Source organism: Monodelphis domestica, chromosome 1, assembly GCF_027887165.1.
Source record: "Monodelphis domestica isolate mMonDom1 chromosome 1, mMonDom1.pri, whole genome shotgun sequence".
Lineage (NCBI taxonomy): Eukaryota > Metazoa > Chordata > Mammalia > Didelphimorphia > Didelphidae > Monodelphis > Monodelphis domestica.
The window spans coordinates 27,230,756-27,302,844 of NC_077227.1; positions in this window are offsets into that span (position 1 = coordinate 27,230,756).

The following is a 72,089-nucleotide window of genomic DNA, read 5'->3' on the forward strand; positions in this document are numbered from 1 at the left end:
GAGATGGCCTGGGACAAAATCAAGGGATCAAGGGATTATAGTTTACAATGAGGATGAAGAATTGAATTTGGAAAGGGAGACAGAGTGAGAGGTGAAAAGTCAATAGATTATGGTTAGATAAGGGAATTTCAGAATTCTTGGGCATAGAAGTGGTAGAAGGGAATGTTAGGCAAAGACAGCCATTGGTGAACATGTTCAAAGAGTAGAGATGAAACATCTAGTGAAATGAAAGGTAAGGAGACAAGTGTCACTGAGTAAAGTGTAGTGACTATTGCGGAATAGAGGAAAATCAGGTACAAGGAGAATGGAAATGTAGGAATTAGTCAAGATGTACAGGGCTTTAAAAGTTAGATTAATCTTTTTGATTCTGTAGGTAATAGGGAGCTTCTAGTGTTTATTTCTTTTATATGAAGTGGATGTAACATAGTCAGATATACTTGGCTTCAAATGGTAACCCTGACCTTTCTTATCTATGTTATCTTAGATAAGTCATGATCTTCTTGGGCTTCAGTTTCCTATGTTGCAAAATAAGCATGTTAAACTAAATTGATTATGAAGGCCCTTCCAAGATCTATGATTTGTTTTTCTCTATGGGTTCAAAATTTCAATGGGTATCTATGACCCATAAATGAGTTCAATGGGAATAGAATGACACCAAAACCAAATAGAAGTTATCTACAGAATTGGTGGTTTCTAGAGAAACATTTTAGTCGAAAGAACTCATTTATCTACCATAGGCAATGCTGTACAAGAGAAAGTACCGTGCAAATGGAGACAGAGCACCTGGGTTTGAATCTTGGCTATGAGGCAACCCATATGACCTAAGTCAAATAATTTAACATCTTTGTGACTCAGTTGCCTGTTTTGTAAAATAAATAGATATCTGATTCAAGAGGTCCAACATTGTTTCATCTACTCCACACTGTCTCTCTGAAGTCTATGTGTAGTGTGTTCAGGTAGCTGAAATGAGTTTGCAGAGAAATCCAAACCTCCCCAGGGTTAGCTTGTGAATATAAGCCATATTAAATGAACATAGGATCCATGAATGATAACATAGCAAGAAAAAGCAAAACCTCTGAATTTAGACTTATAGCTGGGCAAGAGTCTCATCTCAGAATCAATATCTTGTTTAGCAGACATTCTACATAAACAAAATGAGCCTGGGGAGAATGCTTTCATGGCTCAGCTCTGTTGCTCAGTGAGGGGGTAATCACTGAGGCATAGCCCTGGAAGGAAGAGAGAAGATGTAAATTATTCATCTAGCTACATAAGGCTTGGGGATCAGGAAGCACATTTTTTTCTGACCATTGTGGATTCTTTAAAAACTCACTGATATTGATGTGATGCCTTTATCAGAAGTACATGGTTCTGGGCTGATGTGGAGGGCATTTCAGGTTTGTCATTCTTAGACAATTAGCAGCATTAGCTCTGGGAAAAGCCTTGAAGAAGAGACAGATGATGTTGAAAAGAGGGTCAAAAATTTCAACTCCTCCTTTAAAGAGGCTTTTGGTTAATTAATTGTAAATGCCATGATGATAGGGGTAATTTTCTGTTTGCCTCTGTATCTCCAACATATAGCAAACTGTCTGGCACATGTTGTTCAGTCATTATTTTTTGTTTTATTCTTTGTGAATTTATGGATCATATTGTCCATAGGATCTTAGCAAAAAAAAGTCATAGTTTACCATTTCTTTTTCCAGTGGATTAAAGCAGAGGTTAAATAAATTTCCCAGTCACACAGCTAATAACTATCTGATGCCAGATGTGAGCCCAAGTCTTCCTGACTTTAGTCAGGATACTGTGTTCTATCCACAGAGCCACTAAGCTGACTCTAGAAACATTTAAGAGATGCTTAATAAAAGGTTGGCAATTTATTGATTAAATGGAGTCAAATTGAGTGAGAGAAAGATAATAGAAACTGAGGAAAAAGCAAAGGGCATTTTAATGTATTCTCAGCTGAATGAGCATATATGGGAACCCCTCTCCTAATGTAAACCTTAAAATTTCTTAGACTTAAAAATGTTGGAAATTTCACCATTGGGAAATTTCATACTTGAAAAATTTCCTACTGATAGTCTATTGGAATGTTAACCCCCTTGGTATGGGAGGGTTTTTCTCCTCCCTACTTAAGATTACTTTAGGACAGAAACCTTTTGCTGAACAATGGAAAGGGCTTTGACCTATGCTTAAGCATAGAACAGGAATTTCTTTGAGTCATGATTGATTTTAGAATTGATACAATAGAGATACTTGGAATAACAGAACCAGGTCTTGGAACTTCAAATCTCCACCCTACTCAGGGAACAGGATTTAGGAAGGGCTGCAGCAAAATATCAAGATTTAATTATTTGAGAATATGACCTTCAACAGACATGTGCAAAGGGGGGCAGACCTCTGGGCGGTCCTGGGTTAAGCTAGAGCCACCATTGGCATAGGGAAGACATGGACACTGATTGGTAGATGTGAGAACTGAGGGGAGGGAACTTGGATGGTTTCCTTAAAGATAGCAGGGTCTGAGGACTAGGGAGGTTGGAGAGGTTTTGCTCTGAGAGGTTGTGCTCTGAGATGCTTGCTCTGAAGGAAGCTGGAGGTGGAGGCCCCTGAGACTGTTTCTCCATTTTGGTCACATGAGTGATAGGGACTGATCTCTTTTCTTTGCCTCAGCTATCTAAGGGCTTGGGCCTGTGACAAGGAAATCACTTTAAAAGACTGATATATATATATATATATATATATATATATATATATATATATATATAAATTTAAGGTAGCCAAGGAATTCAGCTATGTAATTCCTAAATGAAAACTCAAGTCAGCAGTCAACATTTTATGGAGTTTAATTACAAACAGGATTAAGAAAGGTATTAGAGATAGAGAGAGAGAGAGAAAGGGGAGAGAAGGGAATAGGGCTTAAATACCCCTTCTGTTTAGGCTGGGCTAAAAGGCCCAAGCCCTTAGATAGCTGGGGCAAAGAAATGAGATCAGTCCCTATTACTCACATGACCAAAATGGAGAAACAGTCTCAGGGGCCTCCACCTCCAGCTTCCTTCAGAGCTGACTCTCAAAGCACCACCTCTCCAACCAACCCCCCTCAGTCCTCAGACCCCTCTCTCTTTAAGGAAACCATCCAAGTTCCCTCCCCTCAGTTCTCACATCTACCAATCACTGTCCATGTCTTCCCTGTGCCAATGGTGGCTCTAGCTTAACCCAGGACCGCCCAGAGGTCTGCCCCCCTTTGCACATGTCTGTTGAAGGTCATATTCTCAAATAATTAAATCTTGATCCTTTGCTGCAGCCCTTCCTAAATCCTGTTAGGACTGAGTGGGGTGGAAATTGTATTTTCCAAGACCTGGTTCTGTCATTCCAATTATCTCTATTGTATCAATTCTAAAATCAATCATGACTCAATGAAATTCCTGTTCTGTGCTTAAGCATAGGTCAAAGCCCTTTCCATTGTTCAGCAAAAGGTTTCTGTCCTAAAGTAATCTTAAGAAGGGAGGAGGAGGAACCTCCCATGCCAATGGGGTTCACATTCCAATAGAGTTCCCACTATCAATAGGAAATTTTTCAAGTATGAAATTTCCCAATGGTGAAATTTCCAACATTTATAAGTCTAAGAAATTTTAAGGTTTAGAGGCCTTTTGGCCCAGCCTAAACAGAGGGGGTATTTAAGCCCTATTCCCTTCTCTCTCTGTCTCTCTCTCTCTCTATCTATCTATCTCTAATACCTTTCTTCCTCCTGTTTGTAATTAAACTCCATAAAAGGTTGACTGCTGACTTGAGTTTTCATTAAGGAGTTACATAGCTGAATTCCTTGGCGACCTTAAATTAATATATATATATATATATATATCAGTCTTTTAAAATGATTTCCTTGTCACACTAAGGAGAGGAGCCCCTTAGAAACAGAAATTAGTGACCTTTTCATTGTTTGAAAGTTAAGAAAAAAAGAAGAAGAAATGAGATTATTGCTTGAGGTACAGGTATAAAAGTAAATTCTTGACAATAACTATTAGGAATGACTTTTTGGCTCCTGAAGAAATGGGCTGATAACAGTTATCTAATATGGAAATCTCCCTACTGGTCCCTACTGGTATCTTCTCAGGAAAGGTTCATAGAATTATTCTCAGTCCAAGCCTTGCTGGTGCAGTTAAGGCAGGGTTCAGTTGATAGGACCCCATTTCTCAATTTTAGTTTATAGTCCAAAGGGATTATTATTATTATGGATCAGAAGCTGCTGGAAAAATGGAGACCTGAGCAAATCTAACCAAGTACTTTGTCAGTATTCCTTTCCTTTCTCAATGGTGACATCAGCCATTTATCTCTAGCCCTCTCCTCATTATGCCTATGATAGTAGGTAATGCAAGGATATTCTTATTTTTATGGTTGGGGAGATTTCATAAAGAAAACACTATACTGATTACATAGGAACATCTGAGCCAGGATTTGAATCCAGATGTTCAGAGTCTAATTAGTGTAAGCTTTCCAGAATACTATTCTGACTTTTAGAAGACATTCATATATTGCTACGACACTCACAATGAGAGTCCTTGAAGCCCACTATAAAACTTTTAAGGGATGAGGGAATTTGAAATGGCTGGGTGCTTCTGAGAATCCCTTCCCTGGAGTGATTTAACATTTAAAAGGCCTGAAACAGGATTTAACAGAGAAGGATTTCACAGCTAAAGCAGAGACTGGAAAAGAATGAGATGGGAGAATAAAAATAATAGCTGACATTTATATAGAACTTTAAGGGTTAGAAAGTGCTTTACATATATTATCTCTGCTTAGCCTGACATTGACCCTGGGCTACAGGCTTTTTAATTCTATTTTACATAGAAGAGATCTGAGACTCAGAAATGTTGACGCTTACCTTGCCCATGATCATATAGTAAGAGGTGTAATTCAAACCCATGGCTCTCCTTTATCCATTCCAACAGTTTCCCTCTTACCACTGTATAATATTGTTTCAAAGGAGAAAATTATTGAATACTACCATGCAAAAAAATGGCAGCAGGATTTTGGAATTCATCTAGGTAAGTATTATTTTGTTAGTACAAATAGTAGCATTTACATAGTTCTATTGGTTTACCAAGCTTTTAGATATATAATTTCATTTGATCCTTCTTTGACAGATGCTTTCATCTCTATTTTACAGATGAGGAAACTGAGGTGGGAAAATATTATATGATTTTCTAGAGTCACACAGATAGCCAATATCTCAAGAAGTATAAAAATCAAATCTGTTAGACTCCAAGTCCAGCACTCTATACACCTTGCTGCCTCAATCAGGCTCAATATGCTCATGCTCACTGTTTAAAAGGAAGGGTAGGTCCATTATTTAAAAGGAAGGATAGGTCCTAGGTTCAAATCTGGCCTCAGACACTTCCCAACTGTGTGACCCTGGGCAAGTCACTTAACCCCTGTTACCTAGCCCTTACCACTCTTCTGCCTTGGAATCAAGATGGAAGGTAAGGGTTTAAAAAAATAAAAATAAAATAAAAGGAGGGTGAAGGGAAAGGGTAGGAAGAGAACTTTAGTCATCTCTTCATATAAACTTGTATACATACTGATCTTTACATAAACTGGAAAATAGTTTTAAGTTTTCCTGGGCTACTTTCTATCTTTTATGTAGACAACCTTACTTTAGGAAATCCCAAAAGTACCTTTGGTCCTTGGAAACTTCAAGAAACTCTTAGATTGATCCTGGTTCTAAACCAAACAATAGGCCACCAAGCACCTATTGAGCATCCTGGAAAGGAGTGTTAGATGTAGTCAAGTCTTAAGTACTCTCAACACGGAATCCAGAAGTCCCCCAAATTGTAGCCTAGTAAGAGTTAGTGACCCTCAGTTTACTTAATTTGAAGGTGAAAGCCCCAGGTTTGACCTTGTTACTTGAGTTTCTCACTGAGGGAAAGTCCAACTTCACTAAACTTTAAAGGAGATTAATGGGGCAGGCTAATCCTATCAGATGTTAGTATCTTTTTTTTTGTCATAGTGGTTTCTCCCCTTAGGCCAAAATCCTTAACCAAGGTAGCCCAACCCTGGGCTGGGTCTTTCCCTTTTGTGTCCAATCAACTTCTTACTGTTATTCCTGTCTTGGACCCCTCATTTTCTTTTATTATAATTTTTAAACCAATCAACTATCCCTAATCCTCAGTCACCATGTTCCCCTAAAAAGGTATTTAAATTTCCTAACTTTAATGGCTCCTTGGAATTGTCCAATCTAACCTGGTTGGTATCCCTAGAGGTCAGTGATCAGAGCAACCAGAGTTCAGTCCTCAGACTCTGGGACTCTGAATGAGCATGTGACTGGCAGCTCTGCATGGTGGCCTAATTTAGCACTGTACCCTTTCCTTAATTAAAGAGTGGTTTTTCTGACTAATAGTTCTGTGTTTTTCTAAGTCAATAGTGGAATGGGAAATCCCATTCTCAAGTTATTAATAGCTATTAATATCTCCAAATATCTCCAAAAAGTTAGTAAAAGCTGGTTCTCTCCTCCTCCATTCTCCTTCCTGTAGGTTGGAGTTTGTCTGGGAACTTGCCTGGGGCAAGTATCCTAGAAAGATCTGCTCTTAGACCCTGAAAGTAGACAATGATCACATTTTAAGTACCAATCATCAGTACTCTTCTGCGTTGGAAGACTCTTTCACTGTATCAGAGGCTTCTCCCTGGAGATCAAGACTAAGGGCTGGAATGGATCCCTATTTAGCCCCTCCAAGATAATCCAGTTTTAACCTCTCTTTGTATCTGCTATAAATGCTACTCAATTGAATATTTATGTCCTTGATTTCTGGATTGAAAATCTTTGTCTCCAACTCTTGACCATTTCAGTTTCTCTCTGGGCCAAGGAGCCCAGAAACATAGATCCACATCTCTCGGTATTCTCAATAAATACATTCCATTTTAAAGTTTTTTTTTTACTTTTTTGAATAGTGGTTAATAGAGGCCGTGCCTTGATATTTTAAGGGTCCCCTTCAGTTTCCACTTCACACAATTTGAATGCTGTGATTTCAAAATGTTCTTATTCTGTCTAGAGACCATAGGGCTTTTTTTTTTTTTTTATTATTTCACATGTATGTGTTCTGGAGTATGAAAGGGTAATTTAGGTTTGGTAAACTTCAAATGGACAAGAAATATTTGGGAAAATACTTTGTGACATGATAAAAAAATAAAATAATGAGTGTTTTAATTGAACAAAGCAGATTCCTCTTTGAAGTGGATTCTGCCTTAGACAAAAAGATAAATGTTTGGGACATAAATGATACAAATGTGATCTTTTCTTGGAGCCACAGGTGAGAGTAGAGTAAAAAATAGAACTAAACATAACTCCTGGAGACAAACCTCCAAGGCAAGATTACCCTAAAGCTTCAATCTGAAAGAGTCTGGTTAAGGCATCTGTACAAGGAAACTTAATTGACAAATGGGAAGGACTTCACCAAGTCTCCAAAGACTCCTACCATGGCTAAATATCCTCTTTGTTTTCCCTTCTACTGTCCATTAGATTTTTTTTTACACATGTCCTTGAGCCAGCTATAAAATTTGGCCTTGTTATTTTCTCATGGGATTTCTAGTGGTACCTACCATAAGCAAAGCCCCTTGTAAGATTGGAAATTACACCAACCTTAGAACTATAAAAGCTAGAAAAGAAAAAAAAATCCTCACAGCTAACTAAAGTAAGAAAGTTTCAATTCAGTTATGTTTATTTTGTTAAGAGGTTAAAGATACAAATTTCCCAGAGTGTTTTCTTTTCTATGTTTGTATAAATTATTACATGTTACATGTATATATAATATATATATATAATTGTAGAGTGTAGTCATTTATCAATCTGATATAAGAAGAATTTAGGAAAGAATCATGGAACCTAGTAGTTATATTCAACTTAAACATAATTGGAGAGAACTGTCATTTGAGGTTAAATTTATGGGAATGTAATTAGAAGAAAATTTATGGAGCAAATTGGTTGGTGATGCAAGCATCCCTGTGAGGTGCCCTTCTGGTACCTGAAGGCATAGTTCTGGTATGTGAGATTTAAAATAGTGAAGCCCATAAACTGTAGTGAGTTAAAATGGTGGAAGATATAAATTGTGATAGATATAAGAGAGGGTGAGTAAATTTGACCGCAGAAAATATGTTTCACTACAGTATCTTGGTTTTTAAGACAAATATAAGTTGGTCACCAGGGAAATATTCCCAATTATTCAAATACCCAAGTCAACTGGGTTTTATAGAGATTTTTAATTAATAATATAATGAGGAATTAGAGAAAGAGAGAAAGAGTAGGAAAGGAATAATTATGAAGGGTCTCAAGCCAATATGGCCTAGACCTGAGTCTTAAGAGAGAGAATCAGTCAGTCAGTCTTTTAACACTCACCACAAGGTCTGCCTAAACAAGGATTCTAGTGACACCAGGCCAGCTCCATCTCAGCTGACTTCACCAGAGAGCCTTCCAGCCAGAGACTGTTCCAAAAGGCCTCTCTCCAGAGCCTCCAGAGTAACAGAGTCCCCTTAGAGGAGCTCCAGCGAGACCTCCTTAGAGATTGTCCTCCAAGAGCTTCCCTTCTCCAGAGCCTCTCTCAAGAGATTCTTCCCAAGTGATCCTCATCAGAGATCCTCCAAAAGGAATTCCTCCAAAAGGATCTCTTCAAAAGGATATCTCCTCAAGAGATTCTGCTTTTTCTTATATAGGGGTTTTTCTCCCATGTCACCTCCCCTAAGTCCCTACATCTACCAATCACTGTAGAAGCTTTCCAAAGGACTGCTCATCTAAATTCCTGCTAAGTCGACCAATCTCCTCAGTAAGTCTGAATCAGAAAAAATGCTGCTGTGTCGACCAATCCCCTCAGTAAGTCTGAACAAGAGAAAACACAGCTGAGTCAACTAATCTCATCGAGAGAAAACTTGCCCAACCCTTTTAGGTACCTAGCATCCCATTGTATCAATTCTAAAAACAGGCCTGGCTCAAAGAACTCCTTGCTTTATTATAAGCATGGGTCCAAGTACTTTCATTGTTTAACAAGGAGTTTTCTCTCCTAAAGCAGTCTTAAGTATTGGTAGAGTAGGGGTCCTTCCATAGCAAGGAGTTTTCTCCCCTAAAGCAGTCTTAAGTATGGTTGGAGTAGAGGTCCTCCCATTTCTGATCCTGGGGAGTTCTTACATCAAAATGGGGAATGTTTCTCAGTAGGGAATTTGTTCCAATTAAGAATTCCCCAATGGGGAAATTTTTAACACTCACAAGTCTGAGAGATTTCAAGACTTACAGGTATCATAGAAAAGCTACAAAATGGTGCTCAAGTCTTACCTAGAATGAAACTTCCAATTTATACCTGGCAGGTTTGATTAAAGACTGTGCATCATTGCCAATGGCTACCTTGAATTAATACTCCAAATTAAGGGGAATGCTTCACCTTTATTATAGTTATGTTTCTTTTCTCCTGTTATGGTAAGTTTTCTATAATCATGAAAGGTGATAAAGTCTTAGGTGTGAGACATATATAGAAATCAAAGAGGCAAGTATATAGAACTTGTAGTCATTTAAACAATGAAGCAGATGAATACTGAATTTGTCATCTACCTGTTACTAATTATGAAGTCTTCAGAAATATATGAGATTAGAATAATTGGAAAATGCTGCAGTAGTTTGTGAGACCAAGGTATAAGTCTATTTACTGAGACTAGTGAGTTTAGATTTTGGATGTCAATTTAGTTAATAATAGACAAGAATGACCTATGATATTGTTACCCCAAACAGACATCTAATCACTTGTATGGGGCATTTTAATTTGGGATTAATTCACATATTTATAGAGAGAAAGTGTATCCTGAATATGCACAAGAGTTCAATGGACCTGAAATAACATTTTTAAAATAATGGTTAATGAGAGTGAAATGTTCCATCTATTTAAGCATGGTTATAGTTAAATGAGAAGTTAAAGTGATTTAAAAGATTTTCCTTTTAGTTATTCAACATCTTGTTCTCTAGAAGGTGGAAATAAGAATGTTGAATTAGTATCTCATTCTCCACAAAGGGAAGTAAGAAGTATGATTTTTAATTTTTGACTTTAATTTTTAATTTGGAATTTTTCATTTAATTTTAAAAGGTTTCTGAAATGGAAACTATCATCTAGAAATGATTGTCTGATTTGTGCCTGAGCAAGCATTTTTAGTATAGTTTGATTTTATAATAGGATTCTTAATTAGAATTTTTATTTAATAATAGCTTTTATTTTTATTTCTTTCCACAATGGTGAGTGGGATCATTTGCAGGTTTACAAATCATTTTTTAAACCCTTACCTTTTGTCTTAGATTCAATACCATGTACTGATTCCAGGGCAGAAGAGTGGTAAGGACTAGGCAGTGAAGGATAAGTGACTTGCCCAGGGTCACATGGCTAGGAAATGTTTGAGACTAGATTTGAATCTGGGACCTCCAATTTCTAGGCCAACTCTAAATGCACTAAGGCACCCACCTGACCCCTAGGTTCACAAATTTTGATAAAATTGTTTTGTGTTTTTTTTAATTAACTTCTTTGTTTATTATGATGGAATGTTTCTATTTTTTATGTTGCTTTTAAGTATGTAACTGCTTTGGTATTGTTAGAGAAATTGTATTTTATTAGCAAGTGTAGTGGGATGGAGATCCCTAAGAACCTAGAGACCACAGGATCTAAGGGATATGTGAGAAGGATCTCAGGCTCTGATCTCAGAAATGTGGGGTGTCTGGAAAATGTCAACCCTGATGCCTTCAGAATGACAGCCGTGTAAATACTGAGGTCTACAAGGAGCAGAGATGGCATACATGGCCCATACATTTACAATCTGAGCCCCTCACCCATATGTGCACCTATTACTCATATCCAGACATAGGGACTCCTTGCACAAATATACTACATTCCTTAGTGACAGTCAGTCAAACCTCAGAATCCTCCTCACCTTACTGTAAACTCCTTGCTTTTCATGTAGCCTTTTCCATGTAGCTATCTAAACTCTTTTCTTCCTCCTCAAGGAAACATTCTCCATCTTGCCTCCCAGTTATATTTTCCTCTCTCCTAATACATTTCTCTATTTTATAAGATTTGTTGTGAGCCCCCCAATCTTGGAGTGAGTCAGTCCTCCTGAATCAGATTGGAATTCCTTCCATAACACAAGTATTACTTATATATAGTTCTAAGTACTACAAGTTGACTTTAATAGAAATAATAAGATGTTAAAAAGCTAGCTAATGAGATTATCTTTCACTATCATACTAAGTATGTATATGTGTTTGTTTCTGTGTGATGGTTGGTTGTGTTGTGTGTGTATGTGAGTTCCCATCTTTACCCTAGAGGAAATAGGAGAGGGGTGTTGTCATACAGATGAGAAATGCAAGCAGTAGTGTGAAAAAATCAGTCTGGATAGTTGGCTGAAGCTTTGAATGGAAGTTGAGATTTGTGTAAGGAAATTTTTGGTCCTCTTTGTCTATTCTGAATTTTCACTCATGAAAAGGGAATCTTTTGTTCTCTTTGCCTAGTTGGAGTTAACACTTTGGAATAACAATAACTTAAGTACCCTTACTTAGTACCTCACTAGACCCCAAAAAAGAATTAACTCTCTTTTGTCTACTTTGGAATTAATCAAGAAAAACAACATACCCACAGTTAACCCTAAATTAAGAGAAGTCCACAAACTCTTACTCCTAGGAGGAGAGTTAACACCTTTATAGGTGAGAAACCAGCAAGATACCTGGAAGAGCTCCACCCTTTTTTCTAACTCAAGTAGCCAGAAACTTGTGAATTCTTTTAAGAGTTCCCACACTCATAAATGTGTGAATCCAAATGTGTGAATCCTAGGAGGAGAGTTGTACCTTCAGAGCATGAAAGGTATGACAATTTTGGAAACTGTGATTGGCCCTGTGAAGAGGGATGGGGATAAGAAACCACAATAAAAGCCATAAAATCCTTTGGCTGGCAGGCTGGTGAAGTTGAGTCTGATGGAGAGTGTTACCTGGAGATAGTCTTCCAGGGAACCTCATTGGAGACTGCAGCATGGATCCTGACTTCAATTTAGACTCTGACTCTTGGACCACTTGGTTGGGAGAGTGAAAAGTCTGAGTCCTTTCCTAGTTTCCTAAGAGACTAGCTTCCATTTCAGAGGAGGCTGCATGATTAATCACTACCAGCCCTCCTGGCTGAGGCCTAGTATAGGTACTTTCTCTAACTTCTTTCACATTTCTCTACTTTAATGTTTCCCCTCTATTTTGGTAAATAAACTGTGTCCAACCATTAAATTCAACCTTTACAGATGGAATATATTGGATCATAGGTTATTAAACTCTAATGTGTTTAATCAAAGTTTGGGTAACTGTTTTGGTTCTATCAAAATTGAGGAAAGTTCTGCAGGTTATGAAATGTTATAATGAGATTTTTTGGTGATAATTGTATTTTTTAAAACTTATAGAAACAAAAACTCAAATTTTGGATTTCTTAGATGGAAATTTTTCTATAATAATTTTAAATGCTTGAAATTTAAATGTTAGTCACCATTTTAAATTGTACTAATTGTTGATTTCCCAAAAGTTTAGAATATAGGACTTGAAGAAGCCTAGGAAAGGTCTAGGATTCATGACATTATATTTTAGTTTTTTTCTTCCTTAAAGCTTTGGGAATGGTGAATGTAAAAATAAATCATATATCAACAGTAGCTTATATCAGTAATGAGATATATTTAATTAACACTTTCATTTCCAGGGCTATTATTGTGAGAGAACTTTAGGTGAAACCCGTAATCTAGACAGGCTACCCTTTGCAAGAATGCAAAACTTAGCTTAAAAATAAAAAGAGAAATTTATTAATTTGGAATTCATGTTGAGAGGTTGGGGAGACAGGATGCATGTGGAACACTGCCTCCTAGAGGAGATGGATTCTGGGCTTTATATATCCTTTTGACAACAGGACCTATGTGACTAGAGATAGGATGATGATGGCATGTTACTGTGTCTCTAGAACTCAAAATGGGTCATGTGGTTATATCCTGTGCCTCAAAGTCAAAAGTGGGTAAACTGTCCAATTTAGAGGACAATCAGTTATCTGGAATATAAAGTAGATATTTATCAGGAGCAAGCTGGAAGGTGCCTATCTGTGCTCAGCCAGTATGATAGCAGAGTCCACAGAGCCTCAAAGTCACCTTTCCTAACACTATGGGAATGCTAACACAATCTGGGGTATTAGGATGTGTAGGGGAAGCCTATGCCACATATCATTATGATTTTTAAAATAAGCTATTACTTATTCTGCTTAGAGAATGCAGGGTTTTTCTGATTAATGCATATGTGTTCTACAGTCTAAGAAAGTTAATTTAAATTTGGTAAACTTGTAGACCTGAGTTGTTATTGCAAATGGACAAGACATATTTGGGGAGACTTGGTGACTAATGATAAGACCCTGAGGGTTTTAATTGAATAGCCCAAGTTCTTCTTAGAAGCAACTTCTGCCCAAGACCAAATGAAAAAGTCATTTGAGGTGAAGCTGAAGCAAATATATATATATATATATATTTTTTTTTTTCTTGGAGACAAGTGAGAGTGGAATGAAAAGAGAACTCATTCAGAGCCCCTGAACTATTCCATGTTCAAGTCATTTCATATGGAGCCATAACCCCAGACTAGGACACCCTATACATAGAACCTGAAGGAAATCATCTAATATCAGTACAAGAAACCTTACAGACAAATGGGAAGGACTTTACTAAGTCTCAGAAGACTCCTGATTTGACTAAGTATCCTCTTTGTTGTCCCTTTAATTTGCCTATTAGATTTCCTTCAACACATATCTTTTGGTAAAATATATAATTTTGCTTTTTATTTTCCCCAAGGAATTCTAGTGGTACCTGCTGACAACCTTGTTTTTTAAACTCCACATTTATCCTACTTTCATGAAACATGCCTTCAAGAAACTCAGAGACTGACCTTTTATCCCAGACTGAACAAAAGTCATCAAGAACCCTTTGAGCATCCTAGACTAGAGTGGTAGAGGTAGTCTTAAGTATCCTTTTTTTTGTCTTCTAAATATGATTGCAATTAAACCTCTCTCAGATACCCTGGCCTTGGACTCCAATCTCTTTTCCAAGCCCCTATAGTAGCCAATCAGTTGTTTCTCATTGGTTATATTCTCTCAGATATAAATAGAAACACAAGTTATTTATTTCAATGGAAATCCCCATGCTGTTTTTGTTGTTGTTGTTCTGTTCTGTTCTGTTCTGTTCTGTTTTGTCTTGTTTTGTTTTGTTTTGTTTTGTCTTGTCTTGTCTTGTCTTGTCTGGTCTGGTCTGGTCTGGTCTTGTCTGGTCTTGCCTTGCCTTGTCTTGTCTTGTCTTGTCTTGTCTTGTCTTGTCTTGTCTTGTCTTGTCTTGTCTTGTCTTGTCTTGTCTTGTCTTGTCTTGTCTTGTCTTGTCTTGTCTTATCTTGTCTTGTCTTGTTTTGTTTTGTCTTGTCTTGTTTTGTTTTGTTTTGTTTTGTTTTGTTTTGTTTTGTTTTGTTTCTGGAGATATATTGTTCCCAGAGTTTCAGAGCTGGGTGGCTCTGTGTGGTGTTGTGTGTGTGTATGACTGTTCAGAGGCCATAAGAGCATTTTCTCCCTTGTCCTGATTAAAGGAACATTCTTTTGCAATTACTTTGGTGGTTCTGTGTTTTTGTAGGTTGATAATATTCAATTTCTTTGTCTTTGATATTTCTTTCTCCCTATCCCTCCAAACACTAGATATTTAGAAAAAAAAATCAAACAAATTAAGATTTCCAAAGACTCTCCTTGTGGAGCTATACTCCCCAAATTTTCTACAGAAATTTTTGACCATTTACCTCATTAAAACTTATCTACTTTCGACTTCCGGGTAATCATGGCTGCAATCTAGAAGCCACACGCTTCCTCTCCCCGGCACCGAACGAAATAGACTACACCAAAGGAGCATAAAACTCACCTTCGGCGGAACAGGATTCCCAGCTCTTGGGACAAGAATCCACTATTTCATAAAAACTGCTGGGAAAATTGGAGGACAGTGTGGGAAAGATTAGGTTTAGATCAACACCTCACACCCTACACCAAGATAAATTCAAAATGGGTGAATGACTTGAACCTAAAGAAGGAAACTATAAGAAAATTAGGCAAACACAGAATAGTATACATGTCAGACCTTTGGGAAGGGAAAGACTTCAAAACCAAGCAAGAATTAGAAAGAGTTACAAAATGCAAAATAAATAATCTGGATTACATCAAATTAAAAAGTTTTTGTACAAACAAAATCAATGTAAACAAAATCAGAAGGGTAACAACAAACTGGGAAACAATCTTTATAAAAACCTTTGACAAAGGTTTAATTACTCAAATTTATAAAGAACTAAATCAATTGTACAAAAAATCAAGCCATTCTCCAATTGACAAATGGGCAAGGGACATGAACAGGCAGTTCTCAGCCAAAGAAATCAATACCATTAATAAGCACATGAAAAAGTGCTCTACATCTCTTATAATCAGAGAGATGCAAATCAAAACAACTCTGAGGTATCACCTCACACCTAGCAGATTGGCTAACATGACAGCAAAGGAAAGTAGTGAATGTTGGAGGGGATGTGGCAAAGTAGGGACATTAATTCATTGCTGGTGGAGTTGTGAATTGATCCAACTGTTCTGGAGGGCAATTTGGAACTATGCCCAAAGGGTGATAAAAGACTGTCTGCCCTTTGATCCAGCTATAGCACTGCTGGGTTTGTACCCCAAAGAGATAATAAGGAAAAAGACTTGTACAAGAATATTCATAGCTGCACTCTTTGTGGTGGTCAAAAATTGGAAACTGAGGGGATGCCCATCAATTGGGGAATGGCTGAACAAATTGTGGTATATGTTGGTGATGGAATACTATTGTGCTAAAAGGAATAATAAAGTAGAGGAATTCCATGGAGACTGGAACAACCTCCAGGAAGTGATGCAGAGAGAAAGGAGCAGAACCAGGAAAACATTGTACACAGAGACTGATATACTGTGGTACAATCGAAGGTGATGGACTTCTCCATAAGTATCAATGCAATTCCCCTGAACAATCTGCAGGGATCTAAAAAATACTATCCACAAGCAGAGGATAAACTGTGGGAGTAAAAACACCGATGAAAAGCAACTGCTTGACTACAGGGTTGGTGGGGATAAGACTGAGGAGAGACTCTAAATGAACACTATAATGTAAATTCCAACAACAGGGAAATAGGTCAAGAACACATGTGATACCCAGTGGAATCGCACATGGGCTATGGGAGAGGTGGTGTGAGGGGGGGAGGGGAGGAAAAGAAAATGATCTTTGTTTCCAGTGAATAATGTATGGAAATGACCAAATAAAATAATGTTTAAAATTAAAAAAAAATTATCTACTTTCCTATTCCTTCATCAACTTTCTCTTTACTTTGAAGAACAATTAGAAGATCTGCAAATCAAATCAGTGCTAGGATATTAACAATCAATAGTGTTTTATTGGATTGCCTTTTTGGGGATATTTACATTTTTGAAACATACTTATAAGTAGACTGTGCTAATATATCAAATTGTAATGATGATTTAAGACTTAGAGGATGGATGCTAATTCAAAATCTATATTGTATTCTATAATTATCTGTATCAAAATTATAACTAAGCAGACCACATTCAGATTTTTACTTTTAATGGTCAGGCAATAGGAAAATTTCAAAGCAAAGATAAACATTTAATCAAATAACAGAGTATGAACAATGGCTACATAGCAGCCTTTGCCCCCACCCTATGACACACTGTTCCATATATTAAGATTAAAATTTAGTTTCCAGTAATACAAATATTATGTATTTTAGAGGTTTAGTAAAGATTAAAAAATAAAGAAAATACAAACTAAGAAAGCATGTGCCTAGGAGGGCCAAAAGGCCCATTCAATTTCACTTTACATCTTGAGAGACTTGTCTTTTGAAACGGAAGCAGGAAGAGAGGGAGAGCAGAAGGTGGAGTCCATCTAAAAACCCCTCTCTCCTCACCCAGGTGATAATCTCACCTGAGATTATGGAGAACTCTGGGAGCTACCAAGGACTCCTGGGAATTGAATTCCAGGTTCAAATCTCCATTTTTACAATACTCCGTTTGATCCTGTTGGGAAAATATTTTCCCCAAAAGGATCATGAAAACATAATCAAGTTAAAGATTACAATAATTTGAGGATAAGAGGAAAAAAAGAATAAAACCAATAATTGCTAGATGCATTGACAAAAAGCCGTTAGGGGGCAGTCCCCTTTGGCATGAAAGTATAGATACAAATAAATGTTCAATCAACCACACCCAAAGTTCATTCTTGATCTTCTTGTGCAGCTTGTGGTCTGGAGGCATCTTCGTGGTGTCTTCTCCAAACAGTTCAGTTTCTGGATTCAGAAATGTTTCTTATGTTTCTTAACCTAAAATTCCTTTCAAAAGAAATTTAAACTTTGCAATTTAAAATAATAATATTTTTACACATATAAGCACATAGTACTATTGTGGGAGAGCTAGAGCTGGTCTGGGAAAGGTTGCTCCATTCAAGAATGCCAGGCATCAATGATATCTTAAAAATATTTTTAATATATTTTTAATTTTTAATTAAATTTTTAAATTAAATTTTAAATTAAAATTTTAATTTAATAATAAAAAATAAAAAATAATAAAAAAATTTTTAAGTTGAATGTGAGTTGAATGACCAGGAAGCAGGTGCAGAGAAGATAGTACCTCCTAGAACTTCCTCCCCCTCCCCCATTTCAATATCTCCTGTTCCTGGGGGAATTTGGTATCTCCTATTGAACATATAGATCGTCTGCAAGATATCATTCTTGATGAGAGGGAGGGGAGAAAAGAAAGAACCTCCTCCTCCCAAATCAGTCTTTAGTAGAGTCTTGAGGATCAAAATCCTCAAAGTTGATCCTAGCCCTCACAGATCTCTTTGGTAGACAAGCTTAGCTTTAATTTTTTTTTAAATTTTCTTTTTTCTTTATTTTTAATTGAATAAATTTCCACATAAGTTTTCTAAAGTCATATATTCCATATTTTCTCCTTCCCTTCATTTTCCCTGCCTCCCAGAGCTGATAAGCAATTCAATCTGGGTTACACACACATTATCATGCGAAACATGTTTCCATATTATTCAATTTTATAAGCAAATAATCTTATACAGCCAAATCCCCAAATCATTTACCGAAGTAAATAAGTGACAAATCATGTTTTCATCTGCATTTGTCCTCCTACAGTTCTTTTTCTGGAGCTGGATAGCATTCTAATTGTCCTGGATCACTGTATTGCTGTTTGTATATGCTGCCTGTCACATTTGATAATTCCACAATATTACAGTTTCTGTATATAATGATCTGGTTCTGTTTATTTCACTCTGAATCAGTTCATGTATGTCTTTCTAGCACTTCTGAAGTCATCCTGTTCATTATTGCTTATAGCACAATAGTATTCCCTCACCATAACATACCACAGTTTATTCAGCCATTCTCCAATTGAGGGACATCCCTTTGGTTTCCAATTATCTGCCACCACAAAAAAGTTTAGCTATAAATATTTTTGTAACAAATAGGTCCTTTCCTCTTTTAAAAATATCTCTTTAGAATACAAACCAACTGGTGGTATTACTGGGTTAAAAGGCATGCATTCTTTTATAGCCCTTTTAGGCATAATTCCAAATTGCATTCCAGAATGGTTGGATTAATTCACAACTCCACCATCAATGAATTAGTGTCCCAATTTTGTCACATCCCCTCCAACATTTTCCTTTATTGTCATATTGGCCAATCTGCCATATGTAAGGTGGTAAATCAGAGTTGTTTTAATTTGCATTTCTCTGATCAAGGGATTTAGAATATTTTTTTCATATCATTATTGATAGATTGGGTTTCTTCACCTGAAAGCTGCCTATTCCTATCCTTTGACCATTTATCAATTGGGAAATGACTTGGATTCTTATAAATTTTACTCAGTTCTTTACATATTTGAGAAATGAGACTTTTATCAGAGAAATTAGTGATAAATTTTTCCCAGTTTGTTGCTTCCCTTCTAATCTTGACTGCATTGATTTTGTTTGCACAATATCTTTTTAATTTAATATATTCAAAATTATTCATTTTACATCTTATAATGTTCTCTGTCTCTTATTTTATCATAAATATATCTGTTCATAAATATGATAAGTGAACTATTCTACATTCCCCTAATTTATATTTATAATATCACTTTATGTTTAAATCACATGTCCATTTTGACCTTATCTTGGTGTAGGGTATGAGATATTGACCTAAACCTAATTTTTGCCATATTGTTTCCCAGGTTTCCTATCAGTCAAATTTAAATTTTAAATGTTGCCAGGAACTTGGTTGAACTTTGGTTGGCCAATGACTAGATCTTTTTTCAAATTCAGTGAGGATAACTTTTTCAGGTATTGTGATAGTATAACAAGGTCAGTTGGGAAGAGAGGGAAAGGGAATATTTCAGTTAATTGATCAATTATCCCTTTTTGCCCCTTTTATTTGCTCATTACTTTATGTGTCTATATCAACTTGTCTGCTTGGAAGAAATAAATATTTTTCCTAAATTATATTAGAAACATAATACCTTAAAGAGATGGAGAAAAATAAGGTGGGAATTTAATGTCAATGGAAACTACTAATGGTATATGAAAATGATAAAATGTTAAATCTAAATCTAAAAGGTCCATCATGAATAGTTGTATAATCATATTTGTTTATCAATCAGTTCCTCAAAATGGAAAATAATAGGGAGCATAAGTTAAGTCACTCCCTAAAGGAATGAAATGAGAGCTATGGGTGATATCATATGCAGCTTTTTAAGAAATCTCATTTAATAAAACAGAAAGTAGGTGACATGAAATGAGGATATATGAGACAGGAGAAAGAAGCCATGTGTAAATTTTGACATCTGGAATTCCTCCACAATATGGGAAAGAAAGTTAAAATATGGAGGTTTGTCACTGGGGATTTGAATTCTGAACTTTAGGTTTCTTTTTAAGTTAGGAATAAATAGTTTCCTTGTAGAAGACATGTCTAGTGCTCTCCCTAGTGGGAGTTAATATAGTACAGTTATTTTTATATTTTTGTCAAAAAGAGAAAATCTTACAGATCTTAATATTAGCCAGATTGACAATTCTGATATAGCTTCTAAAAGACTTGCCAAGAATGATAAATGTGACTTAGATTTCCCCTGACTATAGAATAGTTATGAAGCACAGAATCATAAATTTAGAGTTAGAAGAGACTAGAAATGCCATCAGGTCCAACTCCCTCATTTTATATACAAGGAATGTGAAGCACAGGGAAGTTAAATGACTTGCCCATTGTCACATAGCTAGTAAGTGTTTTGGATAGACTCAGGTCTTCTTGACTCCAAGAACACTGTTCTATCCACTGTGTCAGTGATGGCAAACCTTTTAGACATGGAGTACAATGCCCTGCCTCCTCCACACATCCCAGAAATGAGTGTTGTGCCAGCCCCTCTGGAGAATAAGTGCCATGCTCCTCCCCTCCACTAATTGCTGCACATGCCCCTTAATTACTCCACACAGGGGAAGAAGAAAGCACTCTAATTGGGCTGCTGGGAAGAGGGTGGCTGATGTTAAAAAATGTCACTAGGTACAGTGGAAAGGGAGAAGAGAGCAGTGCTGCCTGAGGCCCTCTGCCTTTCTAGTAATGAACTCTTAGGGTGGGGGGGTCATCTGCCCATAGAGAGTACTCAGCATGCTGTATTTGACACCCATGCCATAGGCTTGCTATCACTACACTATGCTATCTAATTCTTGAGTAGCAAAATACAGAAAAAAAATAAAGATGCTAGTTGAATCTAGAGAGAATAGTCTGACTAAATCTCTCAAGATTTAATACCACATGCCTGTGATTGAAATGAGTAAAAGGGACCATCAGGGGGTTAGATCACTGGGTTAGAGTAATTAAAGCCTTCACAGGTATATTGTTAATCACTTGTATCCAATTTCCAAAAAAGACCTGAGAAGGTAAAGCGACTTGTGAAAGGACACAAAGACATTAATTCATAGAATAAAGCCAAACACTGCTGTATGACCTCTGATATCAAAGATATGTATTTTTTAAATTGTTATTTCATCTTGGGAGATGTTATAGACTCCCTCTGCTTAGGAAGGCAGTGTTATACAGAGGAAAGGGTACGCTGACTCTGAAGTCAGAAAATGTGGTCTCAAAATCCTGTTATTGAGTCATTTCAGTTGTGTCTGACTCTTTGTGATCCCTTTTATGTTTGGGTTAGTTTAGTTTTTTTGTTTTGTTTTATTTTTCAAAAGAATTGAAGTAGTTGGTCATTTCCCTCTCCAGAGTATTTTATAGATGAGGAAATGCAAGCAAAGAGGGGAAGTGACTTGCCCAGTAAGTGACTGAGTTCATATTTAGATTCCAGGCCCGGTGCTCTATCTACTCTACCATATATCTGCCTCAAATCTTGTTACTGTTATTTATTACCATGTAACCCTAGGGAAGTCCATTTACCTTCCTAAGCCCTAGTTTCTAAATGTGGAAAATGATTTTGCCAGACTAGTTAGCCTCTAAGGTTGCTCTATATCTATAATTCTCTCTGAATTTGGCGTAACGTGTCTTGTAGTATTCTGTGTTTAGGCCTCGTTTAATATAAAATTAAATAGTTCCCTTGGCTTAATCTTCAGGTCTACAGTTATTTATGAAGCACTTATTCTAGACACAGAATACAAGCAAGACACTTGAAAAAAGGGCCTGTCCTCAAGGACCATAGATTCTCCTGGGGGATGTGACATTTAAAGAAACAAGATGAGCCTATACAAGGTATTTATACCAAGGCTATTTGTAAAATGCAAGGCTTAGAGGTAGAGGAAGAAGTAATTGCTTTCTACCATATGCTGTGGTAACCAGTAATTAAAGGTTCTATTTGAAAATCTTGCAACTTATTATTTTTTAGGTCTCAATGCTGGAAACTACCATTGGGAGTACAGAAGCTTGTTACTATTATAGTTTGGAATATTTACACAGAGCCAATGTTTTCAGGGTTTTAATGAAAAATCATTCCAAGGTAGGACACATCTGGGCAGTTGCCTTGGCAACAGAAGCTACCAAACAAGAATGTTGAAGGTTCATGTATATTTTTGGGTGACAGCAAGACTTGCTGGTGATAAACAAGATACATGAAGAAAAGTGGCATGCTGCACCTACTACAGAGGACATGAACAAACCCATGGCACCTGATGGTTCAAGTGAGGGCACACCACGGGGAATGGAAATTGATTGTGAGATAGCATTGTCCTTGCAGAAAAAAAATCATTTGAATTTTTATTAAGACTAACAAGGGGAAATTAACATTGAGGCAAACTAGTGATAAGAAAATGGGGATGAGTGATTCAAAAATCATTTTAACTCTTAAGAATCTCCCAACCTTGACAAAAGGCAAATCAGGGTGTCAATATTCTGATGGGGACTTTCAATATTTAGATATATAATCCCAAACTAAAAAGCTTAACCTTAACAGAGAAATTTCAGAGAAAACATATTAAACAGGACAGGTTTGTAATTCATCAAATACATAAGGTGGAAGTCTTACTGCTTCTCTTTAAGGCAGATTGAGAACAGAGGTTTTTAATAGGAAGACATTTGACTTTTTCTTTCTTCATAGGTTCTATCTCAAAATCATAGAATCAAAGAATAATAATATCTTAGAAATGGAAGAGAATCCAAAAGTCATTAAGCGCAATCTGATTCACAAAAAGAATCCATCTAAATTACTTCTAGTACACAAAAATAAATATTTATCCCTTGCTTCACCAGCACTAATGAAGACTGACTTGTGGTCTCCTAAGAAAAATGTTATAATTTAGATACTTTAAATGTTAGAATGTGTGTATAAGGATATACACACATAAAATACACACAACATACAAAAATAAATATATACAACACATAAAATCAGTAAATTTAACTTTAATGTCAAGGGAAATTAAAATGACAAAACACAAGAAAACATGCATGTATGCATATATACAGGAGTTTGTACATACATTCATATTTTTTGTTTTGTCACTTTTTCCCCTAGATTGAGATGAAATTTATTTTTAACTTCTTCTATAATCATTGCTCCAAGTTCTATCCTTTGATTCCAAGAAGAAAATGCTTAATGTCTCCTTGCAATCACACACAATCTCCAAAAACTCAAAGAGAGATTTTATGGACCATTAAGTCTCCTTTCTAGTAGTCTAAATATTTCCACCTAAATTCCACCACTAGCCAGAGAACATAGTTCCGAAGCCCATCACCTTTCTGGTATATGGCCCATTATATTCATGGTCACAAGCTTATCAAAGCAGTACTTTAATGTGATGGTAAGAAGTGAACACAGTACTACACATGTGATTTTATCAGGGCAGATGATGACAAGAGTATCTACTCCATTTGTTTGCATATGGTCTTTAAAAAAAATTTTTGGCCTATGATTGCATTAGCTTTTTCTGGCTGTCATATTACAGTATTAACTCATTGGTTATTCTAATCATTAAAATTCTCATATACATAGGGTAAGAAAAGTGATGGGGAGGAGTCCAGGAGGCCAGAGAAGGGGGAGAAATGCTACAAGCCACAGTAAGAATGAGCTGTATTTAATAAAAAAGGACTACAAAGGATACATTAATGAGGTTACACAATTAAATCCCATAGCATGACTGAGGGCTTTCACTGTGTTTGACATCATCACAACGGAAGGCATAAAAAGTAGAGTAGACCAATATTGATACACACACACACACACACACACACACACACACACACACACACACACACACACACCATCCTTTTACTTAGGAAGAAACTGAAGCTTATTGAGGTAAACCAACTTAGCCAAGGTCACATAGGCAGAAGGCATCAAAGGTGGTATTCCAAGCTCTGAGTTCTGACTGAAAAGCATGTGTGTGTGTGTGTGTGTGTGTGTGTGTGTGTGTGTGTGTGTATTCCCCCAAAGGAATGACTATTGAGTCATCTTTCTCTATCTTGGAATAGTAAGGCTGGTTGATTTTTTGATTTCTCTTTCTGGAGATGAAGAGAACATGTATAATCCTCTTTCATCTCTCCATATCAAATATTTACTGTCATAGATAAATAGCTAATCCAGTTTGCTGATCATTAGATGCAAAATTGATCAATGTCTCCAAATGACAAATTTAATACATTTAATACTAGGAGAAATAGGACTAGTAATAACAAACTGTACTTACTAGGCATTAATCAGTTCAATTGTTTGTTTTAATCATGTGATCATTTACATTCTTTGGCCTCAGTTTCCTTATTTATGAAATGAGGGAATTGGACTAGATGGTCTCTGAGGCCTTTTCTATAGCTCTGTATCTTTGATACTATATGTTGCTTAGCTTCACTAGGCCTCTGCTTCCTTTTCTATAAAATGGATTTGAACTAAATGACTACAAATATCTCTTCCATTTTGAAATCTATGATCCTAAAATTCCTTCAGTGTTGTATTGGAAAGATGTTTAACAGTGAAAAGGCCATAAGGACAGTTGAAAGTTTCAAGGTGAGGAAGTGCTAAATCCTGAGAGTTTTCCAGGTTGAAACTATAGTTGATACATAAAACATAACTATATGTTCCAGTGATCATGTTAGGTAATGAGACATGAGTGCAAATGATGAAGTCATCTCTATTCAAAATGTCCAACACCATCCTTTTACTTAGGAGGAAACTGAAGCTCATTGAGGTAAACCAATTTAGTCAAGGTCACATAGGCAGAAAGCATCAGAGTGGTATTCTAAGCTCTGTGAATCTTAAAACTGCTCAGATTCTACCTTAGAACATTTGGTTAAGGCTATTCCCTTATTGTAACAAATGGAGGTACTTGGTCAGGAATGTATTGAGAACTTTAACATTACTCCATTTATACTTAGGCATACCTTAGGGGAAGATAAAGTTGTAAACTCTTTACTGAACAATTAAAAGTCCCCAACTCATACTTATAGTGAAGCTAAAATCTTAAGCTAGGTCTATTTTTAGATCTAATACAAAAGGGTGCTAAGTACCTATAAAGGTTAAATTAATCAATAAAGGTCAAGCAACTTACAAAGGGCAAGCTTAGCAAAGAGATGTGAAATACTCAGAAGATATAATCTAATCAGAGAAGGTGATAACAAAAGAAGATGTGAACTAAGAATGGTCAGTCCTGGGGAAAACATCTACTGTGATTGGTAGATGTGAAAATTTAGGGGAGGTGACAAAAGAGAAATTTCTCTTTAAAAGGAGCTGGCTCTCTGAACTTAGGGGGTAGTTCGGACTAGAGGGAGTTCAGACTAGTTGGAGTTCGGACTAGTTGAAAAACTAGAGTTTTGCTTGGGACAAATCTTGTGGTGAGATGACTAGTCTCTCTTAAAGCTCGCCTAGGCCCTTTTCTACTATTTCCTCTTACTCTGTCTCTCTCCTTCCCTTAATTCCTTCATTTGTATTAATTAAAATATCCATAAAACCCAGGTGACTTGGGTATTTTTTCATATTTGGGAATTTTCCCATGGCAACCACTTATTTTTAATATAAAATCAAGATACTAAAATTATCTTTATAGTTTTGGCAATTCACAGTCTTGAAACTCACATTTTCGCAGTCACAGCTATGAGTTCTGACTCAAAACTTAGTTCTCTTTTGTTGTGATATTTACCTCAAGTCCAAACTATCTATCTCTACAGAGCTGAGATGTGCCATTTTTTATTTTCTGTTTTTCCTTTTTTTTATTCTTAATTTTCATGTCAACAAAATTTTAATGATCATTTTCTGGTATTATGAAAATCATGTTCTCTTCTTCTCACTTACCTCTTCACATTCCCTAAGATGGCAGATAACATGATATAAGATGTACATGTGGTATCATACAAAAAATATTTCCATGTCCTTCATATTGTCAAAGAAGATACATTTTACTTACACTAGAGAAAAATTCATGGAGTAAATAAAGTGAAGAATGTTATGTTTTTATCTGCATTGTGATTTTCAGTTCCTTCTATGGCAGTGGATGATCTTTTTTTTTTTTTGTCATGGATCCCTTGGAGTTGCCCTGGATTCTTGCATGGTTGCATGGTTGATAACAATAATTTATTTATTCACAGTTGATCATCCCACTTTTTGCTGTTTCTGTGTAATATTTTTTTGGGTCCCACACACTTCCCTTTGCATCATTTTGTATATAACTTCCCAGATTTTTTGTGTGATCACCTTTTTGTTCATTTCTTATGTCTCAATAGTTTGCTGTTACTATTATATGTTACTGCCACAGGCAAAATCCAGTCTCACTCCAGACTCCAGGGGTTCCTGACAGCCGGCAAACGATCAGTCAAGAAAATAATAAACACTAGATAGCTGTATACTTATGGCCATAGGCATGCTTTGCATCTGATAGCTGCTCTGCCATCCCCAGGCATGGTGTTTATTTTTATACCCATTTTCTTGGAATACAGACACATTACCTAACACACATGTATAAATAGAGATATTTGGGAAAATGATACATTAACTTTAAACAAATTTGATTAAAAAGGTTCCACACAAGATAAATAAATTCATCACAAGTGGCTTAATTTTCTCATTACCCTGTGAGAAGTTTTGAGCTTACAAACAATTGAGGAAATTTACTTATTACTTTTAATAAAAAGGAATAATTAATCAGAAGTTCTTAAAGACAATTTGACAATCATGCCATTGAGGTTCAGAGGTACTGGGAACACAATTCAGATTTAATATTAGACTGATCATTTTTCAGGGTTTACTAGGGAGTTTCTCAAGAGGAAGAATCAAGTCACTGAGGCACAATGTTGCTTGGTGTACCTGTATGTTTTGTATGGGCCTTTATGATTGATTTGTATGCTGGCTTTATGAGAATAAGTTTCTCTGAGTTGGAAAGTTCTGGGCTTGGCTTGTAGCTATGGTTTTGAGGGAATTATGTACCTAAGTAAAAGTTAACCCATGGTAGTCTTTTGGGATTGGGTTTGAGGGTCTGATCTTTTGGTGATGTTTTAGAGAATTAGGGTACATATATTTTGCTCTTGCAGTATTCCCTTTGAGAATAGGGGGGATAATAATCATGTCAATTCCTTAGGTAAGGGATGTTAATGAGAGAGGTTATGCAAAGGGAATAGAGTGGGCAGTCACATCTTGCCAAGGACCACTCTGTGGCCTCCTTAGCTACCACATGTGACTTTGTCAAGGTGTTGTGGCCTGATGGCTCTAAACATGCTACAACTTGTTCAGCTATTGCCCAGTTACGGAACATTTATTCAATATCCAATTCTTTGCCACCACAAAAAATATTCATAGCATTTATTTATGCTATAAATATCTTGGTAAAAAGAGATCCTTCCCCCCCCCCTCTTTGATCTTATTGAGATACAAATCTAATAACGGTATTTGCTATTTCAAAGGACATGCACAATTTTATGATCCTTTGGTCATGGCTCCATATTGCTCTCCAAATGGTTGTATCATTTCATAATTCTACCAACAGTCTATTTGTGTACAAATTCTCCAGCATCCCCTCCAACATTTTTCATTTTCCTTTTTTCTCTACCTTATTTCTTATTTTCCTTATTTCTCTAATTAATAGTTATTTAGATTATTTTTATGTTTAAAATGGTCTTAATTTCTTTGCTTTGCTTTCTTTTTACCAAAAAAAAACAGTTTCTACCCTACTTCTATTTACATTTTTTAAAAAATATTTATCCATGTTTACATACAAGTGATAAACAATATGTTTTTCTTTTCCATTTCTATACCCATAGTTCTTTTTTTCAGTGTGGATAGCATTCTTTCTCATAATTCCTTCAGGAGTATCCTGGATTATTGCATTCCTACTGGTAGTAAAGTCCATTATATTGGATTGTTCCAAAATGTCTCACTTTCTGTGTATAGTGTTCTCCTGGTTCTGCTCCTTTCACCATATATATCAGTACATTGAGGTTCTTCCAGTTCATATAGAAATCCTCCAGATCATCATTCCTTATGGCAAAATAGTATTCCATCAGCATCATATAGCACTGCTTGTTCAGCCATTACTCAATTGAGGAACACCCTGTCACATTCCAATTTTTTTTGCCACCATATAGACTGCAACTATGAACAATTTTGTACAAACATTTTTCATTATTATCTCTTTGGGGTACAAACCCAGTAGTGGTATTGCTGGATCAAAGGGTATGCATTCTTTTAAAGCCCTTTGCACTTAATTCCAAATTGCCTTCCAGAATAATTGGATTAATTCACAACTCCACCAGCAATGCATTAGCATCCCAATTTTGTCACATCCCCTCCAACATTTATTATTTTCCTTTACTATCATGTTGGCCAGTCTGGTAGGTTTGAGGTGGTACCTTCAGAGATCTTTTGATTTGCATTTATCAAATTATGAAGAATTTAGAACACCTTTTCATTTGCTTATTGGTAGCAATGATTTCTTCATCTGATAACTGCCTATTCATGTCCCTTGACCATTTGTCAGTTGGGGAATTAGTTTGTATTTTTATAAATTTGACTCAGTTCGTGCCATTATTTTTAAAGCTAGTCTTTAGGATTATGGGAGTTAAGGGGTTAAGTTGGCTAGAAACTATCCAAGATGCCCCTGAGAACGGCTGAGGCCAGACAGCACAGGATGAACTAGTGACTATAAATGGTGTGCAGCTGGGTAAGTGGTTCTGACAATGAGAGTGAGGGCAAAAGCACAGAGGAGACAAGATCCCTGGTGACTGTTACTGCTGAATGAATGCAGAGAAAGCAGGTGAAATTGAGGTCAGGACTGAGGAGCACAGATGGACTTCAACAAATATAAGAGTTTCAGTTGTCAAAATGGAAGATGGTGCTTAGAAGAAATGACTAAGACAAGCAGGGAAAAGAACCAGTAATGAGGACTACATGGGTCAAAATCACAGTGAACTCAGTGGGAACAGGGAAGATAGGTGAGTACTGAGAACAGGTGTTAGGTGCCAAGGTCAAGTGGTTTTCAGGCTTCCTTCAAGAAGAGGAGCAGTGCTCTCATTTCAGGGGCTTTGTCAGCTCCATCCATCCTGCCAGTTTATTTTTATTTCTTTTAAACTTTGATCCATGCTTTTTTTAATAGCATTCATTACCAAATAGACTTCTCACCCCTGCCATGAACCATGGGCCTTCTTTTGTGACAACAGGGAAAAACTAACTGTCACAGAAACCTCATCTTTCAGGGCATAAAATATTCTGCAGTTATAGTCCACCACAATATTGCCAATGAAAAGGAGACACATAAGCATATCTCTTCAGGGTAGATTATTTATTATAATTCCACATTCTACTCTATTTCATTTTCTTTTTATCTTTAAAAATTGTTATATAATTTTTCTTTCTTCCTGCTTACATGTCAATACAATTTTAATGCTCTTTTCCTCATATTTTGCAATCCACATTCCTTCTCTCCTTCTGACCCCTCCTCTTCCTCAAGAAGATAAGTAATATGATGTAGGTTGTACATATATCATACATGTTTCCATGTTTGTCATGTTGCAAAAGTTGATATATGTTGTTTCACTGGAGAAAAACTTATGGGGGTAAAAGGTAAAGAAAGGCATATTTCAATTTGAATTGGACTCCAACTATTTTTTCTATGGTGTTTGATATCCTTTTATCTCATGATTTGCTTGTAGTTTTCCTCCATTCTTGCCTTATTGATAGTAGTAAAGTCATTCATAGTTGATGATACATTATTGTTGTTACTGTGTACAACATTCTCCTGATCTGCTCACTTAACTTTGCATCACTTGGCGTAAGTCTTTCCAGTATTGTTTATTGCATTTTTAAAGAACTCCTGCATTCTAGTCCTCTCTTGTTCTACTTCCTTCTTTCTCTCTTTGCTCATATCTTTCCATTTTATCAGCATTTGTCATATTTGTAAACTTTTATAGTATGATAAAGCACCATTCCTGCCATAGATCATAATCTGTTCAACTATTCCAAATGAATGAGCCCCCATTTTGTTTCAATTCTTGTCTATGACCAATTTTTTTTAAGTTACTAAAGTTTTTCACTGGTTTGTTCAATTTATATTGTCCTTATCTCTCTCTTTTGTCCTTGTGGTTTATTCCCATCAGTGGAATACTGTATCAATGACTACCATCAGTTTAATCAACCTTTTAAAAAAATTAGCTTATAAACACTGAAATAAACATGCCCAACTAGCATTCCTTTTTCTCTTTAGACTTTAAATTGATTTCAAACTAGGAGCTTTTTATCAGTTGTCAAGATTCTTGCAAGATGATACATATTTAAAGACATAAAGGCGACATCCAATTGGTCTTACTACCAAGGAGGTTACTCTGCTATCTTTGGGTAGAACATTAACATTTAGGACTCTCCTTGCTTTGGGGAGCTAAATAATAATTATATTTCTTCAAAGTCTCTTGACTCATATGTTTAGACGACTTCTCCATCTGTTGGTTCTTTGATGGGAATGGAGTTTTTTGTTGATCAATAATTTTAGTAAAATCTGACTCTCCATATCTTCATTTAGGGTTTATGCGGCAAAGATACTGGTGTGGTTTGCCATTTCACTCTCCCACTCATTTTATAGATAAGTGCTGTGGAAGGAAATCCAACCTGGATCCCACAGGCTGACTCACCTAAGGAATTACAGACTCATAACAAAATCTTATAAAATAAAGAAATTTATTAGGGGAAGAGGTTAAAAGGCTGGGAGACAGAGTGAAGATAGAAACTGCCTTCTGGGGAAAAAAAGGATTGTGCTTATATGTGTTTTACAGAAGAGGAGTACTATGTGACATATGAGGAGTCTACAGAAATCAGGGGTGGTGGGGTGGATGACTGATGTTTGAAATGCTATCTATCATTGAGAAACACATATCTAAGGGGGTAGCTGGGTAGCTCAGTGTATTGAGAGCCAGGCCTAGAGACTGGAGATCCTAGGTTCAAATATGGCCTCAGAAACTTCCCAGCTGTGTGACCCTAAGCAAGTCACTTGACCCCCATTACCTAGCCCTTACCACTCTCTTGCCTTGGAGTCATATTGACTCAAAGATGGAAGGTAAGGGTTTAAAAGAAAAAAAAAGCAACACATGTCTCAAATGTATAGAATATGGATGCCATCTCTGTTGGCTTATCAATATTTACCAGGATCATTCCTGAGATGAGAAGCACAAGTAGACCTTCACCTGTCTAGGTTTCCCATGTCCCACTACATAAGGAAATTGAGGCAAATAGGGTTAAATATTTTGCCCACATCACACAACTAGTAAATGTTTGACACCAGATTTGAAGTTAGGTCTTCTTGACTCTGGACCTGGCGCTCTATTCTCTACACAATATGTCTTTTTGAATCCTTTCATTCCAGCTGGGTCAGTAGACAGCACATTTTTTAAGTCCTACTAGGAGTATTCAGTGGTATTGGACATTTTACATTAAAAACAAAGCCAAGAAAATAAAAAAGAAGAATCCCAGTAGTTTAAGTGATTGGGCAGTGTTAATATTTCTAATATGTGTTAAAAATTTTTTTCTACATATTGTTCCTCTGAATGCGTAGATAAGTATGTAAACCTTTCTAGACATTTTATTTGAATATAAATTTGAGCTGTAATTTTGTTCATGTGGATTTTACTGTCTTAATTTGCATGTTCTGATGTGCTTCTTCTTATCTAGTGCAAAAGTCAAATTATATCACTCAGATGAATAGAAAGAACATAGTTTATATCAAACCATTTGACTCTTCTCATCCCCCAGTTGTTAATTTTCTCTCTCTCTTCAAATTAGCCTACATTTACATATCTATGTCTCCACCTGTCCTATCTCCCCAATAGGACACAATCTCATTGAGGATTTTTTTCTCTGTAACCTAAGACCTAATCACTGTGCCTTATGCAGAGTAGAATCTAAATAAATGCTTTTTAGATTGAATGGCATATAAAAGGTGATTTCTCAGTAATATAGAAACTTTTGTAAACTTTAAAGCAATTTAGCAATGGGATTCATGATTATTAGAAAAATACTAGTAAAAATTAGTCACAAGATAGATTTGATTAAGCTCCCTCTTCACAACATTGGGACTTTGAATGAAATGTATGATTGGCATCATGGTGGGTCTGTGTCCCATTGATGAGATGAAGAAAGAAACATGGAGAACAATGTGTTAATGGGAATTGGAGAGATGATGATGGGATTCAAAGAGAAACTTGGATAATTCATATATACATGATCAAGAGCAAATTATTTTACTGCTTCAAGATTTAGAGTTCTTCATCAGTGGAGTAGAGATACTGAATTCAAGAAGATATGAAATGGAATCTTGCTGCAAAAATGACCTGAGGAATCCTGGGCATGTCACTTTACCTCTATCTGCCTCAATTTTCTCAACTGCAAAAAAATGAATAAAATAACATCCCTTTCATATGTTTTCATGAAGATCAAATGAGACCACAGTGACTGGATATAATAAGGGCTTAATATATTTTTTCCTTTTCCCTTCCCTCTATTAATAAAGTCAGAAAATCTATAAAATATCTACAATGTGCGTATGGTCAAAAGAGATTTTGGAATAGTAGAGTTATCAGAGGTCAATTTCAACCCTCTCATTTTATAGAGGAAGAACCTGACATCCAGGGAGTTTAATCGAATTTCCTAAAGCTTTTTATTAAAAAAAAAGTTTTCATATTTCAAAGTGCCACATAAATACAAATGCGATATTTTTATTGTAAAAGTAAAGGACAACAATATGTTCTGTATAGAAAACTTGGGGAAGAAAATTCTTAAGTAAATATCTATTAAGAGACATAAAATGCATCATGATGTAAGTCAGCCACCAAAGGGTCAAGAAGACATCTCTCTAACACACTGGCTGTGGAACTGTGGACAAGCCACTCATCTCTTACTGACACAGGCAACTCTCTAATCACATAAGGAACAGAGAACCTGCTTGCTTGCTTTGGTAAGCTGTGTCCTCCAGGTATGAATTATGAATAAAGGAAAAAAAGTTAAATTTTTTTATATTTCTGGGTATATATGCAAAGGTTCTTATTTCATTCTATTTCTACACAGCAAAATATATATTTATATATGGAAAAAATTATAGTATATACCCATGGTGGTGAATTTATGGCACATATGCCAGAGGGGGCACTCAGGGCCTACTGTCACTTGAACACAAAGTTCACTGGACTTCATTATTAGGAAGTTGGAGGGATTCAGGGTTTGGCTGTCCCCCTCCTCTTTCTCACTTGCATCTGAAGTCATCACCTCCCCTTCTAAAAATTTTGCCATCACTAGTATATACATATATGCAAATGCTTATTTATACTATATGCCCTAGATATATGGAATACATGCATTTACATATATATAGTATGTATCCTTGTGAATGTGCATATATACTTCTAAAAGCATATATATATATAGTAATATTTTTTTTAATTATTTTAATAAGGAAGATAGTGTGGTAATATATTTTACTAGATAACCACAAAGTATTCAGTTTCCCTCCTTAGGGCTCAGTGCAAAAACTGATCTGCAGATCCTTCTTAAAAAACTTAAAACTTTTATTCATATAATAAAGGTTTAAGGATATATAAAAGGATTCCTTAACACTAAAAAAGCTAAATCACTCCACCTAACCAAATTTTGTGAAGTCTGAGGAAGTCAGGAATTCACCTCAGCTATACTATGGCACCTTAACTTTTACTAAATCCCAAACTATCTATCCTAAGCTAACTAAATCCTTCATTAGCTATTATTTAAAGTTATCTCCAGTGTTAGAAGTGTAGTGAGCAAAATGGCTGAGCTCTACAGCTGAGTGGGGCTCTAGAGGTTTCCCTCAGAGTCCAAGGTGAATACAGTCTTCTGGTCTTTCTTCTTTCACACCACAGTTCTCACAGCAGCAGATCTAATCAAGTCTCCTTCCTGATGTTTCTCACAGTGAGGAAAGTGAAAAACCCTCCAGATGTTTCGAGAGTTTTCTTTCTTTCCTGTCACAAGCAAAGCTATAGTGAGAGAGAGAGAGAGAGAGAGAGAGAGAGAGAGAGAGAGAGAGAGAGAGAGAGAGAGAGAGAGAGAGAGAGAGAGAGAGAGAGAGAGAGGGAGACAGACACACAGACAGAGACAGAGGGGGAGACAGAGGGAGAGGGAGAGAGACAGAGACACAGACACACAGAGAGACAGAGAGGGAGAGGAGAGACAGAGAGAGAGACAGACACACAAAGAGAAAGAGGGGGAGACAGAGACAGAGACACACAGAGAGACAGACAGACAGAGACAGAGAGACAGACAGAGATAGAGACAGAGAGAGACAGAGACAGAGAGGGAGACAGACACAGAGAGAGAGAGAGAGAGAGAGAGAGAGAGAGAGAGAGAGAGAGAACATAGTGGTGCCTAGTCTCCACAAAAGTCAGAGACTAACTGCCTCAGAACTCTTCTTGCCCTTCTCCCTTCAAAATTCCAAGCCTTGCACAAAATGTCATTTTTGCCTCAGTCATTCTCCAGCCTCTGGGACAACTTTCCAAATTTCTTAACCTATCCAACCTTATCAATATATTCTAATTTCCTTTCTATAATATATACAAAAAATGTGTATATATGCATTTATCAGTACCATGATCATTGTCTTAAAGGCTTGTGGCACTGGGCAATTTTCTAAGCATTGAAAGAAAATAGTACAGTCTGAATTATTAGAAATATACTGTCATAATCACATGGAGTATATAAGAAACAATCAATTTGGAAAAAATTAATACTAATTAAAACAGTTTTGTAATATTCTAGAGTCACCATTATCACAGTTTGACATGCCTATTAATTGACTAATAAATGATTGAATGATGGATTGATAACCCATACCTAAATTCTTAGGACATAGGTTCAAATCTTGGTACTGTTATTTTCTCTCTGTGTTCATGGATTAATTATCTCAGCTCCCTTTACTCATTTTACAGTCTTTTATATAAATGTGTTCAATTAAGAGAGAAAAGTTTCTTTTAACTTTAAATCCCTTGTACTATTGGTTAAAATATTTAAAAAAATATTATCCAGTACAATCCTTGACATAATCCATGTTTCCTAGTGCATTAATCCAATTGAGTTGATAATCAGAGAGACTTAGAGGTTAGCCTTAGATCACAAGCATTCTGATAGTCATCGTTGTGTCTTTTATTTGTTCTAGCTCTGCTCTTTCTATTAAAGTTTGCTGTTTTTTTCTTAAATTCTTCACCCCCCAAAAGAATGCATGTCTATAGATTCATGCACATGAAGTTCATGTTATATACCTTTCTTGTTTTAAAGTTGAAAAAACTGAAGCCTTGAAAATAGAAGGGATCCGAGTAAGTGGCAGTTATAACGGAGGATAAACTTATCATAGAATAGTATCTTGGATGTCAGCACTTGGCAGGTCTTCAAAGGTAATCTGGTCCACAATCGTCATGGTACAGAGGAAAAACTTGAGAATGAAAAGATGAAAAACAATTTCCTCCAAGCTACACAGCTAAGTCATTACAGAGCTGGACTTAAAACCTTTTTTTTTTTAAATTTCCATTCTAATGGCATTTTTCTTAAACTATATTGCAGTAAACTTAGGATCATAGATTTTGAGGTAGAAGAGACCTTATAAGCTCTTTATTATAACCCACTTACTTTATGTATGAGGAAATGAGATCTAGAGAGCTGAAATGATTTGGTCAACATCATGATGAAATATAAAAGTCATTCAGTGGACCCAGGACCTCTGAATCTAAATGCTACACTTTCCCCCCTAATAAACCATATTTTTATTTAGTTATAGGGTTAAAGTGTTAATTAGTATTTACTGTGTGCAGAGCAATGTGCATAGAAATAGGAAAATCAAAATAGTATCCAATATCAAAGAGCTCACACTATATTTGAGCAAGTCAACATATATAATACAAAGAATGAATGGAAGCCCCAGAAGGCCAAAGGCTTTTTTGATATGGTAGTTGGCAAGTTTCTATTGTCAGGAGGTTAAATGGAAAATAAAGAAATGGGTCTAGATAATTTCTGAGTCCCTCTTGCTTTATAATTGTGATGCTCTGACCCTATAAAGTAAACTGAGAGAAAAATATTTGAATTCCTTGAATTTGAAAATTTATCATTTGTGCCTAAGACAAATTTTTAAAGGTCTCAGCCTGAATTCTGGATGAATTGATTAGTCAACTACTAGGAAATCTCTTTTAAGCACTTTACACAATATATCTGCTTCAACAAGATTAAAAATTCTGGAAGAAAATTCAGGAAATCCTAAATCAAGAGATAGAATTTAGTTCAACAAATTAAAAAAAAATGTCAAAGAAAACAAAGGCAAATCTACTATTTAAATATTTTAATATGTGCTTCCCTTGGTGTTGGTAAACACTTCATCTATACTAATTGCTCATATAAACAGAGATAGCTTTTACTCAAGAGACTGATTTATAAAATGGTCGATAGCACTCAAAATGGCTATGTTTTACAAATTCTTTGACCTGTAACCAATTTGAAAGGAGGAGTTTGTTGTAATTTATTTGCTTTTCCTTGTATGATCAACTCCCTCTCTGCAACCAATTTATGTTCCAAAAAGATTATAACAATTTGGTAGAGTCTACCATAGTTCTGGAGATACCATCACAGATTTGATGAATAGAGATTTTATTTCCAGGCTATGGTGAGGTTTTGAAGGTGAACAGTAATAAGGAATGTTATCAGACTTCCATACTGTGGTTTATAATGTATGACTGAGATAACTGGAAAATATAAAATGCTCATGATGTGGCAAGTAAATAGACTGTTTTTGATTGAAATTCTTTCTTCTTGAATTTTTATCCTTTCCTTGTATTTCTGCCATATTCCCCAAAAGCGCAAATACAATAAAAATGTCATTTCTGTCAGTTGAAAATATATGTGAACAAGGCAATTGTCTCTTCTACTTTTCAAGCTCATTGGTAACATTCGCCTGGATGTGTTAGGTGATTCATAGGAAATTCTTATCAAATTATTAAATTTGGATTTTCCCTAATAAATTTGTTTTTTATCACTGTACATAAATCTCACCTCCTTAGATTTATTTATATTGTTTCTTTGTCCTCATTTGTGTTTGCCACACCTTGAAATTTATTATGATCTGCACATTTTATTAGTGTTTACTCCCTCTTCCTGCTCATAAAGAGCTTATTCAAGAATATAGCACAATATCAAATGTTCCATTGCATCGTGTTTAATGAGGGCTTTTGTTTTTCTTTTAGTAAAGGTGATCTGTTGGGTTGGGCTTGATGGTACATTCACAAATCATTCATGTTAATATCATAGTGCTAATTCCCTTTCATTAACTGTAAGGCACTTGCTAGTTTTGGGGAAGTTACTTAAACTCTCTAGCCTTCGCTCTCCTTGCTTCTAAAATGAAGTTCTTAAGTTTCCTTCGAGCCCTCAGTCGATTGCCCTATAATTCAAGGAAAAGTTTTTTAATGTCACATTTTTTCTTCTTGTCCAATTACATGATGATGGACTCCAAGCTATTATAAATACAAATGTTGCTGAGGGAAGAAGGAGGATGTAGAGCCTACTCTTTACCCTTAGGGAGCTTATGACATTCAAGGCAAATGCTCTGAAACCACATAGGGGCAGACACATGTCAGGTTTTTATAAGAAGAGATGTTCCAGCAACTAAAAATATTCAAAGGTGGGATGGGCTGGGAAAAGAAGAATCCAGGGGGCAGCTGGGTGGCTCACTGGATTGAGAGTCAGACCAAGAGACAAGAAAGACACTTCCCAGCTGTGTGACCCTGGGCAAGTCACTTAACACCCATTGCCTAGTCCTTACCACTCTTCTGTCTTGGAACCAATATTGGTTCCAAGACAGAAGGTAAGGGTTTAAAAAAAAAAAAGAGGAATCCATCTTCAGTATTAAAGGATTTCAAATAGGGCAAATATCCACTCATTATAAAGAGGATTCATGCTCCTATCCAAAATGGTTATTAATAATAATAATATTATGATTATAAAAATAAGAACAACAACATTATTTATAAAAGACTTTAAGAATTATAAAGCAGAGGATGTATATCATCTTATTTTGTACTTCCAATAACCTGGGGATATAGGTGACAGTATTACTCCCACTTTACAGATGAAGAAAATGAGGAAAAAATAAAGGATATATTATTTGCCTAAGGTCACCTATATAGTATGGGCCCAAGGCCCAAATTGTCCTAAACTTTTCTTCATTTTGGGACCAGTGATCTGTCTACGGTGTCACCTACCTTACTCTCAACCTGAAGACCATTCTAACTCTATGATTCTATGATCTAGCCTGCTGAAATGTTCTAAAAGAACAATGTAAAGTGAATAGCAGAGAATATAAGAATTTACTATCTATAGTTGATAAAGTACTTGACTGAGAATTTTGAAAAAAAAAACCCTCATTAATTTGAGGAAAGTAAAATAAAATCTATAGAAAATAAGTGACTGATTCAAGGTCATAGAGAAAGAAAATGATAGAACCAGGAGATGATCATAATTCCTTTGTCACAAAATTCTTTATTATTCTCATCATGTGATACTTTGCCATTAAGTTATTGATGTACTGATCTCTTCTTTGTTGGAGATATTTCCTTACACATTTAAAATTAATTTTGAGGTGGTAAATGGGGAGATGTCTGGGAGGCTATGCAGTGCAATGAATGAAGCATAGAATTTAGAGTCCCATGATTTGGATTTAAATTACTAATTCTTCCACCCCATAACTATTTAGGGTAAATCATTAAAATTCTCCTAACTACAAATTTATATTTATCACAGCAAGATAAATTGTTTATTTTTTTTTAACTTCAAAGTTTCAACAGAGCTGATGTTGCAAAGTAGTCAAAAAAATAAATATACTGGGGGTATCCAGGCAGCTCAATAAATTGAGAGTCAGCCCAGAGATGGTAGGTCCTTGGTTCAAATCTGGCCTCAGACCCTTCCTAGCAGTGTGACCTTGACCAAGTCATTTCATCCCAATTGACTGGTATTGATCAAGACAAAAGTTTAAAAAGTTTATTTTTAAAAAAGCTAAGGTTCAAAAAACTAAATACGTATATATTTATATATAGCTGGTGTACATGCATATATATATATATATATGTATACATAGAGAAATGATAGATGAGAGGTAGATAATTGTCCATGTTTCCAAATCTAGAATGTGTAAAGACTAGAAAAGCATAATCAAAATCAGCTTTTGGTCCTTTTTAGAAATTCTGATGTGTAAAGGACCTCAGAACCATCAAATAAAACCATATCTGTATACGAGTTGCCTCTATGATACCCTTCCCAGTGCTTATCCAGTCTCTACTTAATCACAATGAATAAGGAATCCATTATCTACCAGTAGAGTTTATTCAATGTTTAGACATGCCTAACTAGTTTAAAATATAGCTTGGCTTAAAACTATCCCAAGTCTTTCTCCAGACGTGATTCTCTAGCACAAATAGAACAAGTCTTACTTGTTTTGTAGAAGACAGACTTTTAAATACTAGAACACAGGCATCATGTCTTACTCCCTCCAAAGATTATTCCATGCTAAACATACCCGCTTCCTTCAACTTCTATTTTATATCATCTTGATTCTCTTCACCACCTTCGTCACCTTCCTTTGGATATTCTACTGTTCAATGTACCAACCTGTGAGCCAGGAAGAACTAGGTCCTGGGACGAAAAAGACAAAATGAAAAATAGACTCAGACTTTGAAGCACATATTCTTGCACATATTCTTTGGGACAAGAGAAGCTCATAGATTTTCTTTAAAAGAAAACCAAAACCTTACCTTCTATCTTAGAATCAATAACATTGATTCCTAGGCAAAAGATCAAGGCTAGGCAATTGGGGTTAAATTACTTGCCTAGGGTCATATAGCTGGGAAGTGGATGAGATCAGATTTGAGCCCTGGACTTCTTGTCTCTTGGCCTGGCTATCTATCCACTGAGGCACTTAGGTGCCCCATTCATTTTCTATTGTGGCAGACCTTCCAAGACTAAAAGGCTTGCTTGCTCAGAGTTCTTTAATTTAGCTTTGACCCTGGAGCATTATTTGTTTGAATATTGTTATTTAAACATAACAATATTCAAACAAATATATATATATATATATGTGTATATATATATATGGGGACTTGTTCATGTGCCTCATGTACATAAAGACAATACCAGGTTTTAAAAATCATAACGTTTCAATTTTTAAGATTTTAAGAGCTTTCAAATTAGAAACATGACTTTTTTAAAGGAAACTTTTTAGATTATATATATATATTTACCATATAGTAGCAATTTAATAAATGAATATTTTAGACAGAATTAAATAGAATTGCCTTCTGTTTCATTTAGGAAACTCTGGCTTATAAACTGAAGTTACAATGATGGTCTCTCCAGCAAGTTTTAATATGAAGGCAACATGCTTGACACCAATTGCTCAATTATATAATTTTCCAGGTTAATTCTATAAGTTTTCTTGATGATACCAACTTGCCTCTTTCCTCAGTTAAGGAATATATATATATATATATATATATATATATATATATGTGTGTGTGTGTGTGTGTGTGTGTGTGTGTGTGTGGTATATATGTGTATGTAAAGATTCCACATATATGGAATTTATATGTATACATATGTATGTGTACATATTCATGTTGGATGTTTGTGGTCCTTCCCTTCCCTGCTCTCATTTGAAGTTCTTTGTCTTCTGGTTCCCTTAGAATGTAAGCTTTTCAAGGGCTACAATTTTCACTTGAGTGCTTTGTTGCAATTGCCCCCAGAACAGTGTCTAGTGATGAATAATTGTGACAGGAAAGAATAATTCAATCATTGATTCATTGAGAGTCATTTTGTGTTTATTTGTTTATAATAAATGTATATTTTTATGAGCCATAATCTCTACAATTCTTAATATCAATAATATGAAAACTATTTGAGGACAAGAACCATTTTCCATTTTTGTATTCATCCACTGTACCTTGTCTCTTTGATTTATTAATGGTTAATGAAGAAAAGGAAGAAAATGAATGGTTAACTATTAATTTAAGGCTTACCAATTGCAGAGAGGGTATCAGAATTTTAATCTGTCCTCAAAGCAAAGGGTTCTAGTTATCTTCAAATAAAAATTTGTTTTTCCTATTCCCTTCTCTGTCACTCATTTTTGTTTCTGTCACTCCCCTAAAGCAACTAATCTCCTTCCTTCTCTCCCAGTTTCTATCCAGATCTAGATTTATTCATTCTTGAATAAAAATACATGAACTCTTCTTGTTTATTCCTGTTTCTTTTCTTTTTGGAAGGAGAATTTAATTGGCTCCATTTCCCTCTGGTAGCCCTTATAACATTCTGCTCTTCATCTTAACTCCCAAATTAATCCATTCTAGTTAATCAGTAGCAAATTTAAAAGAGCTACCCCCTGACCCCCCACCCCCACATACTGAGGAGTCCATAGATATCTAAAGAAAATTTAGAACACTACCATGATCTACCTTAAAGGAACAATTCACAAAATAATTGAAACATTTTCCTCTTTTCATCTTAGGAATATTTCCTTTAAACTTCTCTCCCCCCGCCATCCCTCTAGACTCTGAATTGATTTCTATTGCTCCTCTCATCTTTTCCTTTTTTTAAAGCTTATTCCTGGCTATGATTCAGCACTATGAACACAACATTATTTTTAGTTTCTTCATTTTTTTTTCTGAAGTGAAGTCCTTTTTTGTGACTTTCACTGTTTTTGTCTTTTCCAAAAGATCAAATGGCCAAAGAAAGATTTTTTCAGAAATTTCCTGAAGCCTTATTTTTTGGTTGTTGTTGTTAATTTTGAGCAAGAGCTTATAGCAGTTATTGGGGGAGCAGAGCAGGTTAGGTGGGTCATAACTTCCATTATTTTAATAAGGAACAAGCCATTAGGATACATGTTCTCCCTCACCTGTCAATTATCAGAGCCCATAATACCCAACTAGCAACACCTAACCTAACTTACCATTTCTACTAGATTTCTCTGTAGAAAATAATTAACTCAATGACATGCAAACATGAAAAAAGCTGCCCTGATCTTTCTCTCTTCCTTCCTTCCTTCCTTCCTTCCTTCCTTCTTCCTTCCTTCCTTCCTTCCTTCCTTCCTTCTTCCTTCCTTCCTTCCTTCCTTCCTTCCTTTCTTCCTCCCTTCCTCCCTTCCTCCCTCCCTCCCTTCCTTCCTTCCTTCCTTCCTTCCTTCCTTCCTTCCTTCCTTCCTTCCTTCCTTCCTTCCTCCCTTCCTTCCTTCCTTCCTTCCTCCCTCCCTCCCTTCCTTCCTTCCTCCCTTCCTTCCTCCCTCCCTTCCTTCCTTCCTTCCTTTCTTTATAAGTAGAAGCTATGAATGGGATGGGAAAATGGGTTGTTTACTTTGTTCCACAGTAAATTGTACTTACATATTTTTCATGTTATATTTGGGTCTCAGACACAAAGCATGTACCACTCATATTATAAGACTAAAATTCAGGACTGGCCTCCTCAATACAACTGTATTATAAAGCAGTCAGAGAAATGCTGATGGCAGTTAAAATATGGAGAGTTTGTCAGATTTCATTAATAGGGGGTATGTCATCAATGATTATGTTAATAAAGGATTTATGATGCTATTTTAAAACAAAGGCAGAGTGTCAGGCACACTCCTGAAAAGATTAATCCTTTAGGACCATGTAATTTTTATTATTCCCTCCAACATAGACATGGGGAGAGGATGAGCTAAGTTTTTTTTCCTAAAGAGGAACCTGTCTTGGTTCCAATAAAAATATCTTAAGAAAATTGTTTGAACATTATTGTTAACACTTGGAGTCTGCCAGCATGTTCGTGTTTTATAACACATGGTCAGCTCCAAGATAGTCCCCCTCCCCTATAAATGAAGATTATACATATGACTAAAGACCAACCAGCCACAGATATTAAATCAGTTCATTGGGACTAGCTGTCTAAAACAGTGAGGAAGTATTTGAAAACAGCAAAAGATCTCTGCCCATCAGACAGTGCCTTTTGGGCCTAAGAAAGTATATGTGTGTACATATAAACACGTGTATATCTATGTATATGAACAAATATATGTCTACATGTGTGTATGTTTGCATATATACACATATCTATGTGTACATTCATATGTACACACTTGCATGTATATGCTTACACACACACACACACACAACTATATGCATATGTAGACTTATTTGGCCAGCTAGATAGATGGATACATAGATAGATGGACAGACAAAGAAATATATAGACATACAGAAAGACAGAGGTAACTAGATAAATAGAGAGAGAGAGAGAGAGAGAGAGAGAGAGAGAGAGAGAGAGAGAGAGAGAGAGAGAGAGAAGAAAGAGAAGAAAGACAGAGAGGGAGAGAGAGAAGAGACAGAGAAAGAAAAGAGAGACAGAGGGAGAGAAGAGAGAAAGAATGAGAGAAAAGAGAGAGACAGAGAGATAGAAAAGAGAGGGGAGAGAGAGAGAGAGAGAGAGAGAGAGAGAGAGAGAGAGACAGAGAGAGAGAGAGAGAGAGAGAGAGACAGAGAGAGAGAGAGAGACAGAGAGAGAGAGAGAGAGAGAGAGAGAGAGAGAGAGAGAGAGAGAGAGAGAGAGAGAGAGATCCAACTGTTCTGCAGTCTAAGTGGTGAAAAGCAGCCAGAGGTATTGAGAGGAATGGTGGCTTGCCTATAGTCACTCAGGCAGTATGTTTCTAAAGCAGAATTACTCTCTCTCTTCACTATGCCATACAAACTCTGTCAAGAATGATGACCACAATTATAACTGGCATTACTATAATCTTTTAAATTTTCCAAAGCAGTAGACTTGGAGTCAGGAAGAACTAGGTTGGCTTCCTACCTTGAATAATTACTAGCTCTGTGACCTCAGGCATTTCAGCCATTTCCAAATTCAATTTCCTAATCTATATAAGAGATTAAATGCAGTATCTACTGTTAGTAAGTGAGAGACACTGAGGGGTTCTGGGTAGGAAGCTAGCTATGAAACTAGAAAGACATGGGGCCAAGCTTCAGCTCTCATACATGCTGACTGTGGCCCTGGGCAAGTTGACATCTCAGTGCCCTGGGCAGCTCTAAGATTTTAATTCACAACAAAGTGCTGACATATCAGTAAATGGAGTCTTCTCACATGACAGTTTCCTGTACCAATGGAACACAGGCCCAGGGCCTACATCTATCAATCTCATAGGGTTTCTATGAACCTCAATTGAGATAATATAGAAAGAAAATATTGAAAACTATTAAATCCCATAAAGCATCAACTGTTTTCATTGATTACTATCATTGTCATCAACCCATTTGAGTAACTTTGTACTCATTATAGTTTTTTAAATCTCTCTCTCTCTCTCTCTCTCTCTCTCTCTCACACACACACACACACACACACACACACACACACACACACACACATACTCACCCCTAGGGTACATGTATTCTGTCAAGAAAATTCTATATAACTACTATAAAATATAACTCATTATACATTTGCAGCATATTTTGATTGATGATCATTTAAGGGTGAAACTGTACCATTAAAAAAACCCTAATTATTGACAGACATTATTTAGAAAATTCATAAACTAGGCTGGTGTTTACCTTTCTTTTCCCAAAGAGATTTTTCCTCAAAAGAAAACCTCATAACCTCTTGCCTTCATTAAAGCTCTTAAGTAAATGAAAATATGCTGATAGTTTATAGATGCGCTGAGTTTTCAAAGAAAACCTAGAGGGAAGAAAAGTATTCACCTTAACATAATTCATTGATTTCCCAATGTGCATTGCTACTAAGAGAAAAACAATACCCTGTCCAGCTGTTTGGTGATTTCTTTATTTATTTTACAAAATAGAATAGAAAAAGCAGCAGCATTAACCAAGGAAAATCTGATACAAAGGAAAGAACCATGAATCTATTGTCAGAAATACCACCTGTATGAACCTACCTGCATTATTTAATTTGCCCAACACTCCATTTCCTCATTGTAAATGAAGGGGTTTGGCAAGAAAGCTGTTGAATTCCCTTCAAAACCTATATCTATCATCTTGAGACTGCTACTTGCTACCTGTGTGACGTTGGGTAAGTCATTTAATTTCACTAGGAACTTAATGTTCTTATCTGTTAAAGGAGTATTTCTGGACTAGATGACCTTAGAATATATTTCTAGCCTACATCTCTATTCTCCTGAACTCTTTCACTGTAAAAATAAACAATCTATTGTATGAGAGGCTTGGCTTGGGAAGAAGGGGTCAATCATGGATGTGTCTGTTACAAGCAAATAAATGCAAATTGATTCAACAAACATTTATTAATCACATTTTATATGCAAAATGATTGCCATGCACTCATTGCATTGAAAGGAGATTATGGAAAACAGAATATTTTAAGACTGCTCCATGACAACATGGGTACCCCCAAATCTGAGAGGAATACATACAATAAAATCTATATAGATTGACTATTGTGGAGAATTGAGGATGTTGTGTAAATTATTTACAAATTAGAGTGTACACATTATATTTTCTGGTGAAAACTCTTATTTTCAAGGGAGCTAATGAGAAGTATATTATTTCCCACCTAGATATATGAATCAAAGACTAATTCCAATGGATAGTAAAATATAGGAAGATTTCAAGCCCAAGGATAGGATAAAGCACTGCAGCATTACATAGAATATAATCATGAGCATTTGTCATCTTCAATCCCTACATCTGACTTGGAAATACTATAGATCCTATAATCCCTTTTGATATTAAGAGGCCCTTCTCTGACTCATTAATCCTGTGAATGAGTAATCTGACTAGTCAGAATCATCTGTTTCACCTGTCCCAGATAATAGGTACTGGTGAATTTATCCCTTCCCCACCATCTCCCCTCTCCTGCTACAATAATCAATTAATATGGTTTTTACCCCCCAGTATTCCTTTCAGACTATATCGGACCTATGTTATCAGAGAGAAATCTGGAAAATTTGCATTGCTTTCTTTGGGGAGATTTTTACTTTCTTAAAACCTTATTTATTTGACATATATTCTTTTATTTTAAATTTTATTTAGTCAATTTAGAACATTATTCCTTGGTTATAAGAATCATATTCTATACCTCCCTCCCCTACCTTGACCCTTCCCGTAGCCAATGTGCAATTCCACTGGGTATTACATGTGTCCTAGATCAGAACATATTTCCATGTTGTTGATGTTTGCACTAAGTTGTTCATTTAGAGTCTATATCCCCAATCATATCCCCCTCAACCCATGTAGTCAAGTAGTTGTTTTTCTTCGGTGTTTCTACTCCCACAGTTTTTCCTCTGAATGTGGATAGTGTTCTTTCTCTTATATCCCTCTGGGTTATTCAGGATCACTGCATTGCCACTAATGGAGAGGTCAATTATATTTGATTGAAACACAGTATATCAGTCTCTGCGAACAATGTTCTCCTGGTTCTGCTAGTTTCAAACTGCATCACTTCCTGGAGGTTGTGCCAGTTCTCATGGAATTCCTCCACTTTACTATTCCTTTGAGCACAATAGCATTCTATCACCAAAGTACACCACAATTTGTTTAGTCATTTCCCAATTGAAGGGCATCCCCTCATTTCCATTTTTTTGCTACCACAAAGAGCACAGCTATGAATATTCTTGTACATGTCTTTTTCCTTAACTCTTTGGGATACAAAGCCAGCAGTGTATGGCTGGGTCAAAGGGCAGACAGTCTTTCAGTTCTGTTTGGGCATAGTTCTAAATTGCCCTACAGAATGTTTGGATCAATTCACAACTCCACCAGCAATATATATATATATATATATGTCCTGACATTGCCACATCCCCTCCAGCATTCATTACTTTCCATTGCCGTCATCATGTTAGTCAATCTGCTACGTGTCAGGTGGAACCTCAGAGTTGTTTTGATTTGTATCTCTCTGATTATAAGAGATTTAGAACACTTTTTCATGTGCTTATTAATAATTTTGATTTCATTAACTGAAAATTGCCTATTCATTTCCCTTGCCCATTTATTAATTTGGAGAATGGCTTGATTATTTTTTTGTACAATTAATTTAGTTCTTTATAAATCTGAGAAATTAGACCTTTGTCAGAGGTTTGTGTTATGAAGATTGTTTCCCAATTTGTTACTTCCCTTCTAATTTTGGTTGCATTGGTTTTGTTTGTATAAAAACTTTTTTAATTTGATGTAATCAAAATTATTTATTTTACATTTTGTGAGTTTTTCTAACTCTTGCTTGGTTTTAAAATCTTTCCTTTCCCAAAGATCTGACAAGTATATTATTCTAGGTTCACCTGAGTTACTTATAGTTTCCTACTTTATGTTCAAGTCATTCACCCATTCTCAGATTATCTTGGGGTAGGGTGTGAGATGTTGATCCAAACCTAATCTCTCCCATACTGTCTTCCAATTTTCCCAGCAGTTTTTTATCAAATAGTAGATTTTGGTCTCCAAAGCTAGGATCTTTGGGCTTATCGTAGACTGATTTACTGAGGTCACTTACCCCAAGTCTATTCCACTGATCCTTCTTTCTTTCTCTCAGCCAGTACCATATTGTTTTCATGACCACTGCCTTATAGAATAGTTTGAGATCTGGTACTACAAGGCCACCTACCTTCACATTTTTTTTTCATTATTTCCCTGGATATCCTTGATCTTTTGTTATTCCAAATGAACTTTGTTGTTTTTTTCTAAATCAGTAAAGAAATTTTTTGGGAGTTCCATGGGTATGGCACTAAATAGATAAATAAGTTTGAGTAGGATGGTCATTTTTATTATATTGACTCATCCTATCCATGAGCAGTTAATGTTTTTCCAATTGCTCAAGCCTAGTTTTAGTTGTGTGGAGAGTGTTTTGTAGTTGTTTTCATATAGTTCCTGTGTTTGTCTCAGCAGATAGATTACCAAGTTTTTTATATTGTCTAGGATGATTTTAAATGGAATTTCTCTTTCTAATTCTTGCTGATGTGATGTGTTAGAGATATATAGAAATGCTGATACTTATGTGGGTTTATTTTGTATCCTGCAACTTTGCTAAAGTTGTGATTTCTACTAACTTTTTAGTTGATTCTCTAGGATTATTTAAGTAGACCATCATATCATCTACGAAGAGTGATAACTTAGTCTCCTCCTTGCCTATTTTAATGCCTTCAATTTCTTTTTCTTCTCTAGGTAATGCTAGTATTTCTAGTGCAATGTTAAATAATAGAGGTGATAATGGGCATCCTTGTTTCACTCCTGATCTTATTGGGAATGCATCTAGTTTATCCCCATCGCAGATGATGTTTGCTGATGGTTTTAGATAAATACTGTTTATTATTTTTAAGAAAGGACCTTATGTTCCTATACTTTCTAGTGTTTTCAATAGGAAAGAGTGTTGTATTTTGTCAAAGGCTTTTTCTGTATCTATTGAGATAATCGTGTAATTTTTGTTGGTTTGCTTGTTGATATGTTCAATTATGTGGATGGTTTTCCTAATATTGAACCATCCTTGTATTCCTGGTATAAATCCCACATGATCATAATGAATAACCCTCATAATCACTTGCTGGAGTCTTTTTTTTTTCTTGTATTCTATTTAAAATTTTGCATCTATATTCATTAAGGAGAACAGTCTATAGTTGTCTTTCTCTGTTTTTGACTGCCTGGCTTTGGAATCAGTACCATATTTGTGTCATAAAAGGAATTTGATAGAACTCCCTCTTTGCTTATTATGTCAAATAGTTTGTATAGTATTGGTATTAGCTGTTCTTTGAATGTTTGACAGAATTCATTTTTGAATAAATCAGGCCCAAGGGATTTTTTTCTCTTTCATGGCTTGTTCAATTTCCTTTTTCTGATATGGGATTATTTAAGAACTCTATTTTTTCTTCTGTTAATTTGGCAATTTATACATTTGTAAATATTCATCCATATCATCTAGATTGCCATATTTGTTGCCATATAATTGGGCAAAATAGTTTTTAATGATTGCCTTAATTTCCTCTTCATTGGAGGTGAGGTCTCCCTTTTCATCTGATACTGTTCATTTCATTTTCTTCTTTCCTTTTTTAATGAGATTGACTAGTACTTTGCCTATTTCATTTGTTTTTTATTCAAAATACCAACTTCTAGTCTTATTTATTAGTTCAATATTTCTTTCACTTTTGATTTTATTAACTTATCCCTTAATTTTTAGGATCTGTAATTTAGCTTTCATTGGGGAATCTTTGATTTGTTGGCTTTCAAGTTTTTGATTTGCATATCCAGTTCAGTGATCTCTGCCCTCCCTAATTTGTTAATATATGAACTCCAGGATATAAATTTCCCCCTGAATACTGCTTTGGCTACATCCCATAGATTTTAAAAGGATGTCTCATCATTCTCATTTTCTTCAATAAAATTATGATTTGTTTCTATGATTTTTCTCTAACTGATTTTGGAAAATTATATTCTTTAATTTCCAATTAATTTTTGATTTGGCTCTCCATGTACACTTACTGTTTATTATTTTTATTGCATTATGATCTGAAAAGGTTGTATTTATTATTTCTGCTTTTCTGCATTTGTTTGCCATGTTTTTATGCCCTAGTACATGGTCAGTCTTTGTGAATGTACCATGTGCTTCTGAAAAGAAGGTGTATTCCTTTTTGTCCCTATTTATTTTTCTCCATATGTCTATTAACTCTAATTTTTTTAAGATTTAATTCACATCTTTACTTCTTTATTATTTATTTTTTGAAGTTGATTTATCTAGATTTGAGAGTGGTAAGTTCAGGTCTCCCACTAGTATAGTTTTACTATCTATTTCCTCCTTCAACTCTACTAGTTTCTCCTTTAGAAATTTGGATTCTAGAACTTCCTGTCAAGATGGCAGCTTAGAGAAAGCTAAAGTTCAGATCTCCAGAAACCTTTCCCTACTGAACTCAAACTATATGCTCCTAAGGCACCAAAATTCAAAACAAACAAGAGAATAGACCCCAGGAATCCTCCTCTTGGACCTGGACCTGGATCAAAAGGTATGCCCCCCTCAAAAGCCAGAACCTGAGATCACTCAGACTTAAGGGGTAGGCAGAAGGAATTTCCCAGGACCCATCCCCCCAACCCAGAGTGCTGAGTCCAAGGCAGCAGAGGGAACCTAAGAGCCTAAGGGCCAGCTATCCTGAAGGCCACTTCCTGAAAACAATCTGACCCAGTTGCGGGGGCACCCAGACAGCAGGGAAACAGAGAGAGACAGGGGGAGCCTGTGGCCACCTGACAGGATCCTTCCATCTGAGTCTCATCGAAGGTCCCTACCTCAGGGCATACTCAGTCTGAGGTTAATCCTATAATCAGCCCTCAGAGCTCCTGGAAGCCATAGCCCCTCCTGTCTCAGAGAGCAGGGTAGTCTGAAACAACAGTAACCCTCAGGGCTGGTAAAAGGGCCTCAGGAGCCAGCTATTCTGAAGCCTCTTCCTGAAAACAACCTGACCCAGTCCCGGGGGCACCCAGACAGGGAAACAGAGAGAGACAGGGGGAGCCTCCAGCCCCCTGGCTGGATCCTTCCATCCGAGTCTCACAGAAGGTGAGACTCACCTCAAAGCACCTCACCTCAAAGCATACTCAGTTCAACCCAGGGAAAGCTAATCCTTTCAGGAGCCCTACGAGCTCTGGGAAGTCACGGCCCCTCCCCCCTCACAGTGCTGGCTCTCCTGGCTTGCTAAGGCACAAAACCAAACAATCTGCGGAAAGGCCAGGCCAGGCTCAGAGTGTGGAAGTAAGGCAATGGAGAAGCATCAGGAGGGAAATGAGGAGGGCAGTAACACGGAAACACCAGCAATTCCTGGCTTCCCCGGGAAGACAGAACAATAACTGCTTAGAACGGACAATATGCCTAGGGCTAAAACCTCTGAACACCAGACAGAGATAAGGAAAGCTAGTCCTCCCCACTCAGATAGAGATGGCAAACTCCACAGAACCACAAAAGCCCCAAAATTCCAAGAAAAACAAGAAGAAGGGGGCGACTTTGGACACATTTTATGGAGCAAAAATACAAAATAGAGAGGAGATAGAAGAGGAAACACAAGCAAATGATCCGAAATCTTCCAAAGGAAATGGAAACTCTCCACAAACCCATGAAGAATTTGAATCAGAAAGGATCAAAAAGATGGAAGCACTCTTGGAGGAAAAGTGGGAAATAATGCAAAAGAAATTCACGCATCTACAAAATCAGTTTGACCAAAGTGAAAAGGAAAATCAGGCTTTAAAAGTCAGAATCAGGCAACTCGAAGACAACGAGCAAGAATTAATAAAGCAAAGCCAAAATACCAAGAAATTAGAAGAGAACATAAAATATCTCACCAACAAGGTGACAGATCTGGAAAATAGAGGGAGAAGAGATAATTTAAGAATAATTGGACTCCCAGAAAATCCAGAAATAAACAGCAAATTTGACATCGTAATACAAGATATAATCAAAGAAAATTGCCCAGAGATTCTAGAACAAGGGGGCAATACAGACACTGACAGAGCTCACAGAACACCCTCTACACTAAATCCCCAAAAGACAACTCCCAGGAATGTAATTGCCAAATTCCAAAGCTTTCAAACAAAAGAAAAAATCCTACAAAAAGCCAGAAAAAGACAATTTAGATATAAAGGAATGCCAATCAGGGTCATGATCGTAAGGCATGGAACATGATTTTCAGAAAGGCAAAAGAGCTGGACCTTCAACCAAGAATCAGCTATCCAGCAAAACTGACTATCTACTTCCAAGGGAAAGTATGGGCATTCAACAAAATAGGAGATTTCCAAGTTTTTGCAAAGAAAAGGCAAGAGCTCTGTGGAAAATTCGATATCAAAAAACAAAGAGCATGGAATACCTGAAAAGGTAAATATGAAGGAAAGGGAAAAGGAGAAAAATATTATCTTTTTCTTTTACTCTAACTCTCTTCTACAAGGACTACATTTATATCATTTTATGTATACTAACATGTGGGGAAAATGTAATGTGTAAATAAGGGGTAAAGAAAAACCAAATAGAATAATCTAATCTTTCTCACACAATGATTCACATGGGAAGGGGAGGGGAAGAAAACTCCTATAAGAAGGAGATGAAGAGAGTTTTTACTTAAACCTTACCCTCAGGGAAATCAACTCTGAGAGGGAAGAACACCCAGATCCATTGAGATCTTGAATACTATCTTACCCAACAAGGGAAGGAAGAAGGGAAAACCAAGGGTGGAGTGGGGAGGGAACACGAAAATGGGAGGGAAGAAGAAGGGTGAGGGGGAGGGAACAAAAAGGAAGGGACTAGAAAAGGAAACATATCAAGAGAGGGGACAAGGGGGACTGATTTAAAGTAAATCACTGGACTAAATGGTAGAGCTGAAGAAGAAAGGTTAGAATTAGGGGAGGATATCAAAATGCCAGGGAGTCCACAAGTGACAATCAAAACTTTGAACATGAATGGGATGAACTCACCCATAAAATGTAGATGAATAACAGAATGGATTAGAATTCAAAACCCTACCATAAGTTGTCTTCAAGAAATACACATGAGGCGGGTAGACACCCACAAGGTCAGAATTAAAGGATGGAGTAAGACCTTCTGGGCCTCAACTGACAGAAAGAAGGCAAGAGTGGTAATCATGATATCTGATAAAGCCAAAGCAAAAATAGACCTGATCAAAAGGGATAGGGAAGGTAATTATATTTTGTTAAAAGAGACTTTAGATAATGAAGAAATATCACTAATCAACATGTATGCACCAAATAATATAGCACCCAAATTTCTAATGGAGAAACTAGGAGAATTGAAGGAAGAAATGGACAGTAAAACCATATTAGTGGGAGACTTAAACCAACCATTATCAAATTTAGATAAATCAAATCAAAAAATAAACAAGAAAGAAGTAAAAGAAGTGAATAAAATCTTAGAAAAATTAGAATTAATAGACATATAGAGAAAAATAAATAGGGATAAAAAGGAATATACCTTCTTCTCAGCACCACATGGCATATTCACAAAGATTGACCATACATTAGGTCACAGAGACATGGCACACAAATGCAGAAAAGCAGAAATAATAAATGCCGCCTTTTCAGATCACAAGGCAATAAAAATAATGATCAGTAATGGTACATGGAAAACCAAATCAAAAACTAATTGGAAATTAAACAATATGATACTCCAAAATTGTTTAATTAGAGAAGAAATCATAGAAACAATACTTTCACCGAGGAAAATGACAATGGAGAGACATCCTTTCAAACCTTTTGGGATGCAGCCAAAGCAGTAATCAGAGGTAAATTCATATCCCTGAGTGCATATATTAACAAACTAGGGAGAGCAGAGATCAATCAATTGGAAATGCAAATAAAAAAACTCGAAGGCAATCAAATTAAAAACCCCCAGCAGAAAACCAAACTAGAAATCCTAAAAATTAAGGGAGAAATTAATAAAATTGAAAGTGATATAACTATTGATTTAATAAATAAGACAAGAAGCTGGTACTTTGAAAAAACAAACAAAATAGACAAAGTGCTGGTCAATCTAATTTAAAAAAGGAAAGAAGAAAAGCAAATTAACAGCATCAATGGCAAAAAGGGGACATCACCTCCAATGAAGAGGAAATTAAGGCAATCATTAAAAATTACTTTGCCCAATTATATGGCAATAAATACACCAATGTAGGTGTTATAGATGACTATATACAAAAATACAAACTGCCTAGGCTAACAGAAGAAGAAATAGAATTCTTAAATAATCCCATATCAGAAAATGAAATCCAACAAGCCATCAAAGAACTTCCCAAGAAAAAATCCCCAGGGCCTGATGAATTCACCAGTGAATTCTATCAAACAGTCAGAGAATAGTTAACCCCAATACTATACAAATTATTTGACATAAGCAAGGAGGGAGTTCTACCAAACTCCTTTTATGACACAAACATGGTACTGATTCCAAAACCAGGCAGGACAAAAACAGAGAAAGAAACCTATAGACCAATCTCCCTAATGAATATAGATGTAAAAATCTTAAATAGGATACTAACAAAAAGACTACAGCAAGTGATCAGAAGGGTCATCCACCATGATCAAATAGGATTTATACCAGGGATTCAGGACTGGTTCAATATTAGGAAAACCATCCACATAATTGAACACATCAACAAGAAAACCAACAAGAACCACATGATTATCTCAATAGACCCAGAAAAAGCCTTTGATAAAATACAACACCCATTCTTACTAAAAACACTAGAAAGCATAGGAATAGAAGGGTCTTTCCTAAAAATAATAAACAGTATATATCTAAAACCATCAGATAATATCATCTGCAATGGGGATAAACTAGATGCATTCCCAATAAGATCTGGAGTGAAACAAGGATGCCAATTATCACCTCTACTATTTGACATTGTACTAGAAACACTAGCAGTAGCAATTAGAGAAGAAAAAATAATTGAAGACATCAAAATAGGCAAGGAGGATACCAAGTTATCACTCTTTTCAGATGATATGATGGTCTACTTAAAGAATCCTAGAGATTTAACCAAAAAGCTAATCGAAATAATCAACAACTTTAGCAAAGTTGTAGGATACAAAATAAACCCACATAAGTCATCAGCATTTCTATATATTTCCAACACAGCTAAGCAGCAAAAACTAGAAAGAGAAATCCCATTCAAAATCACCTTAGACAAAATAAAATACCTAGGAATCTATCTCCCAAGACAAACACAGGAACTATTTGCACACAACTACAAAACCCTCTCATCACAACTAAAACTAGACTTGAGCAATTGGAAAAACATTAACTGCTCATGGATAGGATGAGCCAATATAAAGAAATGACCATCCTACTCAAACTTATTTATCTATTTAGTGCCATACCCATGGAACTCCCAAAAAATTTCTTTACTGATTTAGAAAAAACCATAACAAAGTTCATTTGGAAGAACAAAAGATCAAGGATATCCAGGGAAATAATGAAAAAAAACCACAAATGTTGGGGGCCTTGCAGTCCCAGACCTTAAACTATATTACAAAGCAGCAGTCATCAAAACAATTTGGTACTGGATAAGAGACAGGAGGATCAGTGGAATAGGCTGAGGACAAGAGACCTCAGCAAGACAGTATAGGATAAACCCAAAGATCCCAGCTTTGGGGACAAAAATCCACTATTCGATAAAAACTGCTGGGAAAATTGGAAGACAGTGTGGAAGAGATTAGGAATTGATCAACACCTCACATCCTATACCAAGATAAATTCAAAATGGGTGAATGACTTAAGCATAAAGAAGGAAACCATAAGTAAATTGGATAAACACAGAATAGTATACATGTCAGACCTTTGGGAGGGCAAAGACTTTAAAACCAAGCAAGACATAGAAAGAGGCACAAAATGTAAAATAAATAATTTTGACTACATCAAACTAAAAACCTTTTGTACAAACACAACCAATGTAATTAAAATAAGAAGGGAAACAAGAAATTGGGAAAAAATCTTCATAGAAACCTCTGACAAAGGTTTAATTACTCAAATTTATAAAGAGCTAAATCAATTGTACAAAAATCCAAGCCATTCTCCAATTGATAAATGGGCAAGGGAAATGGATAGGCAATTTTCAGATAAAGGAATCAAAACTATTAATAAGCTCATGAAGAAGTGTTCTAAAACTCTTATAATCAGAGAGATGCAAATCAAAACAACTCTGAGGTATCACCTCACACCCAGCAGATTGGCTAACATAATAGCAAAGAAATTAATGAATGCTGGAGGGGATGTGGCAAAGTAGGGGCATTAATTCATTGCTGGTGGAGTTGTGAACTGATCCAACCATTCTGGAGGGCAATTTGGAATTATGCCCAAAGGGCAATAAAAGAAAGTCTACCCTTTGATTCAGCCATAGCACTGCTGGGTCTGTATCCCAAAGAGATAATAGAAAAAAAGACTTATACAAAAATATTCATAGCTGCGCTCTTTGTGGTGGCCAAAAATTGGAAAATGAGGGGATGCCCATCAATTGGGGAATGGCTGAACAAATTGTGGTATATGTTGGTGATGGAATACTATTGTGCAAAAAAGAATAATAAAGTGGAGGAATTCCATGGAGACTGGAACGACCTTCAGGAAGTAATGCAGAGCAAGAGGAGCTGAACCAAGAGAACATTGTACACAGAGACTAATACACTGTGGTATAATCAAACGTAATGGACTTCTCCATTAGTGGCGGTGTAATGTCCCTGAACAATCTGCAGGGATCTAGGAGAAAAAACACTCTTCATAAGCAGAGGACAAACTGTGGGAGTAGAAACACCGAGGAAAAGCAACTGCCTGACTACAGCGGTTGAGGGGATATGACAGAGGGGAGACTCTAAATGAACACTCTAATGCAAATACTAACAACATGACAATGGGTTCGAATCAAGAACACAAGTGATACCCAGTGGAATCACGCGTCGGTTATGGGGGGTTCAGGGGGAGGAAAAGAATGATCTTTGTCTTTAATGAATAATGCTTGGAAATGATCAAATACAATGTTATAAAATTAAAAAAAAAAAGAAATTTGGATTCTATACCATTTGGTTCATGCATGTTGATTACTGATATTTCCTCATTATCTATATTGTCTTTTATCAGGATGTAGTTACCTTCCCTATCCCTTTTAATCAGATCTATTTTTACTTTGGTTTTGTCAGATATCATAATTGCAACTTGCTCCAAACTTTAACTCTTACATTGTGAGTGTCTACCCACCTCAATTATGTTTCTTGCAGACAAAATATTGTAGTTGTTTTTTTTTTCCTAATCCACTCTTCTATTAGTTTTCTTTTTATGGGTCAGTCCATCCCATTCACGTTCAAATTTATGATTGCCACTTGTGTATTCCCCAGCATTTTTATTTCCTCTTCTAGTTCTGTCCTTTCTTCTTTTACTATATCCTTTTAAACCAGTGGTTTGCTTTTAATCAGTCCCCCCCAATCCCTAACCTTAATAAACTTCCCTTTCTGCGCTCTTCCTTTTTGTTCTCTTCTTATTTTTTTTTTAGGGTCTGTTAAGTTCCCTCTGCGAATTTTAGATTTTCTCTACCCTCATTAAATCTTTAAAATCCTAACAAATAGGAATGTCTACACCCCTACTTAAAGATTAAATATTGAGGGGATATGGCCTATGACAGACATGTGCTAGGAAGTGACAAATAAGAAAAAACTGACAGACCCCCTGGGCTGTCATTAGTTAAGCTTATGCTACCATTGGTATATGTGAGATGCAGCCAGTGATGTAAAAAAAATCTATATGTTCATGTCATTTCATCTTGCCAGCCTCTTTTTGTGCAGCAGAGGAATTGAACTCGGGGTCTCTCTCTCAGAGATATTGGATTCAGCTAGCTGTTTGTCTCATGGCAGCATTTTGGTATCTTGGTATCTTGGTGTGGGTCAGGTAAGGTGTCTTCCCTGAGCTCTCTTGGAATTTTGGCTGATTCCTTTTGTTCCTTTAACTTTCCTAAATGCTATCCTCCTAGGAGGCCCCTCATCTTTGAGGAAGACTTGTGGCTGTGGTCTCTGAACTTCTCTTAGCTTAGGCTAGGCTGGAAAATTCTTATACCTCTTTCTCTCTCTCTTCTTAATTCCTTCCCATGATATTTAACCACCATAAAATTCCCAAACTGACTTGAGTATTTTTATTGGGATTTGAGTTAATCCCTGGTGACCAACTAAATTTTTATTCAGTTAAAAAAAAACCCTGAATTTGCCCCTTACAATCTTGCTAATCCATGAAGGTTATGACCAGGACCCTCAAAGGAGGCAGCTTTTCATTCACCCCACAAAGTAGACCATGTGTCAGAGTCCAAGTTGAAGCTAAGTTCCAAGCCACAGCCTCCAGCTAAGCTCCCTCAAAGATTCTCTCCAGTTAGGAGACTATCTCCACAAGACTGACCCAAGCCACAGGATTCATGGCTTTTTATGATGATGTCTGGTCCCTGCCCCTCTTCACAAGGGCCAATCACAGTTTCCCAATTGTCTAGAATTGCCCAAGGGGCAGTGTTTGTGGGAAAAAAGTTATCACCTTCTGGAGGGATGAATACCCATCAAAATGGGTCACAGATTCCTGGATGATTGAGTTTCTGAGGGTATAAACTGTGATCATAGGATTCACAAGTTTGGAACTGAGTTAAAAGGGTGGAGCTCTCTAAGTAAGTGACTTGTGTGTTCTCTACATACCTTGCTAGCTTCTCATCTAGTACTAAGTAGGGTGGTCAATCTTTTGTTGATTCAATTCAAAAGTAGACAAAGTAGATTTAATCCTGTCTTCACGATCTAAGTGGGGGACTCAAGTTAATGTTAACTCAAAATAGCAAAAGGAATAAAGAATTCCCTTTTACAAGTATAAACTCAGAGAGAACAAAGAATTTCCCTTTACAGAGTAGATACTTATTACATGCTTGTTTCCTTCCCTCCTCATTCAATACAACAGCTAGCTGCCTATTACATTATTTAGAAATTGGTAAACTCATCTAGTAGTTGCAGCAAACCCCCTACACCAATATTATCTATTGTTCTAATATGAAGGATTATTTGGGCAGAAAAGGATTATCATTATTGACTTATGTCCTGATGGAGATTTTTTCTGTTTCTAGTAAGAGTATTTGAGGTTCATAAAATTCTTGCTATCTAATATAGTAATTGGAGGGATAAATTATATTCTATTGATCAATCATGTCTCTTATACTTTTTTGTTCTCCCATTCATTATTCCAGGCTTATGTAAACAAAAAGTCAGCCAGATATTACAAAGGTAGTATTTAAACTTGGGTAACTTTTCTAACTGTGAGATCATAACATGAGATCAAGTAGTATAGTTGACCAAGATACAAAATATGCGTAATGATGAAGTATTTTTTAAGGTTTAAATGTTTATATTTTAATCAATTTAGAAAAAAAAACAAAATATGCTTATTCGTAATGCTTTTTTAGACAAATTATTGCTATTCTCAAGGAAAATATTCTCTAATAAAAAAAGAAAGAGAGGAAGAAAAAAGAAACCAAGATACATAGAATACTTAAACAGATGATTAGATTACAGTAATGAGGATTATTATATAAATAGATAGTTAGAAAGATAAATGATAGATAGGTAGAAAATTGTTGTGTGTTGATTATGTACTAGGCCCTGTCCTAAATACTTTGGAGAAAAATAAAAATAACAAAGCATGTCTTGCCCTTAGAAGAAAACCCTCAAAGATGAACTGTAAAGAGGAGTGAAAGAGCATAATGATCAAAATGGAGACACTACTGATTTTGACTCAGAAGTAATATGCAAGTCTGGTTTTCTTCTAGATATAGGAAGTGGACCACCTATCAGACCTGGGAGAGTCAGTGGAAAATCCAAGTTTCCAGTGGTGAGAATATCTGCAGATGGGGCAATGGAAATTGAGATTATAAGTGATAATACAAGGGGAAAAGAGGGATGATGGAAGAAAGGAAGGAAGGTAGGAAGAGAGTGAAGGAGTGATGGAGGGAGGAAATATTACCTAGTATAGTACTCATATTACTGTCTTTTCTATATTGTGTTACCTTGTATAGTACACATATTATTGTGTTTTTTTTTTCACTGACTACTTTATTAAGGTAGAGCATTGCAGATTATGGCCAAAGATTCTAAGAATTACTGGTGATTTAAAAAGCAACATATTTTATCCAGTTATATATGTATAAACAGGTTTTAACACATTTAAAAATCAGTTACTAATCCTCCCTCTCCTTTCTACTCTTCTTCTCTCCTATCCCTCCCACTGCCCTGAGACAGTAAGCAATCTGATATAAATTTTACATGTGCAAGCATGTAAAATTTTTTCATATTATTCATTTTGTGGGAAAGAAAAGTTTTATTCAAAAATCTGAAACAAGTATATGCAAAAATTTCACTCTCAGCCCTGGAAGGCAGAGGTAGAGGCCATATCATTCAATTTATACCCATAGACAACATATAGCCACTAAGTTTTAAATCAAAGAACCCAGTATCAATGATTCTGTTACTTGTAGAGACTGACCAATCTATTTTCCCTTATCTCTCTTGGTACAAACACTTTCCTTCATGTACTCTAAATTTTTACTGTAATTTCTACATACATCCTGTAGCTGTGGCTTTGTAGTCCACTAAATTTTCTTCTCCCCAATGCAGCTCTTCAGGTATTTGAAATCTATAATATTTTTCCCTCCCTTATGCATCAACAAATATCTTTTTCAGGTTTTACATCATCATCAAGAGCATCATTTTTCCCCTTCTCTCTCCATCTTTGCCTCCCTCTATATCTTGCACTATCTCTTTTTGTCTTCCTCTCTGTATTTGTCTCTTATCTTTTTGTCTCTGTCCCTGTCTTTCTCTTTATCTCTCTCACACATGCACACACACACACACACACACACACACACACATACATACACACTCACAGTACACCAAAAGTTCCTTTGGAATAGAACTGCTAAGATTCATTAATTCACATTGGGGCACAGAGTTTACCCACAATCTCATGCTATTCCTATGCAGTCAAAAGAAGGGAAGGATACTGTTCCTGAATTTTGTTTTGATTGGCAGGAGACCAATCCCACACTCTTGACAGAGCCCAGTAGAGGTGAGAAGATGATGTCCTTCTCACTCACAAGTGATTGATGAGGCTGAATATCTGATGACAGCCTTGAAAAGCATTTTAGAAAATCATCTGGGTGCCCACATTTCTCAGGCCAGAAAAATTAGCATAAGCCCTGTGTCCCCATCACCTCCCCTACCTTCAATCAGTCATGCACCAGACACCTGCATGCAGGAGATGCCAAAACAACTGTCAATTCAAAATTCCCAATAAAAAAAAACCCAGTTAGTACTGGAAGACAGTAAGCAATGGAATCACAAGATTCAGAAGCATAAAGCACCTTGGTTTTATATTGAATATACCTAGTTTTTTTAAATATTTGTATATTTGAAAATATCTAGTTTTATGTTGAAGAAACTGAGAGTCCAAGAAATAAAATGATTTGGCAAGACTATCCAATAACAGAGCAAAGATTCATGCTCAGGTCCTATAGCTTGTGTTCAAGTTCCTATGCCATCTCTTTCCTCACACCATGTTGACAGTATGCACACACATAAATTAAGATTGCCTGACAAGTTCTCTTTGAAAATTATTTCATAGACAAAGCTACAGCAGCTCATTAGAAATAGCTCATTGTTAACAATTCATAGGGATACCCTACCAGAGGGGATCAATCTTTTCCTATTCCCTTAACTCAGAAAGAGGCAAAATCTAAGGATAATCACTACTTTGACCATATCAACACTCATCCTACAGATGAGTTACTGAACATAACTCCAAACACAATCCCTGGACTAGGAGGCTTTAGGTCAGATTATCCACTGAAGTGAAAGAAATGGCTGCTTTAGCAACTCTGAAGATCAGTGAAGGCAGTATCCCTTTTTTTAAGGGGACAACTAAGTTTGAATCATGGTTAGGAGTATCCTCCTTTAAAAAACAGAAATTTGAGTCTTCATTTCCATCAATAAATCATAATATAAGCTAAATTTGAGAAGCAGGATCATTCTGCTTTATTGGCAATAGGAAGTTCACTCTTTTCTGAGCTTGGTTCTAATAGAAGGGAACTCGGTATCAACTGTATAAATTCAAGTAGTTTTATAACAAAATCTTACTTGACATTTCTCCCTATTACAAATTCTACATTGTAAAAAATTAATAAGAAACAAAGGCGTGTGGCACGGGATTCAACAAAGCCAATGAGATATTACATTGAATTCATAGAAGTATAATGACCAGAAAGAGGGAGAAGATGATTACATCCTTCCCTGGTCAGATAGCATCTGGACTTTCAGGTTTTTTGCTACTGTATTTTTACAACAGCATTACCTAGTCTGACATTCTTTAGAGAAGAGCAGCCAGATTGATAACAGAGCAAAGAACTGTACTATATCAAGGGCAACTAAAGGAACTATACCTAGATAGCCTGGAGACGAGATTTGGTAATATATGAAAGCTGTTTTCAAATATCTGAAGGACCATCTCATGAAAGAGGGAATAACGACAGGAAATTGGCTGCCAAGTGCTTTATTGAAGTTTGATGTAAAAAAATGTTTCTCTTATTTAGAACCTCCCAAATTAGAATAGAATACCTCTAGTGGTAATATGCTTCTCTTCTGGAGGTCTTTAATGAAAAATTTCATGTTATTTTGTCAAGGATAGTGTGTGTGTGTGTGTGTGTATCCTGGACAGTTCTTTCAGAAAGCATAATTTGGTTTCTGACTGTAAAAGAGAAATATGCACATGCACAGAAAATGTGTATATATGTATATGCACATATGTGTACATATATATTAATGTAGATTTATACGTGTGTGTATATTTATGTGAATTGTGTGTACACATTGTATAATTAGAATCTGCTCCCCAGAACTCTAAATCCCAGAATCCCACTTTTGTTCACATATTATGTCCTTAGTTTTGGAGATAAAGTTTGTGTGTGACCCTGCCCTTCTCTCTTTTTCCCTTGATCACAGAAGCAGAAGTAGGCTGAAGAACTCACTCATGCAAGTTTATTTTTGTTAGATAATTAGATAAATTCTATTTCTTTCAGTTTTTTCTCTGTATTTCAAGTGATCATTAAAAAAAACCTTATAAAACATAATACTTGGAGTTATTGTATATTAATTTAAATCTTACAACATATATTCATATGTAAGCACATATATATCCATATTACAGCTGAGTGAGAGGCTACTTCCTGAAACAAAAATGTGCCTGGACCACATTGTAGAGTCACATCTCTGGCTCATTTTCTCCCAACAAATGAGAGTACTTGGGATAAGTGATTAGTTTCTCTTACAAGTACTCTAGCTCGAACAGCTCGACACATGATGTTTTGTTGGTAACTTATTGGAAACAGAATTTGGAGCTGAACCCAAAGAAATCAGTGGTAGCTCTTATTGAGCAACCTTCCCTAAAGACCTTTGTATTTACAGTTACTTCCCCAAGTTGGTCAGCAGCAGGAATCTGTTGGAGGTTGCTCTTCCTCATTGATGTTCCTGTTAATGGTACCCAATCTGGGCATTCCTGTTTATTTGGGTAGGTTTTCATCTTTGGGCATTACAAGTAGGCAGAATCCTTCATTGCTTTCTTGTCATCCAATTCCATAATTCTGGTTCCTGTGAATTTTCTCACTGCAGATTGTTTTACTGCGTCCTACAGCACTGAAAGGGATATTTTTCTTCTTGATACCCTCCAGGTGGTGCTCATTCCCTTTCTTAGGGGATCAGGTCTCACAATTGGACCTTAGGGGAGTCCATTCAAGATATATCACTCCCAGACCAGAGTAATTTTTTATATTTGTCCCCATAACCCCAAAACACACTGACACCAAGGGTTTCTCAATGAATTGAGGAATGGATTTTACCTTGTGCCTCCTGAGCAGCCACTCTTTCCATTTCCACATAGTAACAGTAGCTCACTGCTACTTGTCAAAGAAACTCAGGTTAACATGCATTTATTAAGTGTCTTTTGTATACTAGGCACCATGCTAAGCCCTTAGGGATGGGAAGAAATGTGAAAACATCTTGCTCATGCTAATGATGCCCACTATATCTGTACTTTCTTCTCAATTGTGAAATGTGTACCATTCATGTCATCATTTCTTATTGGGCTTAATGGCTCCAAGGAAGGATTCCATTCTATTTTTAATGTCTTTTTCTTCCCCAGGTCATTTGGCCTAGATTATTCAAATTACCTGAGGTATTTTCCAAGATATCCAAGAAAGGTTGGGAGTTATAGAGCTTGTGGGAGAAAGGTGCACAGACCAAGAGGGATTTGTTATTTTTGATACTTGCTAGAGTTTCTCTCCAGTAATGCTGACAGGTGGGAGCTAACTGCATAGAGGGAGTTTCATGGTGGGGGGGGGGGGATAAAATATTGTGTATTCAGAAACATTCCAAAAAATCCCATTATGAGACTTCAGAAGGAGAAGCTTAATTTGAATAAACAAAGCTATTTTTCCTCTTATGGTGTTTGAATTCTCTAGTCTGTTATGAATTGAAATATTAGCATGCTTCAAGAAAAATGTTATTCATATTATCTCACTCATAACTTGCTCAAAAATTTGCTCCTTAGTCATTTTGGCAGAGGTTTGAATTCCTGGGGAGAAAATGTAATATAAATAGAGGCACTCGGGCCAGCATATAGAGTGAAATGTTCAGTAAACTTCAATATAATTGGATTCAGTTTATGTTCTTTCCAATCTTTCTCTCTGTCTCTTATTTTCTCCTAATATCTGTCTCCATCTCTCCAAATCTGTTTTGAGTTCTCTGGGCTTCTCTGTCTCTGTCTCTTTCCCATTAACTAGCATTTGACTAGATCTCTCTCCCTCAATATTTTTGAATCTTTGTCTCATTTGGTGTTTCTCTGTCCATTTCTCTATTATTGTCTCTCTTTATCTCTGTATGTATCTATCATTACTCTTTTTATTTTATCTCTTCTTTTCTGTCTCTCTGCCTGTCTCTTTTGTCTCTCTATCTCTCTTTCTGTCTCTGTCTCTCCCTCTGTCTCTGTCTCTCTGTCTCTCTCTTCTCCCTCACCCACAGATACCCATACTCACATAGCCCTCCTTCTCCTGCAACCTTCTTGACAACACACACTGCCTTCAACCAGTCATTTCAGAAAGAACAATTTGGATTTGCCTGAACATAAAAGAGAAATATAGAGTATATTTTACAAGTCACTTATTGGGAGGGAAACTTCCTTGAAACTCACACTTCTCTAGAGCACTTCACCTTGTGGAAGGCTTAACAGCTAAGTATTCAAATCAAAGTTCATTTCCATTTTATAAAGTAGAATTTATCAAATGCCCAGCCATTATGATAAAATCTATTTTGGATCTCATAGCTATGCAGTATAACTCTGCACATGTCCAGAGAAGAAATTTATGCAAATACAAGCTCTGAAAGTTAATAAAACTGCAAACTCTACTTCCATAGTTTAAAAGGCTGACTTCTCTCTTAGGTTCTAATAAGAATATGGTCCCTACCTCCTTGTTTCTCCCTGTTTTTCCCACCAACCCCAATTCTTCTAGTGGCCCTGTGATTTCAGAATTTACTTTCAAAAGAAAATACTTAGGTAAACTAACACATTTCCAACCTCTCCATGAATATTATCCCAAGATTCTCTGAGCTTACAAAATCCAAACAATATTTTACAAATGACCTTACCATTCCCTTGGACCATCTTTCTATTGGTTCTACAACTGCCTTACTTCTATCTACCTGGAAAAACACCCTCCAACATGGACCCCCAGAAACTATGTTCCCAGTCCTGTGTAAATTAATCCTGCCAATTTTGGACAACCATGGCTCTGAGTTGTCATGATTGATGACTGAATATGTGCAGATTTGCCTTGCTCATTCTGTCTAGTTGATCTCAGAATGAGTAATCTTTCTCCTCCCATCAAGTCATCTCTGGGTCATCTTGCCTTCTACATGTAACCTGAGGCTTCATGTATACTTTCACTTTTTGCCTTCTCTAGTACTATTAGTTCTGTTTTGGAGAGCCAAGCAGGAAAGTGTGATCCATAACTCAAGTGACAGATCTTTAAATACTCAAAAATAGGGAAACCATCTCTTCTCTGGGCTAAACAAATAGACCAAAACAGACGGGGAGTCCAGAGTCTCTATGAATGAGATTCTGTAGAAGATATTCATCTTCAGACTTGGTAATTTAATATAAAAGTAAGATCCATTGTCAATTCTACAGTTATTCCAGAAAATATCATTTCAGTCTGAGATAGAACCTCTAATTTAAAAGACTGCTATACAGAAGCTCTTTGAGAATGCAGGGCACTTCTCCAGTACTTAGAGAACTGAAAAATAAAATGCCTAAAGCAGTACAAGTTTAATCATTTAAATTGAGGCTGAATAATGATAAATTTTTGAAAGCTACTCCTTGAATTTCCTGTGATTTCCCCTCTACCATGACTCAAATATCTCAGGTAGCTTTCTAAATGTTTAAACAGAATCCCAAATGTGGTTTAAAGATATGATTTTCCTCTAAGATTTTCTCCCTCTTTTGAAGCTGTTTAAATCTTTTGTATTCATCCCATCCTTTCTGGGACAATGTAGAATTGTAATGATCCAAATTTGAAGACAACTCTCCTGAAGGACTGCCAAGAGTTTGGCGTGTGTGTGTGTGTGTGTGTGTGTGTGTGTGTGTGTGTGTGTGTGTGTGTGTGTGTTTCCTGGGCCTTTATCCCTACAAATCATAATTCATACATATTTATAATTTTATGAGATCTGCCAAAAATTATATGCCAATGGAAATCTTTCCTAAATCTGTTTATGGATACCAATGCCAAACACAAGACCTAGCATTAGAAAACACCTCCTCCTCAGCATTCCTGGCCAAATTTGGATTTGTATAGAAAGTTCCTCTCCTGTAACTTTGAGAAAAGTTCTTGGTATCATGGAACTCCAAACATGTTATTTAGTTAAAATTATTCCACTGGTCTTTGTACTCCAAATTAACTCTTCCAGGCCACTAGGGGAACATTTAATCAACTGTTCTGTTGTGCCCAATAGTACTCCAGAGGCTGATAAGAATGAGTACAACCACACAAATTATAGTGGCCTTAGAAATGAAAGCTGCCAAAGATTAGCGGCTGTTGGCAAATATGCAGAATTTAATGGGGTTTTACAGTGGCCCTGAACTCCTATTCCCATCCTCATGACTTTGTTCCTTAAGGGCCTAGCATGGAATGTGATGAGGACTGGTGAACTCTGTGGTCTGAAGGCAATAAAATGAAGATGGACACTTTAGAGTTTATCTTATGTTGTCAAGTAAACTTCAGAAGTGCTTTCTAGAGCCCCTTCCTTAATCAACAACAAGATCTGCCCCACAAAGTTTACTGGAAACATTGACTGAAGACTGATGAGATGAAGCCTCACTTCACATCTTTTAGTACTCTAAATAACACTTGCTTTTTGTACTCTTTAATTTGATTAGTGACTCTTCCCCCCTTCCTCTCTCATTTCCCATGAATTTATACATTATCCAATACTTTCTATTAAGTCATCTTCTCCTTTCTATTTTGTCTATGCCTTTGTGGTCTCACCCACTCATAATTAGTGTTTCAGGTGACTATTCCCATTATGTTCAGACTGTTTTCAAATGAATGTGAAGTGTTAGATCATCAAATTTAAACTTAAAAAATAGAATCTGTGAAGAAAAATAGTTGTCATAGGGCAGTAACTTGCTGTTGACTTAAATATTTTCTTTTTAAAAAAAGCAATAAAAACTGCTTCATCAAGAGTCTTTCCACTTCCTAGTAATTAATATAGAACAAAGATACCTCAACAAGAGTCTTCACTATCTCCAGTACAAAAATGACAAAATAAAATAACTCTTTTTTAATACTAGTGAGGATGCCCCTAGCTATTCTATCAGTCCAAATACAAGGAAAGGAAAGAAGATCGTATATGGTACAATTAGGTTATATCCTTTAGGTGATGCAATCATATTTTGCTTTTGGTGAATTGGGTAATACCAGTGCTTTGATCATTTGATCAAGGCAAGGTAATAAAGTCCAAGAAAACAATCCCCAGAAATGGATGAAAATCACCAATTAGTTTGCATAGGTAAGTGGATAATTTTATGTGTCTTTGAGGGTTGCAGTAAAATAAGCTATACTAACATGTATATATTATAGTTTTTGGCAACTACTGTTTGATGGGGATTTGAAAGTAAATTCAAATGAATGGAGCATTTACTCAATGTGTTTTGTTATTCAGTCATTTTTCAATCATATCTGACCCATCATTACCCCATTTAGAATTTTCTTGGCAAACATATTCTATTGGTTTGCCTTTCCTTCCCCAGCTCATTTTACACATGAAGAAACTGAAACAATTATTTGCCCAGGGTCATAGAACTAGTAAATATCCGAGACCAGATTGGACCTCAGGAAGATGAATCTACCTGACTCTAGGCCCATCACCCTCTCCAATGAATCACCTAGGTTTAATATCATGATCTTCTCATCATTTCAGTTATCATTTCTTTTAGCTGTATTCCCCAAACAAGATCTGAAATCTGTTCTTGAATTTTAAACTTTCTGTATGGGCATCACTTAAGGTAATGATATGACTTAAACTCAACTCTTTCAAATTGACCACATCAATTTCTTTCTCAAAACAGATATAGGATGACTTTGGAATCAGATTACATAGTTTTAAATACCATGTGAAACTCATGGGAAGAAGATATTCTCATACACATGTGTGTATTTATTTTACATATACACTTATTCATTTTATTATCTATGTATATATATATGCATATATATATATGTTAATCTTTACCTTCAGACTTAGAACTGTTTGTGAACTAGGAGCCATATTGTCTAGCACATGGTGGGACAGAGATTCTGATAATGTTCTTAACTCTCTTTTAATGCTTTTCATAAAAGCTATGAGCTCCCCTTGACTTTCCTCTATAAACACAAGCTGAGTATTTAGTTCTGCATTTTGTTGAATAGTAGAAGTAGCAATCAGTTGGTTTGACTGAGAAATGGGTATTTTAAGGAGATACAATATTACAGCTACAACAATCAAAATCCATTCCTGATTTTGTTAGACCAGGTATCTCCATTGTTAAAATAAGGGAATAGTTAAATCAACTCTTCTAAAGTACAGTCTGAGTAGTTTTTAAAATTCACACGACCAAGTTAGAGAGTGTTCATTTTTAGAAAGTAATAAATATTCTTGTAGTATTGAAGAAGAGTATGACACATGAATGTAGCCCCCAGTAATGAGAATGCACCCCAAGATGTAAAACTCCTGGGTAGAGAGATGAAGTCAGGGGCTTTCCAATCAGCAAGGCTGAATGCTAGGCTTTTGGGAAGCCATCAACTTAGAAACACTAGTATTTCTCCTTAGCTTGAACCCAACCTATTTTTCTCTCTGTGTTATCAGGTGTCATGCCAAAAAAAAAAATAATAAAGTCAAGAAATTTCACCAGGAACTTTTCTAGAGGGTCACCCATTTAACTACCAAGTTCAACTGAACAATCATACATTGACATATCAATCAATCATATATAGAAAACTTGTCTTTAATCACTGAAGTACCTATATTCATTGTCTTTACTCTGTGAATCATTACCTATCACTGTTTCTGTATGAAGATTACCTAATTCTTTTACCTATATCATTTACCCTATAAATTGTAGACCCCAACTCAACAAACTTCACCTCTTCTCTGAGAGACTGTCTGCATAGTCATTAGACACATTGGTCTTCCTGTAACCTGGCCCACCCATGCTTCTTGCCCTGATTTGATGAGCCACAGAACACAATTCATACACATAAAAATGTTTATACTAAAATTGGTGCCTCTTTTCACAAAAAAATAAATAAAAGTATTTCTAAGCAAATCTTGTCATTGGATCTAGAAGCAATGTTATAGTTTCATCATCTTTTATTTAGATTTGGGGAACTAACTCAAGTATTAAGTTTTGTTTTCTTTCAGAAGTGAAAAATTTGAACTCAGGCCTTTCTGTCTGGGTATGGTTCTCTTAGCACTAAATCACAATATTTCTCAGAGTTAAAATTACCAGGAATAAATATAGTGCATGACATTTATTAGATCTGTCATTTTGAATAAAGTCACTTAAGTATTTCTAGCCTGCATTTGAACATTGCTGAAGTGATTGTAGTTCCCATAATACTTGCATCACAGAGTTGTTGAAGGATCAAATGAGGTAGGTGAGCAATGTTTTATCAAACTTGCAACATGAATTTTTCTTTTTGTTATCACTAGTATTATTGTTTTTGTTATTAAATTCATTAATAAATAAACTTCAAAAATGAAAATATCTCACTTTCTACCTCTTGGACAGGGTTTAAAAAAATGAAGGAATGTTTGCAAAAACATTTTCATCATTATAAAGAAAAGCATATGAGGGATTGTTGTGGATAGTAGGATTATAGAATATAAGCTTCCTGAATACAGGTGTTTATTTTAGTTATTTCATTTGTATCTCAAAGCAGTAGCTTTTATGTTAATTTATTATTGCTGTGAGAATGGATAACCATAGAATTTCATTGAATTTTATAAGAGATCACAGAAGCTACCAATAAATAGTAGATGAAAAATAATGCCACTGTATTCAATGAAAATGGCACTGGCCTCGGGAATCCTGTTGTGGAATTTTCAGTTTAACCATGCAGGAAATCACAATTGTGATTCAAAAGAAAGGAAAGAGATGTATTACCCTTGTGCATGTGGACCCAGCTGAAATCATTCCTCTACTGACTGGCCCTGAGGGAAGGCACTCAGGGTATTTTATTTATCATCAATCAGGGACAGCTTCCATAGTTTATATGATACCATACACAAGAGTTTCCATGGGTTACATGATACATACACAATCAAGGGTTTCTCTGGTTATAAACACAAACATGACAGGCAAGTACAGACATCACAGCATAGCCAAGGACAGACATCCATCTGTTAGGTCGCAGCATGGGGAGTAACAGTGCCCTATGAAGTGGAACAACCACTTTGTTCCAGCAGGTACAAGGGAAGGAGGGGATAGCAGCAGCAAGCTTTTGGGTGCGTCAACCTTGGAAATCCAGTCCTTAGAGCATAGGGAGGTCTCTAAAGGGGGAGATGTCAGGATTTTCCACTACATTCAAGAATCTGTATTTAAATTAAAGTTCTGTTACCCACTGCCCATCACAGTATTTGCTAGTTGAAGACCTTGTTTTGCTTTTTTGTAAGATAGTAAACAAGGTCTCTACTTGATTTGAAGCTTACACTCGTTTTATTAATATTATCTCAAGTAAACAATCTTGTGCAGAAGGACGTATTGGTGTTATTATCACAGACACTCTATTAACTCATCCTTTGATTTTATTGGTATAGGAAATCACAATTATGAAATCTCTCCACCTGCAGACTTGATATTTTCTTTGGACTCACCTTTTATAGGAGATAACTGAGGTAATATGGATTAAAAGACTTACTGTGGAATACACAATCCAACACTAGTATGTGAAGATTAAATGAACTCTTCCCTGCCAATTTTTAGATTTAACCACCAGAAGCGAATACACCCCATTGACACTTGAGAGAGGGAGGTCTGTGACCACATGTGCTATAGATAGTGACAAATCAGAATCGACTGACTGCCCCCGGGCAGTCCTAAACAAAGATTTTGCTGTAATTGGTAACATAAAATGTAAGAAAGTCACAGGAAGTGACAAAGACAAATGGTCTTTAAAAATGCCACACTCTTCCTGTGAGTGCTATCTTTGGTCTTTTATATTCAACTTGACTCTGGAGGAGCTCTGACTGAGGCTTTCTGACTGCTTCTACTTTCCTTAAAACTACAACATAGGGTGAGTGAAAAAGGCTGACTCCATTCCTGGATTTTATTATGGGACTCGTCTCAGTTGAGACCTACCCTCTTGAGACAGGGTTCTCACGTCCCCAGGTCCTTGGGTCCAGGCTGAGGCCCCTCTGACTAAGGGCTAACTAGCCCTGCCAGAGTTGAGCCCAGGACTAGAACAAAATACTTAAAAATTAGGCTACAGGGGACAGCTGGTAGCTCAGTGGATAGAGTACCAGGCCTAGAGACAGGAGGTCTTAGGTTCAAATCTGAGCTCAGATATTTCTCAGCTGGGTGACCCTGGGCAAGTCACTTGACCCCCATGGCCTAGCCCTTACCATCTTCTGCCTTGGAGCCAATATACAGTATTGACTCCAAGATGGAAGGTAAGGGTTTAAAAAAATTAGGCTAGATATCTTACCCTATCTTCTCTCTGATTTTCTTTCACTCTTTCTATATTTTATAAACAAATTGGTAAATAAATTACTTTTGAATTCATTAAATTTCCTGGTGACCCTACTCTTGGATAATCCAGTACAATCTTTTATATAAACGCCTCACATTTCAACCCCTTACAAGTAGAACTAGTCATAGCAGCACCAGCAGTAATAGTAATGGGAGTATTAATAATACTAC